The sequence below is a fragment of the Antechinus flavipes genome, chromosome 1 (assembly GCF_016432865.1).
Source record: "Antechinus flavipes isolate AdamAnt ecotype Samford, QLD, Australia chromosome 1, AdamAnt_v2, whole genome shotgun sequence".
NCBI lineage: Eukaryota > Metazoa > Chordata > Mammalia > Dasyuromorphia > Dasyuridae > Antechinus > Antechinus flavipes.
Window position 1 is genome coordinate 224,082,747 of NC_067398.1, and position 72,089 is coordinate 224,154,835.

The window sequence follows — 72,089 nt, forward strand, 5'->3', positions numbered from 1 at the left end:
TTTAACTTATTCCTTTAAGATTAGATTGTTTAAGCTCTGGTTTTTAATCTTTCTTTGGCTCCTTATTTCTTATAAAATCAGCTTTTACTTCTATTATTCATTGATCACTCTCCCCAAGGTTAAAAGAATTTGTTAAATATCTCTCCCAAATTTGACTTGTTAATATATATTAAATAAATTGTTTTTTTGAAATTCTGAAGATTAACTGAAAAACATTACATTGTCATATATTACTCTCTACCAGCTATAATCTCTGAACTCTGTTGCATTTTGTTTTTTAATATTTAGATCAATGTATTTCAATGTCATTTGTTTTCTTTATAATCCTATATATTTTGTTTGGTATTTCAATTCATTTAATAAACATTTATTAAGTGTTTACTGTATACCAGGCAACGTACTAAGCACTGGAAATACAAAAAGTGGCAATAGACAGCCCCTTTCTTCAAGAAGTTTACACTCTAATGGAGGGGATAGACATATATTTGCTTGTATACAAAGCAAGCTATGTTGGATAAATAGGAAGTAATTAAAAGAGGAAAAATACTAGAATTAAGAAGGGTTAAGGAAAGCTTCTATAGAAGATGGGATTTAACGTGGGACTTAAAAGAAGCCAAGTTGATCAATGGTTGGAGTGGGAGAGGAAAAACATTCCAAGCATGAGGGACAGTCAGGGTGAAAAAATCCTGGAAAAGAGAGAATTTCTTATTTGTGGAATAGTCATGAGGCCAGTATGTATTGTGGAGTAAGATATACAATGACTACAGAGATAGCAAGGAGCTAGATTATGCAGATTTGAAGGCCAAATTTTGTATTTGCTCCTAGACACAACAAGAGGGTACTGAAATTTATTGAATAGAGGAGATATGACATAATTGGACCTGCATTTTAAGAAAATCACTTTAATGGATGAAAAATGAATGGATTGGCGTGGAGAGACACTCGATATAGGCAGATCACCAGCAAATTATTGTAATAATCTAGGGGTGAGGTGATGAGGGTCTGCCCTTAGGGTAATAGCAGTGTTAGAAAAGAGAAGGGGGAATATTTTAGAGATATTGCCAAGGTAAAATTGATAATTTTTGACAATTAGAATACACAGAGTGAGAGATAGCGAAGAATCCAGGATGACTCCTAAATTGAGAACATCTGAAAAGTTAGTTTTGTCCTCTATATAAATGGAAAAGGTTGAATGTGGGGAAGGTTTAGGGGGAAAGATAATTTGAAATTGTAATTCTGAGAAAAGACCTTACCAGATTGACAAGAAAATACATGACAGGCAAAAAAGCTTAAGTCCTCAGCTCAAAAGAAAACATTTCTTCATTAAGCAACTTTAGTGTTTACAATTTTTCCTTATCATATATTTTCCTAATGGAGCTATTGTGATTTTCTCTAGACAAGGAACATCCATGGCTAAGCATAAAATTTATTCCTAGGATTTAAAAGGCATTTACATCATACATTAGAGTTCCAAATTACATCTAATGGAATGAGAAATATTAAATGAACAACATAAATAATGATGCTATTTCCAGGCCATTGCTCAGTACTTTCACTCATTCCCACATTTTTTTAAAATAGAGAAATTGGTTAGTACATCCAGCCCAGGACAAGTATAAACAAAATGGTCTACAGGATGTTGTTTCGGGGAGCAAGAAATGTCTTCTTACCACATCTATTCCTCATCTCTGAAATAAAATATCTTTGTCATTATTCAGTTATTCAGTCATATATGACTCTTCAAGACACCATGGACCATAGTGTCCAAGGGATTTTCTTGGCAAATATACTGGACTGGTTTTCCATTTTCTTTTCTATTAGTTTAAAGGAAACAGAGATTGAATGACTTGCCCAGGATCACATAGTAAGTGTTTGGAGCCACATTTGAAGTCACTTCCTAATTCCAGGACCAGCAATCTGAATCATCTAGCTTTAACACCATCCAGTTCTATCATTAGAAATTCATTCCCTCAAGAGAACCCCCTTATCAAAATCAAAATATGTTTTAGAAATTTAGCTATCCCTGGATTAATGTAACATATACTTTATAATATTGGCAGATTGCATGCAGGAATAAAACATAGGATAGAAAATTTTAAAAAGGCATTATTAGAGAAAAGCCCAAAGAAAATTTTCCCATCTTTATACTCTTGTTTAGAGCCAGTCTTTCAAGAGGCATTTAAAGTTGTTCTTTTTCCTAAGAATAATAGCACCATTTTCATTAGATACATTAAAAATATTTGTGATTCAATATTCTAAAACCTAAGAAATTTTATCCATTTTTCAAAAAGTTGAAATACCTTAAAAATCACCAAAATCGCCTCTGGCAATTTTAACTTTACTCCTTCAAGAAATGTATAAGGTACTCAGAATGGTGAGAGATCATTGTATCATCTCCTTTAAAGAGCAGTTGAAGGATTTAGGAAGGTTTAGCTATAGAAGAGATGAGTTAAGTAGGATTATGATAACTATTTACAAATATTTCAAGAATTGGCAAGTAAGAGAGAGATTAAACTGGTTCTTCTTGGCCTCTTAAAGTAGAAAGAGGAAAAATGGGTAAAAGTCACAAAGAGATCATTTTATACCCAATGCAAAAGAAAAAGAAAAAAATGATCCAGAAGTGTAATAGGCCCTCTCAAGTGTGAATAAGTGGACTTTCATTTACTGAAAATCTTCAAGTAATTGTGGATGATCATTTTTTGAGTATCATACAGATGCCATTCTTATTCAAATACACATTGAATTAGATGGCTCTAGGCCCCCCAGAAATTTTGTGTGGGTGATGTGAGAATTAGATGAAGGTTTAGTTTCCACAGATTGAATTTGATAAATACAAGGAAATTAAACTTAAATTAGAAAAATAAAATGAAACCAAAGAAATGGAGGGTAGGACCTTGGGATGCAGAACAAGTGAATAAAAATAATAATAAAACCAGAGTGTACTCAGGGGTGGGAGATTCATACTTGAAAAGAAAAGGAAACTAATAAGTATGGGAAATTCAGATATGAAAAGAGAAGATAAATGTAAACAGAGAGAAGGACTGAACTCCCTAATAAGTGTGAATACCAAGAAAAGAATAATGAGGATTTTATTGTATATTTGAAAGGAATAACAAATCATACATAGTCAATTTGCAATTTCATTTACAATCATCTATTTATTGTAATATGTTATGGCAATGCATAAATTAAATGCATAGATTAAAAATAAATATATACCTAATAATTACATAAATAAATAAAATTTAAAAAAAGTTTGAGGAGGAAGGTTAGTGCCAATGAGATGGATCAAAGAAAATGTGACTATTTATTTAATTTGGCTTTTTAAAGTTAGGCCAGGGAGTGCTAGGGGAGGAGCCAAGATGTTGAAATAAAATGAGGAAGCAGCTCAAGCTTTCTCACTTTTCCTCGAAAACCACATGAAATCAAGTCTCTGAACAGAGTTTGACAGAATGAAACTACTTTTCAACTCAACATAGATTAGCAGAATTTCAAGAAAGATCATTCTCACTGGGGTGAAAGGGATATTCAACCCAGTTCAAATGGTGTCCAGCAAAGTCACTGAGAGGATCTTAATCATAGCAGATCAGCAACTGAGACTCTTAGGTCTGATTTAATAGTAGAACAGATGTTTGGCCCATCCTCTAGTCCCAGCACAGAAGACAAATTGCCAGCTCAAAAAACCAGACTGTTGTCTGGAGACACCAGGTAGCACTACCCCCTACTGTGAGCAAGACACCAAACACAAGAGACCTTTGTGCTCAAAGTCAAAGCTGAGAGCAGCACAAGAAACTTGGGACAGCAACCCCCTAAGAGCAAAGCTTGACCATAAAAGTCTCAGAATAGGAAATAAGAAAGAAAATGAGCAAAAGAAAAGAACTTTAACCATGGAAAGCTACAATAGTGAGAGGGAGGACAACTCAGACAGGAAAAAAAGCCCACATGGTAAATTTCAAAGGGTGACATGAATTGTTCTCAAGCCAAAGAGGCTTCTTGAAAGCACTCATAAGAGATTTTAAAAGACAAATAAGAGAAATAGAAGAAAAACTGGGAAAATAAATGAGAGGTATACAAGAGAGACTCAACAGCTTGAAAAAGAAAGAACAAAAATTGACTTAAGAAAACAATTTAAAAAATACAATTGTCAAATGCAAAAAAAAAAAAATCCACTGAATAAAACAATATCTTGAAAATTAAAATTAATCAAATAGAAAAAAAGATACAAAAGTTAACTGAAGAAAATCATACATTTAAAAGTAGATTGAGGTAAAGGGAAACTAATGACTCTAAGAGATATCAAGAATAAGTCAAACAAACTAAAAAGAATGAAAAAATGGAAGAAAATGTAAAAAAAAAAAAAAAAGAAAAAAATCAGAAAAACAGCAGACCTGGAAAATAGATCCAGAAGAAATTATTTTAAAATTATTGGTTTATCTGAAGGCCATGACCAAAAAAGAGCCTGAATAGCATTCTTCAAGAAATCGCCAAGGAAAACTTCCCTGATAAACTAACATCAGAGGACAAAACAGCTATTGAAATAATACATTAAGAAACTCTGGAAAGAGATCCCACAAGGAAAGCCCAAGAAATGTTGTGAAATTCCAAAACTATAACAACAAGGAAAAAATATTGTAAACTGCCAGAAAAAAATTCAAATATCAAGGAGCCACAGTCAAGATTACCCAGGATCTGGCAGCTTCAACAATAAAGGATCAGAGAATCTAGAATACCATATTTTGAATAACAAAGGGCCTGAGATTACAACCAAGAATTAATTACCCAGCTAAACTGATAATCATCTTTCAGGGGAGGAGATAGATCTTGTACAAAGTAAGGGACTTTTAATAATTTTTATTGAAAATAACAGAATTGAACAAAAAATTTGATCTTCAAACACAGAATTCAAGAGAAATATAAAAAGGTAAATGGAAAAGAAAAATATTATTTAAAGGTTAAACTGAATGGAATTCCTTAGAAAATGGTAGTTGACTTGGCTTATACCCAATGAGATATTAAAGAAGGGAAAGGGACCTATATGTGCTAAAATGTTTGTGACAGCCCTGTTTGTAGTGGCTAGAAGCTGGAAAATGAATGGATGCCCATCAATTGGAGAATGGTTGGGTAAATTGTGGTATATGAATGTTATGGAATATTATTGTTCTGTAAGAAATGACCAGCAAGATGAATACAGAGAGGCTTGGAGAGACTTTCATGAACTGATGCTAAGTGAAATCAGCAGAACCAGGAGTTCATTATATACTTCAACAACAATACTGTATGAGGATGTATTCTGATGGAAATGGATTTATTTAACAAAAAGAAGATCTAATTCAGTTCCAATTGATCAATGATGGACAGAAGTAGCTACACCTAAAGAAACAACACTGGGAAATGAATGCAAACTGTTTATCACATCCTAATAGAAAGTAGGAGGAGAAAGGGGAAAGAAAAGGGAAAACTGGATAAAAGAAAGGGCAGAAACACTTGGAGAAAAGGATAAGAGAAGAGAGGAGAGATGATAAAATGGAGGGCAGTTTGAGGGTAGTGTGGGTCAGAAGCAAAATACTAAGGAGGGACAAGATGGAAAGAGGGAACAAAAGTATATACAGGGAAGAAAATAGGATGGAAAGAAGTACACAGCAACTAATCATAACTGTGAATGTGAATGGGATGGACTCTCCCATAAAACAGAAGTGAATACCACAATGGATTAAAAAAAAAAAACCAGAATCCTACAATATGTTATTTACAAGAAACACATTCAAAACAGATAGATACATACAGAGTAAGTGTAAAAGACTGGAGCAGAATTTATTATTCTTTAGCCAAAATAAAAAAAAAAAAAGCACAGGTAGCAATTCTGAACTCAGATAAAGCAAAAACAAAAGTAGATCTAACTAAAAGAGATAATGAAAAAAACTGCATCTTGTTAAAAGGTACCATAGACAATGAAGTGGTGTGGATACTAAATATATATGTGCCAAGTGATAAAGCATTCAAATTCTTAGAGAAGTTAAGCTAGTTACAGGAAGAAATATACAGGAAATCTATACTAATGAGGGAACTTCAGCCTCCCTGTTTCGGAATTAGATAAATTGAATCATAAAATAAAAAAGAAACAAAGGAAGTTAATAGAATCTTAGAAAACTTAGATATGATAGACCTCTGATAAAAAATTGAATAGGAATAGAAAGAAATACACTTTTTTCTCACCAGTATATGACAACTACACAAAAACTGACCATGTATTAGGACATAAAAACCTCACAATCAGATGCAAAGGCAGAAATAGTAAATGTTTCCTTTTCAGATCACAAGGCAATAAAAATTACATTCAATAACAGTCCAGGGAAAGATAGGTTAAAAAACAATTGAAAATTAAATAATCTAATTTTAAAAAATTAGTAGATCAAAGAACAAACCATAGAAACCATCAATAATTTCATCCAATTGTCAAAACTTATGGGATGCAGCTGAAGCAGTTCTTAGAGAAAATTTTACATCTCCAAATAGTTACATGAATAAAACAGAGAAAGAGGAGACAATGAATTGAGCATACAACTGAAAAAGCCTTGGAAAAGAACATATTAAAACTCCCAATTAAATACCAAATTAGAAATTCTGAAAATCAAAGGAGGATCAATATATTTGAAACTAAGGAAACTTTAGAATTAATTATAAAACTAAGTTTTATGAAAAACCAACAAAATGAATAAACTTTTGATTAATTTGTTTTTAAAAAGGAAAGAAAAAAACACATTACTAGCAACAAACATGAAAAGGGTATTTCATTTTTATTTATCACCAATTAAGAAGAAATTAAAACAATAATTAAGAATTATTTTGCCCAATTGTACATCAACAAATCTGACAATCTAATTGTAATCAATGAATATTTACAAAAATATAAACTTGCCAGATTAACAAAAGGGGAAATAGATTACTTAAATGGTCATATTTTAGAAAAAAGAAATTGAACAAGCTTCAACAAACTCCCTAAGTAAAAATCTCCAGGGCCAGAGGGGTTTACAAGTGAATTCTACAAAACATTAGTCTACTTGTAGAGTGTCATGCCAATCAAACTATCAAAAAATTATTTTATAGAGCTAGAAAAAAATAATAATAAAATTCACCTGGAAGAAAAAAAGGTTAAGAATGTCAAGGGAATTAATGAAAAAAAAATACAAAAAATGATGGACTAGCAGTACCAGACTTAAAACTCCAGTATCAAGTAGCGGTCATCAAAACCATATGGTACTGGCTAATAAACAGAGTGGTGGATCAGTGGAATAGATTACATCCACATGACACAATAATCAATGACTATAGTAATTTAGTGTTTGATAAGTCTCAAAACTCCAGCTTCTGCAATAAGAACTCACTATGTCACAAAATTGCTGGGAAAACTGAAAAAATAATATATCAGAAACTCAGCATAGATCTACATTTCACACCCCATATTAAAATAAGGTCAAAATGGATACATAATTTAAGCATAAAAAGTAATGCCATAAGCAAATTAGGAGAGCAAGGCATAGTTTACCTCTCAGATCTTTGGAGAAAGGAATAATTTATGGCCAAAAAAAAAAAAAAGAACTAGAGAATATTATGAAATGCGAAATGGACAACTTTGATTATATTAAGTTAAAAAGTGTTTTCATAAACAAAATCAATGCAACCAAGATTAGATAGGAAGCAGAAATCTAGGGGAAAAAATTTATAGCCAGGCCTAATTTCTAAACTATATTTAAAAATGAGTCAAATTTGTAAGAATAAAAGCAATTCCCCGATTGAGAAATGGACAAATGAGATAAAGAAATAATTTTCAGATGAAGAAATTAAATCCTTTTATATTTATATGAAAAAATTCTCTAAATCACTATTGATTAGAGAAATGCTAATTAAAGCAACTCTAAGGTACCACTTCATGTTTCTCAAATTGGTCAAGATGACAGAAAAAGATAACGATAAATGATGGAGGGGATGTGGGAAAACTGGGACACTAATGCATTGTTGAGAGAGTTGTGAAATGACCCAACCCTTCTGGAGAGTAACTTAGAACTATGATCAAAGGGCTATCAAACAGTGTATTTTGATCCAGTAGTAACAATACTGAGTCTGCATCCCAAAGAAATCAGAAAAGAAGGGAAAAGGACTCACATGTTCAAACATATTTGTAGCAGCTCTTTTTGTATTGTCAAGGAATTAGAAAATGAATAGATTCCCATCAGTTGGGAAATGGTTGAATAAGTTATAGCATATGAAAGTAATGAGACATTCTTGTTCTACAAAAAATGATGAACAGGCTGACTTCAGAGAAACCTGGAAAGATTTACATGACTGATGCTAAACAAAACAAGCAGAACCAGGAATTTAAATAACTTTTTATTGACAGAACCCATGCCAAGGTAATTTTTTACAACATTATCTCTTGCACTCACTTCTGTTTCGATTTTTCCCCTCCCTCCCTCCACCCCCTCCCCGAGATGGCAAGCAGTCCTTTACATATTAAATAAGTTACCATATATCCTAGATACAATATATGTGTGCAGAACCGAACAGTTCTCTTGTTACACAGGGAGAATTGGATTCAGAAGGTATAAATAACCCAGGAAGAAAAACAAAAATGCAAGCAGCTTATATTTATTTCCCAGTGTTCTTTCTTTGGGTGTAGCTACTTCTGTCCATCCTTGATCAATTGAAACTGAATTAGCTCTCTTTATCGAAGAGATCCACTTCCATCAGAATACATCCTCAAACAGTATCATTGTTTCACTTAGCATCAGTTCATGTAAGTCTCGCCAGTCCTCTCTGTATTCATCCTGCTGGTCATTCCTTACAGAACAATAATATTCCATAACGTTCATATACCACAATTTACTCAACCATTCTCCAATTGATGGGCATCCATTCATTTTCCAGTTTCTAGCCACTACAAACAGGGCTGCCTCAAACATTTTGGCAATACAGGTTCTTTTCCCTTCTTTAGTATCTCTTTGGGGTATAAGCCCAGTAGAAACACTGCTGGAACAAAGGGTATGCACAGTTTGATAACTTTTTGACCATTGTTCCAAATTGCTCTCCAGAATGGCTGGGTGTGTTCACAATTCCACCAACAATGTATCAGTGTCCCTGTTTTCCCACATCCCCTCTGACATTCCGCATTATCTTTCCCTGTCATTCTAGCCAATCTGAAAGGTGTATAGTGGTATCTCAGAGTCGTCTTAATTTGCATTTCTCTGATTAATAATGATTTAATCCCAATAAACTTTGAATGGAAAATGACATCAGCTCTCAGAGAGAAAATTATGGAGAGTGAATATAAATCAACATAGGCTGTGCTCCCCCCTTTTTCTCTTTTTCTTCTGTGTTTTTTCCTCTCATAAGTTTTATCCTTTTGTTCTGATTTTTAAGATTCATAAGGAAAAATCAAAAAAAGAATTTACATGTATAACAAAAAAACACAAAACAAAACACCAAGTCTTAAATCCAAATCACTCTGGCTCTCATTGACTGGCCAACAATAGGTCCCAGATCAAGCCCCAGTTGGTCATTGTTTGAGCCCTCAATTGAGTGAATATAAATAGGAATTGTTTCACAGATTGGATTTTTTTTTTGGCTAAATAAAAGAAGCCAGTCTCTGTCTCATTTTAACCTAGTCTTAATCACCAAATAGGTGTTGCTTCAGACAAACAGATCTGTTGAAGACCTTAGCTGAAAAAGGCCAACGTCTCCCAATGCATCCAGAGCTATCTCCAGTCATCCTTATCTATATCTGGCCACTGCACCCAGATAGCTCTGGAAGAAAAAGTGAGGCAGACAATTTTGCCCAGCCCTCCTTTACTTAAATCCAAATTACTTGCATGTCATGGCATCACCCCCCTGATTTCACAATTCTATCAGAAGACAAAAAGCAAACAACAAGAAATGTTGATAGTTATTGATAACATAAATTATATGCAAAAATAAGATGCCATAAGCATTGACAAATCTGTTGGCCTCTGCAGCATTTGGCATAGCTGATCATTCTTTTTCTCTGGTTCTCCTCCTATTAGTTTGACTACCAATGAGACAATATATCAAAACATATAGGTATCACAGGTCCTCCTCAGATTCTTTTGTTGAGTACTAGTTTAGTCTGGAGAAAAGAAAAAAAAAGTAGATAACCATGGTCACTTCCTTTAGACATTTTAAGCTTCTAGGGAAGCTTATTTTTTTATATTTTCATGTGTTTTAATTTTTTATGTTATTCTAGGGAAAGCTATTGCCTCCAAGATAAATATAAATTGTTTAACATTCAAAACCTTTAACAAACTGGTCCCAACCTACTTTTCAGACCTATTATTGTGCATTTCATTTCAGTAGTATGCCTACTAACTCTTTAGTTACAACATTCTCTCTTCCATCCATACTTTTGCATAGGTATCCCTAATTCACAGAATATGTGTCCTCCTTGCCTTCACAAAGCAGGATCCTTAGCTTCTTTAAATTTTAGTTTAAGCACTCAGTTAAGTTTATACAAGAGGTTCATCCTGATCCTATCAATTGCTAATGCCCTTCTCCTTCAAAATTTTTGTTTATAACTTATATGTACTTTTTATGTTAATGTTTTTCCCTCTGATAATGATACAATGATTTTTAAGGAAAGGTGCTTTTTCATTTTTGTCTCTGCATCTTTATTAGATGAATTGAGTGAAATATTTAGGATAGTAATAATAACAATTATAAAACAATTAAATCATACTTTTAAGATGTATAATTCACTTTCTTCAGAGTAAAGATTAAGCTTGCTTTTCTTGACTCCTGAAAGCAGAACTAAAATCAAAGGACAGGAGTCCCAGAAACACAAATTTCAACTCAATATAAAAAAAAGGTTCTTTCCCAATTTTGATCTTTGCAAAGTGTAATATTCATCAGAAAATAAGTGAGCTCCCAAACTCTGCACCCAGATGACTTCTGTGAGCTCCTCCAGCTCTAAGATTCCCAACCTCAATTTCATATCTTGATGGTGGAAATGCTTCCTGTGCAACAAGAGAACTATACGGTATTGCACACATATATTGTATCTAGGATATACTATAACATATTTAATGTATAAGACTGCCTGCCATTTAGGGGACAGGGTAGAGGAAGGGAAGTGAAAAGTCAGAACAAAAGTGAGTGCAAGGGATAATGTTGTAAAAAAATTATCCATGCATATGTACTGTCAATAAAAAGTTATAAAAATAAAAAAAAATTTCATATCTTGATTTAAGTCCTATTGTTATGCAATCGTTTTTTAGTCATGTCTGACTCACTATGACCCTATTTGGGGTTTTCATAGCAAAATAACTAAATTGATTTACTATTTCCCTTTCCAGTTCATTTTACAGATGAGAAAACTGAGGCACACAGGGTTACATGGCTTGACCAGGACCATAAAACTACTAACTACTTAGGGCTAGATTTGAATTTTAGGAATATGAGTCTTCCTGACTCCAGGCCCTACATTGTATCCACTGAGTCATCAACTTCCTCCTTGATTCAGAAGGTATAAATAACCCGGAAGTTACAAATGATCATGTCCAATAATTGTCCACATGCTCCCTTAAGCTGGGTATGAGAAAAAAAATGAAGAAAAAAAAGAGAGAAATTGGTTCATCATAGGAAGTTCATTCTTTTTTTTTTTTTTAATTTTAAAGCTTTTTATTTTTTATTTTTTTTATCTTTCAAATAGTAACTTTATTCAACATACACTTATTAAACACTTAATATGAACAAGACAATATGCAAATTGTCAGTGATAAAAAAATGAAAAATTACATGGTCACTCCAAAAGACAACTGACCAAAGAATATAAATTGTAAGTTTCAAAAAAAAAAAAAACCCTCAAATTATCAGCAACCATATGAAACTGATTTCATAGCATTGACAATGAGAAAAATAAAGCTTTTTATTTTCAAACCATATGCACAGATAATTTGACAAAATTGACCCTTGCATAACCTTGTGTTTCAGATTTTGTCCTTCTTCCCTCCAACCCTTCCCTTAGATGACAAGCAATCTAATATATGTTAAACTTGTTAAATATATATTAAATCTAATATGTATAAACATATTTATTCAATTCTGTTGCTGAAGAAGAAAAATCTTATCAAAAAAAGAAAGTAAATGAGTAAGAAAACAAAATGCAAGCGAACAACAATAAAAAGAATGAGAATGCTATGTTATGATCCACACCCAGTTCCCACAGTCCTCTTTCTGCTTGTAGATGGCTTTCTTCATCACAAGATCATTGGAACTGTCATCAATCATCTTATTGTTGGAAAGAGTCACATTCACCAGAATTGATCACCATGTAATATTGATTTTGCCATGTACAGTGATCTCCTGGTTTTGCTCATTTCGCTTAGCATCAGTTCACGTAAGTCTCTCCAGGCCTCTCTAAAATCAACCTCCTGATCATTTCTTACAGAACAATAATATTCCATGATATTCATATACCATAATTTATTCAGCCATTCTCCTATTGATGATCATTTATTCACTTTCCAGTTTCTAGTCACTGTAAAAAGAGCTGCCACAAATGTTTTTGTACATGTGGGTCCTGTTCCTTTCTTTAAGATCTCTTTGGGATATAGGCTCAATAGAAACACTGCTGAGTCAAAGGGTATGCACAGTTTGATAACTTTTAGAACATACTTCCAAATTGCTCTCCAGAATGGCTGGATCCATTCACAGTTCCACCAATAATGTGTCAATGTTCCAGTTTTCCCACATCCCTTCTAACATTCATCATTATCTTTTCCTGTCATCTTAGCCAATCTGAGAGATGTGTAATGATATCACAGAGTTGTCTTAATTTATATTTTCTCCGATCAATAGTGATTTAGAGAACCTTCTCATATGATTAGAAATGGTTTTAATTTCTTCATCTGAAAATTGTCTGTTCATATCCTTTGACCAGCTATCAATTGGAGAATGATTTGAATTCTTACATATTTGAGTCAGTTCTCTATATAGTTTAGAAATGAGGCCTTTATCGAAACCCTTAAATGTAAAAATGGTTTCCCACTTTGTTGATTCTCTTTTGATCTTGTCTGCATTAGTTTTGTTTGTACAAAATATTTTTAGCTTAATATGATCAAAATTATCTATCTAGTATTCAATTATGAGTTCTAGTTCTTCTTTGGACACAAATTCCTTCTTTCTGCACAGATCTGAGAGGTAAATTATCCTATATTCTTCTAACTTGCTTATAATATCGCTCTTTATGTCTAAATCATGAACCCATTTAGATCTTATCTTGATATATAGTGTTAGATGTGAGTCAATCCCTGATTTCTTTCATACTATTTTCCAATTTTCCCAGAAGTTTTTGTCAAATAGTGAGTTCTTATTCCAAAAGCTGAGGTCTTTGGGTTTTTAAAACACTAGATTGCTATAATTATTATCAATTTTGTCCTGTGATCCTAACTTATTCCACTAATCAACTACTCTATTTCTTAGCCAGTACCAAATGTTTTTGATGACTGCTGCTTTATAATATAATTTTAGGTCTGGCATATGTAGGCCACTTTCATAGGCATTTTTTTTTCATTAATTCCCTTGAAATTCTTGACCTTTTGTTCTTTCAGATGAACTTTATTATTATTTTTTTGTAGACCTATAAAATAATTTCTGAGAGTTTGATTGGGTATGGCACTATATAAGTAAATTAATTTAGGTAGTATTGTCATTTTTATTATATTTGTTTGGCCTACGCATGAGCACTTAATATTTTTCCAGGTGATTAGATCTGACTTTATTTGTGTGGAAAATGTTTTGTAGTTGTGTTAATATAGTTCCTGACTTTCCCCTGGCAGATAGATTTCCAAATATTTTATACTATAGGTAATTATTTTGAACAGAATTTCTTTTTTGTATCTCTTGCTGCTAAACTTTGTTGGTAATATATTAAAATGTTAATGATTTATGTGGATTTATTTTGTATCCTGCAACTTTGCAAAAGTTGTGAATTGTTTCTAGCAGTTTTTAGTTGATTCTCTAGAGTTCTCTAAGTATACCAATATATCATTTGCAAGAAGTGATAATTTGATTTCCTCATGACCTACTCTAATTCCTTTAATCTCTTTTTCTTCTCATTGCCAAAGCTAACATTTCTAATACAATATTGAATAGTAATGGTGATAGTGGACAGCCTTGTTTCACTTCTGATCTTACTAGGAATGATTCTAGTTTGTCCCCATTACATGTGATGCTTGTTGATGGCTTTAAATAAATGCTACTGATCATTTTAAGGAAAAGTCCATTGATTCCTATATTCTCTAGTGTTTTTAAAAAGAATGGGTGCTGGAACAAATGCTTTTTCTTCATCTATTGAGATAATTATATGATTTTTATTACTTTGGTTAATTGTTATGTTAATAGTTTTCCTAATATTGAACCAGCCCTGCATTCTTGGTATAAATCCTACTTGGTCAAAGTGTATTATCCTAGGGATGACTTTCTGTAATCTTATTGCTAATATATTTTTTAAGATCTTTGCATAAATATTCATTAGGGTAATTGGTCTATAATTTCCTTTCTCTGTTTTCACCCTATCTGATTTAGCTATGAGTACCATATCTGTGTCATAAAAGGAATTTGGTAGGACTTTTTCTTTCCCTGTTTTTTTCAAATAGTTTATATAGTATTGGAATGAATTGTTTGAATGTTTGGTAGAATTCACATGTAAATCCATCTGACCCTGGAGATTGTTTCTTAGGGAGTTGATTAAAAGCTTGTTGTATTCCTTTTTTAAAAATGGGAGTATTTAAATAGTTTGTTTCCTCTTCTGTTAATCTGGGTGATCTACATTTTGGTAGATATTCAAAAGTTCATTCTTTAAAAAATTAAATAAAGTATTTCATACATTATAACCTCTGCACCATCTCAATTAAAATGGCATAATGAAAAAAAGATCAATTTGCTAGAAATTTCTACAAAAAATTATGATGCGTGTTCAAATACTATACATGGATGACAAATATTCCCTAGTGATTTGAGTGAGTCCAAACCATGAAATTTCTTACTCTTACTCTAGTCACTTTGTCCCTTATAATCTTAGGATTAGTGACTACTTAGAGTATATGTGGAACAATGTGGACTATAGAAACTACAATAGTAATAGTATTCCATCACATTCATATACCACAATTTTTTCTTCCATTCTCCAATTGATGGGCATTCAATTTCCCTTTTTTGGAGGGTCCACTATTCTTTGAAAGCCCTTCTTGTTTGTAATAAAGAATGGTGGTGAGGGGGACAGAATTCCAATATGAGCTCTCTAAAACAAACTGGAAATTCCAGAATTCACTTTGCAAGGGAACTTATACAAGCAGATATAAATATGTAGAAGGCAAAGGGATCAGAAGCAAAGAATGGGCTTTGTGGACTCTAATATATGAGAGCCTCTTCTCTGAAGACAAGGCCAATGAGGCAGAAAAAAGAGAGAATAGTATTCTGTTTGTCTCATCTTTGAGTGTGAAGGTTAGTAGATATGAGAAACTAGGAACGAATTCTAGAAAAAACTTAAATAAATTTCCAGGAGGTGATCCAATTAAGATATGACTCCTAGCCACACATATAAAAAAAAAGCTTTGATATTGCCAAACCACAGAGAAATTTTAGATGTAGAAACACAAGAAACATCTTGCTGTATAACCAAATATTTTTTTAAGTCCATCTAGAATAGACTTAAATTTCCAACAGGACATTGTTGAGTTATTATTTTTGCCCTGCATCCAAAGAAAACCTAAGGCAGGAATATAATGGAGATCCCAAAAAACCCAGATAAGCAAACAGAAATTTGCAATGAATGTTTCTTAGCTTCAGCAAAGTCATCTTTAGGAAGTATTGACCCAACTCTCAGCATATTAGAATAGAATGTATTGAAGCAACTCAATTAACAAGCCCTTTTCATCCATTCTTTGCTTTTTTGATCCCTTTGCTTCATACACACATATCTGCCCGTATAAGTTTCTTTGTGAAGTAAGCTCTAGAATTTCCAATTTGTCTCAGAAATCTACATATTGGATTCCCCCATTCCAAGTTTTTATTACAGAAAAACAGAAGGACTCTCACAGAATAGTGGGCCCTCCAAAGAATTAGAAATTGAGGGAATGCCCATCAACTAGGGAATGACTGAATAAGTTGTGATATATGAATATAATGGAATACTACTGCAAAATGATAAACAGGCAGATTTCAGAAAAACCTGGAAAGGTTTAAATCAACTGATGATGAGTGAAGTGAGTTGAATCAGTGGAACATTGTACACAGTAATAGCAACATTATGCATGATCAACTATAATAGACTTAGCTCTTCTTAGCAACACAATGATCCAAGACAATTCCAAAAGATTCATGATGGAAAATGCTATCCACATCCAGAGAAAGAACTAATGGAGTCTGAAGACAGATCAAAGCATATTATTTGCATTTTCTTTGTTTTTGATTTTGCTTTTGGGGCATTTTTTTGTTTCTTTGTTTCCAGTGATGTTGACATTAGAGCTACTGGTCTCAATTAAGATTAATCTGATAAAGTTAAACAGAAAAATCAAATAATCTTATGCATCATTTTAGAAGTTTGAAAGAGAGAAAAATGATTGTGGTTTTACAGTAAGAAGGAAAGAGGACAAGTGGGGTCAATTTCCCAAAAAGATACAAAAAGGAGAGAATAGGTGAATTAGATGTAGTCAGAGGAGGGAAAGAAAGTTTGTTTGACTATAATACAGCATATGAGTCAGTATGACAACAGCTAAGGATTAGAACATTCCCAAAAAGTCTTAAAACTGACAATTTGATTCAAAAGGTAATTGGAAGGAGGAGTTTGCTTCTGAAGAGGGTACAGATATAATGAAAACAGTGTGCATTTAATTCTTACTACCAAGGACTTAAGAAATACTAATAGTTCTTAGAGAAAAATAAAACTAAGTGGGACTATAAAAACAATAACATAATCACAGATCTTTATCCTTGTCCATTATCCATTTCTAACATTAAACACACTAAAGAAATCACTTTTATATTCTAATAATAAAAAAGCCCATTTAAGCTTCCAGATATTTTCTTAATTCAGACCTTATCTTCTTTGGTATAGTTCCTAGGTCCTCTGAAAGATAATTTAAATTATGGCAAAAAGAGATATAGGGACATTCACCAATAAACTCAATTCAAGAACTTTCCTAAGTACCTAGTATGTGCAAGATAACTTATGACACTACCTTCTATTGGGAAAATAACATACAATTTACAAAATACTTTTCCATATATTATCTCACTTGATTACCATGGGAGTCAAAGATATCCATATAATATCATAACGCAAAAGAATTCAGGACTCCCGCCTATTGTGCAAATACCATGTTTTTATAACTTGGACATGATTTAAGCTGACTATTTCAGAATGAGGCAAAAATGGTGAGAAGGAGAAGAAACATTCATATAACAATCTAATAGTTAACCAAAGATTTACTAACCATGGCATGCATGCAAGGATATAGCATTGATTCTCTTGAATGCTGTTTTCCTTCCTCTATATTAGCTATATCGAGCATGCTAGTCAAGATTGAGGGATAATTCTCCCTGTCAAATAGGTTTTGTAATTAGGACACCAAGAAACTTTCAACAGCCTGAGCTTTAAACTCTTGAGCCAATTATGTCTCTAAGATGGCTTCAAAATTCTTAAGGATACTACACTGTATGACAGATGTTACTTACACCTTAGTACCATACCATTTGGTGGAAAACTCCTCAAACTAAAGGTCAGTGAATTTTACTTCAATTTCTGAGAAAATTCTAGATCATCAATACATGAATGGCTGATAAGTATTAAAAGGGGAATGGGTGATTATAACAAGCAAAAATGATTTTATTTCTTAAAAAAGATTATACCAAATTAACCTCATTTTCTTTTTGACAGGATTATTAAACTAATAAATAAAAAGACAGGTAGTTTCCCTAGGTTTTAGCAAAGCCTTTGATAAAGTATTTCATATTATTCTTATGAAGATCTAGATATGGCTTAGATGAAATTATTGTCCTATAAATTAAAAACTCCATTTAATGGAGTACTCCAAGGATCTATGCTTGGCTTTCTCCATTTGCTATTTTTATCAATGATTTAGATAAAAGTATAGTTAGTATATTTTATCAAATTTGCAGGGAACACAAAGATGGATAAGATAGCTAACACAATGGATGATAGAGTCAGGGTCAAAACAATTCTTGACAGTCTAAAGTATTTGACTAGATCTAGCAAGATGAAATTTAATGGGGATAAATGTAAAATCATACTTTGATACTAAAATATCACCTTCACAAGTATATAACACAAGAGAGGTTTGTTAAGCAACATTTGTTCTTAAAAAAGACCAGTGGTTTTAGTGTAGAGTAACTTTAAAAATAAGTCAACAATGTGATATGAAATAAAAATAAATAAATTCATTCTTGGGCTGCATAAAGAAAAACATTCTAGGAAGTGAGAAGTGATAGTTCCACTGTACTTTGCCTTTGTCAGACCTCTTCTGTCCTATTGTGTTCAATTCAAGATACTATAATTTGTTATGTTAGAGATAAGGACAAACAGAATGGTAATCTGAGTTTTTGTTGAAGGAACCAGGAATTTTTAACCTATTGAAGAATAACTTTTTGGTTGAGACATGAACGTTGTCTTTAAGTGTCTGAAAGGCTGCCATGTTGAAGAGTGATAGGTCTGATTCTGTTTGGGCCCTGAGGATATAACCATGAACAATGGGGTAAAATTTGCAAGAATTAAAATTAAGGCAATATGTCAAGAAAAATCTCCTAACAATTAGAATTATCCAAAAGTAGAATGGTCTGCCTCAAGAGGTTGTTAGTTCTTTCTTGGAGGTCTTCAAGCAGAAGCTTGATGACCACTTGCTGAGTATATTATAATGGGATTCCTTTTGTGTAAGCATTAAACTAGAAGGTTGCTAAAGTACCTTCCAAATCTAAAATTCTATTCTTCTATGGTTCTAAAGGATTTTTCTACCACTTAAATGTCTTTAGATTTATTACTGGACAACTCTAATCTCAGGAGATACAAGAAGCTAGACATAGGCAATACTGGTTGAAGGGGGTAGGAGTGGGGGAGGACTAAAAACAAACAATTCAAGTAACTTCATTATCCTCTGAAGGGAATGATAGAATTTGAAGAACAAAGACTAGGAATCCCAGTCTTCACTTCCTTGCTTCAGAAGAAAAGAATCCAAAATTTTAATGATCTGGCCTACATAATAAATCTTAGATTATAGAGAGGTGGTTGATATGTGAATCAACACCAGGCACACCATTAGCTCTTGGGTTTGCTACTGGAGGATGATCCCCTTCTATTTCAGGGCCAACTTTTGACACTCATGTCCCACCCCCAGGGCATTGCCTGACAGCTCTACTTTGTGGTGGAACCAAAAACTGCCCCATACCTGTGTCAGAGCCAGAGTAATCTCCCTACCCTTTTCTTTTACCCATTAGAGTAAAGGAAGTCAATATCGTGCAATTAGAAAAGCAATGAACTTTGGAATTAAAATCTCAGTTTCTTCCCTTATAAACTTTATATGTCCCTTAATTTCTCTAAATTTAAGGACTTGTGAAAATCAAATAAAAAAGACATGTAAAGTACTTTGAAAACTGTACTGTAATATAGCAGAAATTCACTTTGATACAGTGTCTTGCACATAAGAGACTTTTAACAAGTACTTGTTGAATTAATTTAAAATAATCTCATCTTTTTGTAAAACATAATATGATTTTTTCAAAATTATTTTGACTGTTCCACTAATGAATTCACTCATTCATTCATTTTTACTCATTGATGCATTTATTAAATATTCACTATGAGCAAGCCACTATACTAGATTCGGTGAAACATATAAAAATTAGTAATATGTCAAATTTCTGTCCTCAAGGACTTTATCATTTGTGGAGTAATGGGGAGTACTAAGACATGCAGTCTGTTTGCTTTTTAAATGTCAATCATGTAATAGCAAAAGCATGATCTATTATGAAATGTCATTTGTGAAAGTTTACCTGCTCACTTTTAATGTTTTAATAAGGATGTCCTCTGCTTATTATCATAAAAGTTTCATATGAATGAGAAAGCAGGAATATGAATTGCTGGTTATTAAGATATTCACTTTTTAAAATAACATCTAAAATGTTTTTCCATATTTTTGCTATCTTTTCTTTCTAATGTCTTGAAAATCAGTCCTTCAATACCCTCAAAACTATGAAACCCCCTGCTCAGACCTTTTCTGTATACATTTAGTCTAGTCTAGCTGTTTTTTTCCCCCTCCATCTTTGTTTTCTTTGGTGCCATTTCCACTTTCTCCCTAAGTACATCTGGGATTGTAATATTGTAATCTAAATAAGGCGGTTCCATTGCCCTTTATAGTGAAAAGAGCTTATTATAAATCTCAGCCCCATCAGTAATTCATGACAAGATATACTCCTGCATCCTTGATATATCTTAAATTAAAAAGAATAAAAATCCCAATTTTTAGATTGCCCTGTAAATAGATGATCTTACAGTAAACACAGTAAAATGAAAGCATCATATAGTAGCCTGGTTTCAGTGACCAGATCCCTTAGTGAAATGGATGTCACAGAACTACATTCACATATATTCACTAATTAGTAAATACCAAATTGTCAGGAAAGAAACTTTTCCTTAGGTCTCTGCTTATCCTGTCTCTGAACTTGCTGGGTGACCTTGAGCAAGTATCGCTGAGAGAGGAAGTGTTTATTTAAGCCATTTATTTAAACCAGTCCTGTTGAAAAATAGACTCATCACATAAATAGATGGACCCTTTAAACTAGCGGGGTGGTTACTGTGGTGTTTGCTTATGTATATGTGTATGCTATGCACATGAATTCCACATACAGCATTCCTAAACAGTAGATATACTGTGGATATATATTACTGAGACATTTGATTAAGATTAAGCCTACCACACTCATCTGAAGTGTATGTTAACAAAGCAGCAAAGAAAATTCAGCTGAGTGTCAGTGAACAGATAAAACCTGTGCTCACAGACCACATGGGTGGGCAGCCCCAGAACTGTTTATATGTGCTGGCCAGGAGACAAACAACACTTGGAATTCCAACTGCTGGGAACCAGATGAGAAGGTACTACAAGCTAGAGCCACTGCAGTGGACTAGGGAATGGGCCCCTTCAAGAAAACATTTCAGATAAGATCTACGAGGCAGAGAAATGCAAAAAGAAATTTCAAAGACCTTTAGTATGTGAACTTTCATTCCGGATATGTCCTACCCTTACTTTTCTGGAAGCTCACTCATTCAATCTGCTGCATATTCACAAGGAGATGTAGATTGGACAGGAATAATAAAAATTATTAGAATGAGGTTAAAGAAGGTACTTTAATAACAAGACAGAATCTTCTCTCCCTAGAATCTCCATGTGTAATCTCTCTCAAAATACGAAAATGGAGGATATGCTCTTTTGAGAATCCATTAAAGTTCCTGCATCTAAGATTCTATGATTACATCCAAAAGACTAAAGATTAAAAAATAAATACACAAATGTCATCTATATACAGATACACACACATACATAATAAATATTAATAACAAATAATTATAATTATAAATAAATAATTATATATATATATAAAATAAAGGGGGGCAACCAGTTGCAAAAGACTTCATGGAGAAGTGGGTGCTTGAGTTGCTGCTTGAAGGAAGAAAGGGACTCAGAAGGCTGAAGTGAGGAGGGATGGCAGTCCAGGCATGGGACACATACACATATACATATGCAGATATATATATGTATATATATAAACATGTGTATATGTGTATATGTAAGTAAAATAACTAGAAATACCGAGACATGCCTTTTGACTCAGAATGAGGTGGAATCTAAGAGGTCAAATCCGCTCTCGTAGGGGCTAGATTTTTCTAGGTATAGGTAGAGTTGTGGTAATCAGAAAATGATGAGAACTATGATTGTTGCTAGAGCAGAATTGATTAGAAGGGTCAGGATTAGGTTAATTTTTTTTTCTGGTTTTACCCATAACATAAAGAAGATGCAATGTGTGTTTCCAATGATGGATAAGTGAATCAGTGGGATGAGTTAGTTAGTGAAGATGGAAAACAATGATGACAGCAAAAATCTCCTGAGGTCCTTATATGGGGAAGGATTTTTGTAAGAAGTAGAGACTCATTCACTGAAGAACAAAAGCTCAATTCATTTGGTCAGAGTAGAAAACTCAACTTATTCTAAATCAATAAAAATTAAACTGTTATCTGTGGGGTATAGAGAATGCAATTAATATATAACAAATGAAAAATGACAAACTAGCCCAATTTTGTGCTTTCTTTTTCTTAGGGAAAGGTCAAATATAAAGGGCCTGAGAGGATTCCAAGATTATAAAGATTAAATGAAAAGGAGATATTAAGGTAAGGATAAAGACAGAACTGCATGCTAACTACCAGAGATACAAAATAAGGCAAATCACCTAATTCTTGTCTCAAGAAGCTTACACTCTCATGAGGAAAACAACACATAAACAATTAGATAGATAGAAGACAATAGAGAATAGATGGAAGGCATTAAAAGGAGAAGAATGGATGGTAAGGGACTTTAGAAGTAGTTTCTTCTACATGAGGAGAAAATCAAATCATCCTTCTTAGTGCCTGATTGATATCCAAAAGATAAGAGCATTAAATTTGGAGGACCCAAGGGGCAGTTAGGTAGTGCAGTACATAGAGCACCAGTCCTGAAGTCATTAGGACCTGAGTTCAAATCTGGTCTCAGACATTTAACACTTTCTAGTTGTGTGACCCTGGGCAAATTACTTAACCCCAATTACTTCAGAAAAAAAATTGGAGGACCCAAGTTCAAATCTTGTCTCTGACATTTACTACCCATGTGATATTGGGCAAGTCATTTAACTTCACTGGATTTCAGTTTTCGTAAAATGAGGGGTGTGAATGAGGTGATCTCTAAGACTAATTCCGTTCTAAATATATTTTCTTGGATCCTGATCATAAGATTATAAGAGCATCTCAATGCCTTAGATAAGTTCAAATCAGCAAGCTTCTGAGAAAAAAAACCCAGATAAATGTGATTTCTAGCTCACTATCCATTAAAAGGCAAGTGTTGACCCAATCTTAAACAATTTGAAGAGTTTATTCAAGATTTAGTTATTAAATATATAGGAAAAAGGAAGCAATGACCACAAAGAACCAATAGGGTTTTATCAAGAATAGATCATATGGAAAATACCTGATAGTTGTTTTCATCAAAACTCTCTAGCCCAAAAGATTCACACACACACATGCCAAAAAAAAAAAAATGTTTTGCAAATATAGGGCAACCAAAGCTGAAGTCACAAAATTCCAGAGAATCAGTAACAAAGAATGTTACCTACCTTTTTAAACAGAGAGGTGATATACTCATATACAGAATGAGAAATAGATTTTTGGATATCATCAAAATGGGGATTTGGATTACTTGACTATACATATTTTATAAAGACTTTTTTTTTCTAGTGGAAGGAAGGAGGTGGGAAAGAAAGAAAAAATGCTTAAATTTTTAAGGAAGGAACAACTTGCAAAGGGAAAAAATACATTAAACTCAATAGGGCCACAAGTAGCAACAGAGAATAGAAGGAGGAGGCTTTATTTTATTTTATTTATTTATTTATTTATTTGTTGCAATCCAAATTCTCTCTCTCTCTCTCTTTTTTTTAAACTTTTTATTGACAGAACCCATGCCAGGGTAATTTTTTACAGCATTATCCCTTGCACTCACTTCTGTTCTGATTTTTCCCCTCCCTCCCTCAGATGGCAAGCAGTCCTTTATATGTTAAATAGATTACAGTATATCCTAGATACAATATATGTGTGCAGAACCGAACAGTTTTCTTGTTGCACAGGGAGAATTGGATTCAGAAGGCATAAATAACCCGAGAAGAAAAACAAAAATGCAAGCAGTTTATATTCATTTCCCAGTGTTCTTTCTTTGAGTGTAGCTGCTTCTGTCCATCCTTGATTAATTGAAACTGAATTAGCTCTCTTTATCGAAGAGATCCACTTCCATCAGAATACATCCTCAAATAGTATCGTTGTTGAGGTATATAATGATAGGAGGAGGCTTTATAAGAAAGGTGGAATTAGGGGAAAGATATTCATAAGCAAAAAAAAAACCTTTAAATTTAGAGAGTAGATCATAAATTGAAAAACCAAAAAGAGAGAAAGAAAATCTAAGAACTAGTGATCAATAAAGCTATTTATAGTGACATGAAAAAATGCTCTAAATCATTATTGATCAGAGAAATGCAAATTAAAACAACTCTGGGATACACCTCACACCTCTCAGATTGGCTAAGGTGACATGAAAAGATAATGATAAATGTTGGAGAAGATGTGGGAAAACTGGGACACTAATGCATTGTTGGTGAAGTTGTGAAATGATTCAACCATTCTGGGGAGCAATCTGGAGCTATGCCCAAAGGGCTAACAAACTGCATACCATTTGATATAGCAGTACCATTACTGGGTCTGTATCCCAAAGAAATCTTAAAGAAGGGGAAAAGGACCCACATGTCAAAAATGTTTGTAGCAGCTCTTTTTATATTAGCAAAGAATTGGGAAGGATTGAATGCCCATCAGTTGGGGAATGGCTAAACAAGTTGTGGTACACAAAGGTTATGTAATATTATTGTTCTATAAAAAATAATGAACAAGCTGATTACAGAAAAGCCTGGAAAGATTTATACGAATTGATGCTGAGTGAAACAAACAGAATGTTTGTTTTATTATACATAATAATAGCAAGAATGTGTGATCAACTATCAATGGCTTGGTTCTTCTCAGTAGTTCAGTGATCCAAAGGACTCTCAACAGACTTTGGACAAAAAATGCCATCTACAATCAGAGAAAGAACCAAAGAGATTGAATGTAAATCAACACATGCTATGTTCACTTATTTTTTCTGGGTTTTTTTTTTTTTTGTTTCCTCCATGGTTTTTCCCATTTCCTCTGATTTTTCTCTCTCAACATAATTCATAAAACAATGTGTATTTAAATACATATTAAATACATTTTTAAAAATAAATATACTTAAAAAAAACTAGTGATTAAAATGTAGAATGTGTGAATAGAAGAGAGATCAACTGTTGGATCAGACTACAACTATAGGTTTCTAGCATTAATCATATTTCTTTCCTTTTATCATCTTTTCTTATTATGATGGAGGGAAATACATCCTTAACAATCATAACAATGAACATGAATGGAAACTCACCCATATAACAAAAAAAAGTACCAAAATGGATTGGAAACATAATTTAATAATTTTTTGAAAAAATGCACCTGAAAGATAGAGAATAATACATAATTAAATAAAGGGCAAGAACAGAATTTATTATGTGTCAGGTGAACTCAAAAAAGTGTAACAGTCATGATCATGAACAGCAAAAACAGACATATTTAAATGCAATTAGCAAAAAAAAAAAAAGCTATGTTGTATTTAAAGGCACCATATAAGATGATGTGATATCAAATTTTAATGTTTTTATATATGCACCAAATGGCATAGCATCTAAAAACTTAAAGAATACGTTGATAAAATTATAGTGAGGAATGGATAGAAAACAAGATGATCCTAACAAAAATATAAGTAAGACATAAATGAATGACCTAAGTAGAATTTTAGAAAATGTATATGCGATAGATGTTTAGTGATTATTGAATGTGACTAGCCAGGAATATTCATATTCTCAATTACATATTGTACCTTTACAAAATCTAGGCATGTTTTAGTGCTTAAAACCTTATTAAATGCAGAATAATGAAATATTAAACTCATTCTTTACTAATCATAACACAATTAAATTATAATCAATAAAGGACCTTTTAAGAAAGTATTAAAATTTAAATGGAGACTTATTTAATATTAAAGAATCATTGAATTAAAAAACCCAACAAGAACATTATATCATTTCACAGATGAAAATTGCAATGAGACAACATACCAAAACTTTTATGGCTAAACAAAAGTGTCAAAGAAAGAAGTTAGCAAAGTGAATTTTATCTTACACTAGAGCTAATAATGAACATATATTGCAAAACTAATGTGCAAGTAGGTGGTATACTAAGTAGAACATTGGATCTAGAGTCAGGAAAACCTATTAAGTTCACATCTGGCCTCAACTCTATGACCCTGGACAAATCATTTAACCCTGCCTTAGTTTCTTCATCTGTAAAATGAATTGGAGAAGGAAATGGCAAACCACTCTAATACCTGGGCCAAGAAAATCCTAAAAGATATCACAAAGAATTGGACGTGGTTAAAAATGATTAAAGAACAAAATGACAAATATCTGCAAAGAAACCTTATGAAAATAATTGCCACTTGTGCAGTGACATCAGCTGATGAAGATGAATTAGTAGCAAAATACTATGAATAATTTAATTAATTCTTCAAAATCAAATTAGCACTCTGGCCCTTGGTTATTTAAAAGTGAGAAAAAGTGAAGCTGGGGAGAAAGATAAGGGAAAGTATGCTTCAGGAAAAAGGAATGTAAGAATCTAAAGTCTTGTATATTACACAGAAGCTTTGCATGTTTGTATCACGAATACTTTCTTTACAAAAAGAAGCAGTAGGCACTGGACATGTCAAGTACCAAATAATATCATAATTAAAATTTATGTTACATCTTAATAAACAGGAAAAGATTAATTCTTTATGTTTCTGGTAGCTCTGAGCCATCTGTCATCTTGCCAGAGCTATGATCAGAATTAAAATTAGAGTTCCTTCTTGTCCTTCCCCCAAAGAAAGAAAAATAATGGAAGTTTTAGTTCACAATTAAAATGTTTTAACCCTGAATCATTTAAATAAATAACTGAAAGTGGAAAAATGGGAAATAAATAATAGAAATGACATCATCACCAACTATAATTGTTTAAGAAGTTTAGCCAATGAAATTAATTTCTGTAACAAAGAGACCAAAGGTGCCTAGAGAGTGTCTTAATCAGCAAATTGAATTACTTGCCAAATGACAAGAGATGATTGCCAAAAGTCATGCTGAGTCAAAACATAAACTTTATTATAGAAACTAAAATAGTAATTATAAACTCTCAGGTGCTTATCTCAACTCCCACTTACCCTGTTAGGTAAGGCTTACCTAAAGGGCTTACTAGCTATACCTCTTCCTCAGGCTTCCATGTCTAGTATTGTGATTTTAATTTTTCATTTTTGTATCCCTAGCATGTAGTATAGGGTCTAGCACTTAGTAAGTATCTAATAAAGACTTTTTTATTTACTTAATGACTAGACTCAGAAAAATATGGAAAGACATAAATTGATGCAGAGTTAAATTAGGAAAACCACTAAATTTTAAGGATAACTCTCATGGCCTACAGGATAACCCTAAGAGATAATACAATTTTCTATAATGTCATTGGCTCAAGACCCCATTCTTGGTTGTTGTTCACAATCTCATTAGTCAGTTACCTCTTTAATACCATCTAACCAGTGCCAGTTAATATCTTCTCAATATGTCATTACTCATGATTTCTGTCACACTATCATTTAGTCAATTAATCTCAATTAGCTTTTGCAAAATGGATATTTGTAGAGAAGGCATAGTAAGAACAGAAGTATAAAAATCCCTCCCTGACCCTGCCAAATGAGGGCACACCCCCTCATTTTCTAGGGTTAGTAGATTCAAATTTAAAATGACAATTCTAAAATATTCCCCACATGAAGTTCACTTCCAAATGCCACAAAATAGATAGATCGAGTGTATCCCTTGCTATAGCAGAGCAATCTCACAATCAATACACTTTGAGAATGTCACTCCTCAAGATCTACTTAGTGCTTTACCTGGTTTGATTGCTGACAGCCTTTGGCATGAACTCCAAGTCCTATATTCCTCATGGCTTTCCTGACCTTTCAAAGTTGACAAGTTTGCTATCTATTCTATTCCACCCCCAATACTCCCCCACCTAAATGCAGGAAAAAATAAACATAATGAGGTAAGGAAACAGACAATATCTTGGTAGCTACATATCAATACAAGAAAAGAAGTTGGCAGCTGTGAGCAAGAATTAGAACCACTCTCTTAAAGGTTTCAGCACCCATTCCTTTACTGACTGGCCACTAGGAAATTTAGAGGTTGGAGGTTTTTGTCTACATTAGAAGAAGCTCTTTCTTTACTATTTGGCAAGTGGAACAAATAGTCTAAGAATATCTGAGCATGTTCTGAAGCCCATATGGTGGATTACTTCAAGCTAAGCATACTAGACATACTCATGGGGACTGGGCTCCCATTGTATAGTTTCCTTTTATATTTAGAAAGAAGTGGCCTGATGGATGATTATGAGTAGGATTGCTTCATAAAGTAGAAACTTCAGAGAAAGGGGAAAAACCAATTTAAAGGAAGTATAGGAAATGGCAAAGTAGGAAGGAGAGAAAATAAATACTTCTTAATTGAAAAAAATTTTAAAGAGATAACCAACCAACTAAGCAAAATTAGCTCAGGGCATTCAAGGACAATGAAGGATCTCTTGAAGTACCTCCTTTCTCAATACAGGATATTGTATAAGAGAAGATAACAAAGGAATGGGGAAAAATCTTAGACTTTATTGATTCTGAAAAAGATGAGTGAAAAAACATCAATAACTATTTTTATATATGACTACTTTCCCAACTATACAAAGTTTTTATTACAGTCATCTATAGCTAAATGAAGGGCATACTTAATGAATACATTAGTAAGTAAAAAGCAAGCTTCTGAATCAATACCAAACAATGTGCTACATCTTCATTCTCGCATAATTAATGAAAAATGTAAAGAAAATAAGTTCCCATTTTATTTATTATCTAGTTACCAAAAAAGGAAATTTTATTAGGCAGAAGAAAATTACATTTTAAAATGTTCTTATATAGGATGTCATCATATATACATTCACCAAGATCATTCAAGCCCTTGAAAAATGAACTCCCAGAGCTAATCTCATTCAATAACTCTTTAATAATAAATACCAAGTAAAGCATAAAACAGGGAAATAAAAGATTATCAATATATTTGCCATTGTGATAAAAAAAGATCCAGTAAATCCAGAATAATAAGTGAATATTTTATAAAGAAAATGGGATATGAGGTAGGGCCTGAAGAATAGCTAAGACATGGCTAGTACTAAATCTTTTTAAAAGATTATTTCATGATTGTATTGGGTTTTTTAAGACAATAATGATACCATAAATTGTACCAGGATAGAAATTTGATAAATTATACCTTTTAATAATTTTTGTTATACACATATATATAATTGAAACAATTTTCCACAAATAAAATCAATGAAGTTAAAATTAGAAGAGAAATACTTGGGGTAAAAGTCACTGTAATAAAACCTCTGATAAAAGTAGGATTCCCTAAGATATAAAGGGAATTGATACAAAATAAAAGTTTTTTTTTTTTAACTAACAGATAAATGATAAAATAATGACAAGATTTTTTTTAGAAAATGAAATACAACAAAAATACATAGAATGATCCAAATTATTAATAATAATAGATAAAGGAAAGCAATTCTGAGGTTCTTTTTCACATTCATCAGATCAGCAAAAATTGATAAAAAGTTAAAAGAGCAGTTATTGTAATGATTGTAGGAGAGGATGCATACTAATATCAACAGACCTATCAAGTGAGCCAACCATTCTGGAAAGTAATTTAAAACCCAGAAATATTCTAAATTGTATATACTTTTTGAACCAGAGATACAATGAGATGTATAGATTAGGAAGAGATCAAAAGCAAAGGAAAAAGTCCCAAAATATTAATAGTGTCACTTTTTATTATAAAAGAGAATTGAAAACAAAGTAAATGTTCAGTATTATGCCAATAATTCTTAAATCTACCTATCCTGCCCCAGTCTCATATTTCTCATCTCCAACTGCCTTTCAGACATTTCTCACTGGATGTCCAATAGATATCCCAATACATCCAAAATGGGACTCATTGTCTTTTCCCATAATCCTTCACTTTACCTATCTCCCCTATTATTATAGAAGGCAACCCCATTCCTCCCAATCCCTCAGCAAAACTATCCTCCCAGTCACAACCTAGAAGTCATTCTGGATTCCCCTCAATCTTTCATTCCCTTATATCCAGGACCTGTCAATTTCAACTTATCTTATATATAATGTATTTTGTATATATTTGTTTGTGTGCTATCTCCTTTAGATTGTAAGCTCCTTGAGGGAAAGGAATGTTTTTTGCTTCTTCTATCCTCAGAACTTGGTACATAATAGGTACTTAATAAATATTGATTGCTTGGTTGTAATAATTAAACAAATTGTGGTATGTGAATATAATGGAATATTATTGAACCCTAAGAGATTAAAAAAAGAAAGAATTTGAATCTGAGAAACATGGAAAGAGATATATGAAGTGAACAGAAGTAGGTGAACACTTTATACAACTAGAGTAATTTAAAACAAAATACATTTGAATAACTGATCAATGCAATAACTGATAAGAATTGCAGACTGATTACGAAGCATGTTTTCCTGATAGCAGAGAAATGGTGGATGCTGAATGAGACTACATTTTTAGACATTGACAACATGTGAATTTATTTTACTTGCCTATATTATTTGTTACAAGGGAAAGCCTGTTTTGTTATTGTTGTTGTTGTTGCTGTTGCTGTTTTTTTAGGGAAAGAAGTGAAGACAGAGAGTTGCAAGGTATCAGTAATAGTGATACCAAAAGAAAAAAATAATAAAATCAATGAACTGTTTTTTAAATTTAGAGAAAAAAGCAGAGAGAAGTCAGAAGAGAGCTTGGTCAAGCAGAGCACTTCAAGTACTATTTTAAATGTAATATATACTTTTTAAACTTATACATAAAAGAAATTTACAGCTTCATAAACAATCTTTTTTTTAAGATAGAAATGTTCCTTTGTTTTTGTTTGTAGAGTTCATAATAAAAAATTAAATTAAAAATATTTTTTCTTTTTTGGAAATTTGAATATGCTCTACATCATTCTTATTCCTTTTCCCCACCCAAAATTTTCCTTCCTTAATTAGTTTTTACTTTCCTAAATACTTTCTTATTATCCTTTATAGTCACCCTATTTTCACCTTGAATAAATGTTTATAATTATTAAATTTGTCTTCTGCACCTCATCTTATTGCTCTCTCAAAATTTTACTTAAGTTCTGACTGGGAGGTATTTTCTCCATGAAGGCTGAATCTAGGGTCTCATTTACGGGCTCTATTGTCAATTATAAGTCACATATTCTGATTTTTTTTTCTCCTTTCTTTAGCTTGATTGTGTTAGGAATCAGAGTACAAAGAAAAAGTTACAGGGTCAGCTTCTAGATGAAGGAACCACCCAGTGAAAATCACCCCTTTTGTTTGTGACCTAAAAAATCCTAAGCATAACTTGGACCAGAAAATAAAAAGGAAGAAGACTTGGCCAAATAGAAATAAGGCTCTCACAAAAGAGAAAATGGGACTTATTACAGTTTTGCCAAGAGAAAATTAGAACATTGGTTTCATCCAATTAATTTCAAATACTCAGTTAGAAACTGAAGACTAGCATTCTAGGGATATTCAACATAATTATCAATAACCTTTTAATTTTTAAAAAAACTGTACAAGGCAGTACCAGATCCAGGAGAAATCTCACAGCTACCTATAGTGCAAAAGACAGTGAGATAGCACAAAGAGCAAGACTTGTAACATTTTTATTCAACTCAATTTAATTCAATAGGCATTTATTAGGTGCTTACTATGTGCCATATATTGTGCTAGGTGGCAGATATATGAAATATGAAAGAAAACAACTTTATCAGGAAGGCAGAGCCAAGATGGTGGAATAGAAAAGCATTTAGCCAAGGTGTTCTAAATTCCTCTCCAAACAACTCCAAAAAAACTCATCAAATCAAATTCTGGAGGGACAGAACTAGGAAAAGATCACGTGAAACAATTTTCTACTCCAAGACATCTTAGTAGAACAGCGAGAAAGGTCTGTCTCAGAATGGTGGTCAGGCTTAGACAGTAGAATAGATTGAACAATGAGGCACCAGCAGTAGGTTTTGGAGGAGACTGCATTGGTAACAGCAGTAGCCTCAGGAGCTTTCACTCCACAAAAGATGGAAGGTGAAGAATAGGAGACTGGATAACTATTAAGAAAGAGATTGCAGGATCCAAAGAAAGAATTATGTAGAGTGAATGTGTATCAAAGCATAGTGTTTACACTTTTTTGTTATTGTTATTGTTTGTTTGATTTTTTCTTGTTTTTTTTCCCTTTTGATTGGATTTCTTTTCTGCAGCATATAGAAATATGCTTAGAAGAATCAAGCATATTTAACCTTAAAAAATGAAAGAGAGATTGCAGGAGACTCTTTATTGTGTTCAGGATCTTATTGCATTGCTATAGGGTCACAGTTCCAGGGCAAAAGGAGTAGGGGGTTCCACTTGTGGCTACAGGAGAATAGGGATTGCAGTAATGGTTCCAGATGAAGAGGAATGCCTTTGATTGCTCATGGTGGAGTAGAAAACCTGGTCTCAATTACAAGACATAGGAGAGCACCAACACTTGCAGCTACAGGAGAGCAGGAGACCTGTTTACAGTTCTAAGGCCAGAAGGAGTATTAGCACTGATGGATACAGGGGGAAAAGAACCATTCCTAGATAAAGATCAGACTAGAGACCAGATCTGGAGAGCAGTGATCACACCCCTTTCTTAAAGCATACTACCTTGGAAGTACCAAAAACTTCCAGAAGTAGCTCTGAAAACAGCCAAAAGAACTTTGGGAAAATGCAACCTCTAACCTAGAAACAGAATCCAACTTCAACATAAAATTGAAAGTAAATCATCTGGCTGGAAAATGAGCAAACCACTAAAAAAAAAAAATCTGACCATACAAAGTTATTATAGTAACAAGGAAGATCAAAACACAGATTCAGAAGAAAAGAGTTCAAAGCAGATATGTGCAAAGATTCAGAGAAAAGTAGGAATTGGTAACAGACACATCAAAAAAAATCATGGAAGAATTTTTTAAAAAATGAAAAGGATGCAAGAAATTTATGAAAAAAAAGTAAACAGTTTAGTAAAACAGGCACAAAACATGTCTGAAGAAAATAATACCTTAAAAACAGAATTGGTTAAATGCTAAAGAGATACAAAAACCCACTGAATAAAATAATTCCTTTAAAATTAGAAATAGATAAAATGGAAGCTAATGATTCCATGAGACATCAAAAAAGAAAACAAAATCAAGAGAAGGAAAAAAATAGAAGAAAATATGAAATAACTGACTGGAAAAAGATATGACTTGAAAAATAGATCAAGGAGAGAGAATGTAAGAATTATTGGACTACCTGAAATCCATGATTAAAAAAAAGTACCTAGACATCATATTTCAAAATTATCAAAAAAAAAAAAAAAGTTGCCCTGTTATCCTAGAATCAGAAGCTAGAATAGAAATTGAAAGAATGTGGCAATCACCTCTTGAAAGTAATCCCAAAATGAATACTCCCAGGAATATTGTAACTAAATTCCTGAGCTGCCAAGTTAAAAAGAAAATATAAGCATCCAGAAAGAAACAATTAAACATCAAGAAGTCACAATCAGGATTATACAAGATTTAGCAGCTTCCACATTAAAGGAGCTCAGAGCTTGAAATATGATGTTCTGAAAGGCAAAAGAGTTAGGATTACAACCAAAGATAACCTACCCAGCAAAACTGAATATAATCCTTTAGGAGGTATTTAATGAAATAAAAGACTTTTTAAGCATTCCTAATGAAAAGACCAAATGAATTTAAAATTTTGATATTCAAACACAAGACTTAAGCATAAAAAGGAAAACAGGAAAGAGAAAACATAAAACCATCAGTAAGGCTAAAATATATATTCCTACATGGGAAGGTGATCATTGTAATTCCTAAGAGATTTATCATTATTAGGGCATATTAAAAGAGTATACATAGACAGAAGACATAGATATGAGCCAAATATGATGGTATTATATGTGAAAACATAAAATTAATGAGTGAGAAAGTTGGATACAAAGGAAGAAAAGGGAAGTGAGAGGAAGAATTAAGGAAACTGTCTCACATAAAAGAGTCATGAAAGGAAGAGCTTTTACCCTGGAAAGGAAGATGGTGGGGCTGATAGCCAATGCTTGAATCTTACTCTCATTAGAATTGGCTCAAAGACAGAAAAACACATATATTCAGTTACATATAGAAACTTCTCTTACCATTCAGGAAAGTAGAAGTAAAGGATACAAGGGAATGTGGGAGGATGTTAAAAAAGGAGGGTAGATTAATCAAAATTAAGGTCAGAAGTAAAATACATTTTGAGGAGTATTAGAGTAAAAGAGGAAGAAAGAAAGAAAAAATAGAAGAAAAAATAAAATGTAAAAAAATACACAGTTAATAATTATAACTATGAATATGAATGGGATGAATTCACCCATAAAAATAGAAGAGCAGCATGGATTAAAAAACAGAAAACATCAATTTATTGTTTAAAAGAAACATATTTAAAAGAGAGAGATGCACATAGAGTAAAAATTAGGCCCTTGAGCAGAATCTATCATGTTTCAGCTGAGGTTAAAAAGAAAAGGACAGATCAGCTAGGTAGTGAAGTGGATACAGAGTTAGACCTAGAATCAGGAAGACTCATTTTCATGAATGTAAATCTGACCTCAGGCAATTCTAACTGTGATCTTGATTAAGTCATTTAACTCTCTTTATCTTGTTTCCTCATTTGTAAAATAAGATAAAGAAAGAAATGGCAAACCACTTCAGGATCTTTGCCAAAAAAAAAAAAAAAAAAAAAAAACTTCAAATGAGGTCATGAAGACTGAACAACAAAAAAGTAGGGTTAGTAATCATCATCTGGGGGGGGGGGAGCAAAACTAGATCTATTTAAAAGAGAAAAAGCAGGAAAATTATGTTTTGCTAAAAAGTACTATAGACAATGAGGTAATACCAATACTAAACATATATGCACCAAATGGCATACATCCAAATTCTTAATGGAAAAGTTAAATGAGTTGCAGAAAGAAATAGATTAACTATGTTAGTGAGGTCATCTTAACTTTTCCCACTTAGAACTAGACAAATCTAACCATAAGATAAACAAGAAAGAAGTTAAGGAGATAAGTATAATTTTAGAAAATCTAAATGACAGATCCTTGAAGAAAAAATGAATGGGAAAAGAAAGAAATATACTTTTTCTAAGCTGTACAAAGCCTCATTACAAAAATTGACTATGCATTAATGAATTAAAATCCTCACAGTCAAAAATGCAGAAAAGCAGAAATACTAAATGCAAACCATAGGCAATTAAAATTTATATTCAACAAAGGGTCACAGATTAACAATTAATTAAAAACTAAATTATTTAATCTTAAAGAATGAGTGGGTTAAGAAACAAATCACAGAAACAATAATTTCATTATAGAGAATTACAACAATGAGACAACACACCAAAATTTATGGGATGTAGTCAAAGCAATAATTAAGGGAAATTTTATATCTCTAAATATTTGCATCAATAAAATAAAGAAAAAACAGATCAATGAATTGGGCATGTAAATAAAAAGCCACTGAATTAATAAATAAAACTAAGCTCTGGTTTTAATCACAAAAACAACAATAAAATAGATAAGCCTTTGATTAAAAAAAAAGAAGAAACCAATTACTAGCATCAAAAATGAAAAGTGTTGCTGGTGATAGAAGGAACAGAGGTTACTTGGTTAAATGGAAGCTAAAGACAGGAGAGAAGGAATACTTTATTAAGTGCCTATCATGTGTCAGGTACTAGTTTAAAAACTTTACTAGTATAATCTCTAACATGTTTGGCTTTATTGACAGAAAGTCTCAAACATTTTGATAAATGTTTACCAAAAATAAGAAGTATTATGCTAAACAAAAAAGAAAATTTTCTGCATAAAGCAATTACAAATATAGAAAGATTTGGTTATTTTGTGATCCTAAATGATGAACCTCAGTTATTTACAATCATTCTTTGAGAATTCCAAATGCTTTCCTAAAATAAATTTAATATGGAAATAGCCAACCAGATGAGAAAGTTCTTTTCCCTCTCCTCATCCTAAAACCTCTTCCCCAAACAATCCACCCACAAGATACTCTTACAGGCAAGTTATGTTGAGTGGTCCTGTGCCAGTATTTCCCATGTCTTACAACAGTGTGCCCACATCAAAGAAGATACTGTGCTATATGAGCATAACAGAATTTCAGTAGCTCAAAAATAACGTGAGATGTTCATATATCAAGACATAACAACTCAAAAATGTCCATATGTACTATTTGTAACCAACCTGTCCTAGAAATTTTCAAGCATGTATTGATTTGATCAGTCATCATCTGACATACTATATCTTGATTCCCAACATAGTCATTTTGGTCCTCTTGTAGAAAAAAGAACAACAACTAAATAAGTAAATAGTGCAGGGCACTGCAAAAAAAAAAATAAGTGTAATGAACACATGGTCTTTTACTTAATGAAGATGAGTTTCCAGTCAGAGAAACATAAGTAACATACATGAAATAAACAATGTGACAATAGATAATGATGGCTAAATTACATACAGATAGAATTCAAGTACTCTAAGGGATCAGAGGAAAGAGACATCAATTTGGGATGGAGGAGTCAACAACAGCAACAACAACAAAAACATGTAGTGGAAAGAATGATGGACTTGTAATTAAAAAAATCTGCTTTGAATCTTGTTCCAGCATTTGCTAATTGTGTGAGCAAGAGCAAGTCATTTTAATTTCTGTGAATCTCTTTACTCCACTATAAAAATGTGTGGTTGCCTTAAACCTGCCTTAAAAGGTTGGTATGAGGGAAAATGTTGTATAAATCTTAAATGATCTAGAACATAAAATGATTTAGAAATTATCTTGTTTAATTAATATATTTTGCACATGGGGAAATTAAAACACAAGAGAGACTAAATGATTTGTTAAGAGCTACAGAGACAGTAATAGGAGAGCTAAGATTCAAGTCTCTGCCTATAATTCTTACGCTTGTAAGCACAGGATCATAAAGAATGAGTAGAATTTAGCTAGCTACAGAGTTATACAGATGCTTATCTAGACAAAAGGAATAATAAGGAATTAGTAATATTTTCTATTGCTCTGACAAGCTGAATATTAACTGTTCAGGCATGGGTACTTGCACTGTGTTTCTAGTTGTCCCTTATGTGACCATTTCCTGTTTATGATTCTAATTTTTCAAAGTTTATTTTCCCAGTATCTCCCTTTCTCATTAACTCCCAAGTTAGCATTGTCTGGGAAATTAACTTACTATTCACCCACTTCCAAATTACTAATCCTTTGCACATTTCACAGAATTCAGTTTAAGGTCTTATATACAGACCATGTTCTATTTTAATTTAGTTTTCAATGCTTTTGTTGATATACCTCCTGGCAAAGCTCTATAATGTAATATGAAAGTATTAGTGGACATTACCAGGAAAAATGAATAATGACTACAAAAAGCCAGTATGACTTCATCAAAGACAGATCATGCTAGACTAACCCTTCTCTCCTCTTCCCTCTTTTTATACCAAAATTAGTAGGCAGGTAGAATAGGAATAATGTAGATACATTTCATTAACAGAATTTGATGGAATCTCTTAGGCTATCCTTGTGGACATGATAGAGAAAAGTGAGCTAGACAATAATATAATTAAATAAATTTGAAACTGGTTGATTGGCTAAATACAAAAAGTGGTCACTAGTGCCAAAATATCAACTTAGAAGAAAGTCTTTAGTGAGTTTCTAAGTGTTTCAACTTAGGGATCCATGATGATTGTTTTCAGTTGTAACAGTGGCCATTCTGTGAAACATGTACTGGGATAGATCTATTCCCTAGTCCCTTCCAGTGATACATGTTCTAGCAGGGGCACTTCCCAAAAACTGTAGAGCCTGGGCCCTAAAAATTTTTGTGAAACTATGTGTGCTTTATTATAATCAGAGGCTTCTGATAAATTCCCGAGGGTAGCTTGCTCCCACCCCCATCATATAGCATCAAAAATGATTGACTACTGAGCAACAAGAGTTTCCCATTTAGACTTTAAAGGGAGATACTTTTGCTCTTGCTCTTTTTTTCCTCTCTTCTAAATGTGTAACAGTGCGTTTTAAGCATTTATTTTGTGGTAGAGGAAATAGCTGACTTATGCCTGATCTGTCATGTACATTAAATTTTTTTTTTCTAGAAAGTGTCCTATTAGTCCACTTTTAGGGAGATCACCGAGACATAAATCATTTTCAAGCTTTGTACTTTGAGGGTGGAACATAATAAACCAGGGACAACTATAAAGTCTGATACTCTATATGCCAGGATTTCCCAAGAACATACCCAAGCTATATCAGCCTAGAGTGAGGCTTTTAATCCCCATCCCCTGATCCCAGTGGCACTCATGCATATGTCAAGGGTGGTCTTAAAGAAAAGAGAATAGACTTGTTCTTCTGTCAGTCACAAGGGAAGAAGCAGTAGATACAATTGAAAATAACTAAGAGAAACTTTCTTAACATTAAGGCTATTCAAAAAATAGGAAGGCTAACTTAGGAGATAGTGGGCTTCCTCTCACTGAAGGTAGTCCCACAAAGGTTGGATGATCACTTTGGGGGAATATGGTACAGAGTATTCTCCATCAAATCCTAATCATCATGATGTGGAAGTGATCCTAGGTTCCCAGAGATGGTTTCTATATATATATTTGGCAGGTGACTCCAAGATGAGAAGAACACTGGATGCCAGAATTTGGATCAAAAAAAAATTGTGGCAAATCATTCAGCTTAATCAAATACTATTTTAGTAACTGATTAGAGGATATATTTTAACAGGTATGGACTAGAGTAGATAGCCTCTAAAGTTCCTTCCAGTTCTGAGATTCTGTCATTTTGGATTTGCTGCGAAGGATGAAAAAGATATCACACCATACACAACTTTATTTTTTTTCATACCCAACTTTATATTGTCATAAAGCAAAGAGTGTTAAACAAGGAGGCAGGAAAGAAATCCAAATTTAAGCTTTAGATCTGCCATTTAATTGGTGCTTAACTTTGGGCAAAGCATTTAACCTTTATGAGCCTTGGTATCCTCACCTGTAAACTGAGGATAATATTCACATTAATTCATGGAATTTTTTGCCTATTTGTTTTCTTTTGGGGTTTTGGCATTTAGTGCTTCACAAATCCTAAAATGCTATATAAATGTAAGTTGAATTTGAACAGACAACAGATACAAAAACTGCTTTCATTTAATTATACAGTTTATTTGGTAGTGTCCATATTGACTTTACCTTAACATTTTTTAAATTTATATTTTCTATTTATCCACAATGTCATGTTGCAAAGATATGCTAATATGTCTTCTATCTTGTTCATGTTATAGATGAAGAAATTAAGGCTAAGAAAAAGAATAAAAATGATCCCACCTTTTACAAAAAGCCTTTCTGAATCCTTCTTAAAGCCTGTGCTTTCCCTCTATTGATTATCTCCACTTTATCATATATGTGTGTGTGTGTGTGTGTGTGTGTGTGTTTGGTTTTTTTATTTCTATACAGCAGAATGCCTGACATGTACTAGGTATTTAATCGATATCTATTGACAGATTAATTGACTGACTGACATTGCCCAGAGTCACATCTACTGTGAATAGCAGAGTGAAGATTGGAGCCTCCTTCCTTTATCTTTAAGTCCAATGCTCTTTTCATTATGTTCCTCTGTCTCTTTTCATATTTGCTCTTTGGCAGACCATTAAGGAACCTCTTTATAAGAAGGTAGATCCAGACTCTGTTAGCCACTACCAGTGCTGCCTAGGAATAAGACTGACTTGGCAGCCTTCTTCATTTTAGCATTACTCACCACACATTCCCCAAACCCAAATAGCTCTCCCTCTCAAAAGCATTTTGTAAATTATAGAGGGAGTATACCAGGATGGCTCAGAATAATCCATCACCACCTAATGGAGAAAAGAATCAAAGAACAGGCCCTGCTGATGGTAGGTCAGTAGAGTGATTCTGTGTATACAAAGGGCACCACTTTAAGCTCAGTGTTCCTGGAGGGGGAAATATGCAGAGGAAGAAAAAGAAAACTGACATGAACCTTCCTGGGGGTGAAAATATTTTCCTGAAAATACAGCATCTTTATGCATTAGGTGTTGACATAACTGCCCTTCTGTCTCGAGCTGGAACTAGGAATAGATTTTTTTTTTCTTTTTTTACAAGAAAAAGGAAATGCATGGGTGTGGAGCTGCTGAAGCAAAGGAAGTTTCCAGGAGACTTGTCATAGTACAATTTATAGACACGAGTCTCCGAAGGCTTGTAGAAGGTGGCCAGTGGAAAGGGTGTGATTTGTTGATTATGGACCTTGGCACCTGGAACCTTTCCTTCTGGATTTTACTACTTGTATATGTGTGTCCTTATGCATATATAACTATACCCTTGTTGCTTTAATGAAGAAGGAAAAAAAAAGAGGAAAAGAAGGAGAAAATTTAGATTTATAGAGAGGGAATTTAAATAAGAATAGGAAAGGAAAATGATAACTTGGAGTAGAGCTACTAGCCAGCATCTCTTAAGGGCAAGGAAACTTCCATACTTTTCTGGCATGTTTACTTGGGACTCTGATTTATAACACCTTCACCATGCATCCAAATGCTCAAGAAACACAATAACACAGATACCATAAAGGTCTTTTTAAGAAATGACAAACCCCTTTAGCTCATAAGATCTGTCTGCTGGGATGTGAACAAATAAGCTTTAAGAGACATAACCAGATAACTTGACACTGTTCTCTCTCCTTTTCCTCACCCCCAGCCCCTAACACCTCTCAAGTCATTGAAGCAACCAGAAAGGAGAATAGCTCCTTAGTGAAAGCTAATTAAGCAGTTAGGTCTGACAGTCAACATGTCATCCTGTGGGAGAATACCACAGGCATGTTTATAGAGACCCTAGACAGCTTGTGCCAGAGCAAACAATCCACATACACGGTACATCTGTGGCGAAGTTTAGAAAATTAAAACGTTTGCTCTGGAGAATGAGGCCTGTGATTCAGAAAAGGACTTGAACAGCCACAGTTACTTCAATCTCTAGTCTTTTCTTCCAGAAAATCCTCCCATCTGTATACACATTTTAAAATAAACATAAATAAGGAATTGCATCCAAACTGAAAAAGAATTACTAGAGTTCATCTTAAGGGTAGAGTATGAAAAGCTGCAGCTGCTTCCTTTACCTTGGGAGAGAGAATACTGTGAGTGTGGTTGTGGAACTGAGAAATGTGTGAACCAGTTTGAGTGAACAACCCACAATTTTGTTTTGTTTTGATTAATAAATTGAATTTTATTCCCTTAAAGACAGTTATGTTCTTTTGAACTCAACCCAGAAAACCTCAATAATGTGAGAGCAGCTTCTCAAAATAATTGGAAGCTAGTCAAATCTGGATTTTTGTCCTGACCAAGGATAAAAAGGTTAGGAGCCACCTTTGAGTATTTGTTTCCATTGTTTTTCCATACCTACCCTCATCACATGGATCCTATGAGTAAAAGTATGGATGAATGCTGGAATGCCAGTCCTGAAGACTGACTATAAATAGATATGATACAGCAAGGTCTATAAGCATGTGCTTATAAGCATATGCTTACAAGCAAGTGTCTCCTTTGTGCTTATTTCTCAGCATAGAAAAAAGGCAAAAAAAATTCTGATCCTTGTAAACTATTATGATATGCTCCAAATGGACTTTAAAAATGAACTTGAATGTAAGGAGAGAGGCAAATTTTGAGATTCTGTCTCTAAGAGTTGAACTCTAGTCCAGAACAAATCTGTAGAAGGTTAAAGGTATTGTTATGGAGCTATACTGAAGGACTGAATGAACAAAAAAACATTTATTAAATACTATTTATGTTTGAAATACCCTTCAGCTGACCACATTGTTGAATGTCAAATGTATGCTTGCCAAAAAGATTATTTTATGGAGAACTCACACAGAGCAACCACCTACAAGATCATCAGAAAAAGCAATACAAGGACATTCTCAAGATCTCTTTTAAGAACTTTAGAATTGACTGTATGACATGGGAGATCACTGGCACAAAAGCAACCACTCAGCATAACATGCTCTCCTTAGAGAAGATGCTATGCTCTATGCACAAAGCAGAAGTGAACTAGCTCAAAAGAAACACAAGATACACAAAGTTAGAGAATATACCCCAAATGTTTATAGGTACTATTCGTATCTAACCTGTGGCAGAGCATTCCCAAATAATATTGGTCTGTCAGCCATAGTCAGACACACTAATTTCACTCTAATATATTGATGCCTTTTTTGGTCCTCTGTAAGAACAAAACAATAACTAACTATTCTGAGTGCTAGTGATAACAATAGAACAGAAAAAAATAAGATAGTCTATGCTGTCAAAGAGCTCAAATTTCAACCCAAGATGATAGGATATAAGAGAAAGTTTGTTGAAGCAGATAGAGAGATTGACATGCCTTAAGGACATAGCTAGCAAAACCCAGAGGTTTTTAGGCAAAATTAATAGATAATGACCATGGCAGAGCACAAAGACAAGGAAAATGATAAGGCTTGATGGGCCTTGGTATGTAATGCCAGGAAAGGTGATGAGAATGTCCTATCATCTCACTACATCAATAGACTGGTGATTAAAAGTGGTGCAATACATAAAGCACCAGACTTAAAATCAAGAAAACCTGAATTAAAATCCCACCTCAGAGTTCTTTTTGTGGTGGCAAAGAATTGGAATGTGAGCAGATGCTCCATCAGTGTGGAATGGCTGAATAAGTTATGGTTTATGAAAGTAATGGAATACTATTTTTCTATAAAAAATCATAAACAAGTTAATTTTAGAAAGACCTAGAAAGATTTGCATGAACTGATGCTAAGCAAAACAAGAAGAAACAGGAACACACTACATGCAGAAACAGGAACACATTATGCCCAGTAACAGCAATATTCTGTGATGATCAACTAAGACAGACGTAGTTCTTCTCAGTGGTTCAGTGATCCAAGCCAATCTCAATAAACCTTGGTTGGAAAATACCATCCCTATCCAGAGGGAGAACTGTGGAGACTGAGTATAAACCAACACAATACTTTTTTTCTGTTTTATTTTTCTTTTGTGGTTTTTCCCCTTTGTTCTGATTTTTCTGTTCCAACATGGTTTGTAAGGAAATATGCTTAAAAAACATTTTTAAAGAATGTACATGTATAATAAAAAATGTCATGTTTATATATAACTGGGGGGGAAATAAATAAGAATCCTGCCTCAGATACTTAGCTTTGTGATTCTTAGGATCAATTTCCTCATCTATAAATAGGGATTAATAATCGCACCTACTTCACAGTATCCTTCTTAGGATCCAATGAGATAATGTGTAACCTGCTTTGCAAAATTTAATGGGCTACAAGGAATGATAGTGATGATGACGATGATGATGATGATGATGATAATGATGTTGATGCTGCTGCTGACAATTCCCCATCTCATTAAAGTCATGTGAACAAGCAAACAAGTCATCCTTGGTTATGGGAAAGCTTGTGGCCAAAAAAAATTGAAGAGGTAAAGCAAGTGGGAAAGGACATCATAGTTGTAACTAATTTTTCCACCTCCCTGTAATGCTTAAATCCTTTTTTTTTTTTGTTTAAATTCTCACCCTTTAAATTGTAGAGGAACCAAATGGAAGAACTTTTATTCTGTATCTGATTTTCACTGATTAAAAACTGGTTACTAGAATGGAAACACTGGGAACTTGTGAGAACAGTTGCATAATAACAGTAAGATAATTAAGATTATTATTAATATTATATTATTATTATAGAGATTTTATAGCACTTTATGTTTTCAAAGAAGTTTATGTACACTATCTCATTTGAGTCCAACAACAAATATTATAAATATTCTTATCCATATTTTACAAATTAGAAAATTAGATCTCAAAGAGATTATGCAAATTGCACCTGTATTCACACAGATAATAACTGTTAGATGAGATTCACACTAAGTAATCCTCTGGCAATTACATCATTGTATCTTGAAATTTGTGATCAAGAAGAGAAAAGCCAGATACCCTAAATTTGGGGGAGGTGTATTTCAAAGGGTAGAGAAAAAGGATAGGTAAGATTTAATGGAATATTGATTCTACAGAGGAAGTCAGTGCAGAAAGGATGAAAAACTCTCAAGAATGATATTTCAGAGGCAAAAGACTCAAAGTTCCCAAGAAAATAAAAGGAGGAATTTCCAAAAGAAACTAATACATCTGCAGGAAAAAAAAAGAACTCATTCACCAGCTTAGATTTTTAAAAGATAGCAAAATGGATATGAGAAAAGGTAATGAATTCAAGATAATTTTTTTTTAAAGCTTGATATAATTCTTGAGAATCATCAGCAATACTAAAGCTCAGAAGGAGATGACACAAGTAAGGAAAACTATAAATTCAAAACAGGGCAGATAATTTTTTGGGGGGGTAATATTGGGGAAAAGAAAAGGATCAAAGAAAGGAGGGATCTCAGCTCAGGAAAGATAAAACAGTAATAATGAACAATTGAGAGAAAGCAGAGCTGCTCAAATCCTATTTTGTTTTCATTGTCTTTATCAAGAAAAGTGATCTTTAGGCTGGAAAGGGCAGAATAAAAATGGCTATGCAACTCCTGGCTTAGAGCTCTACCCCTAATCCCAAGACTTTGGCATCACATGGAAGAGATTCAATCTGGGACAAATTAAAGGGACATTGTATTTAATTTGTTAATTGTCCCCATCCATAGTTATTTTTTAAAAATTTTTTTCTGATTTGCTATTTCACGCATTCTTTCTTTTCTTTTTCTTTTTTTATCATAGTTTTTTTTTATTTACAAGATATATATATATGGGTAATTATTCAGCATTGATAATTGCAAAACCTTTTGTTCCAACTTTTCCCCTCCTTCTTCCCACCCCTTTCCCCAGATGGCAGGTTGACCAATACATGTTAAATATGTTAACATCCATAGTTATTAAAGCAGAATTTCTAAATAGAGTTTATAATTAGGTTTCACCAAATATGAGTAATAGGGATCCAATTCACATTATAGACACTCAAAGTGACAATATAAGTAGAACAACTTTTTTTTTTCTTTCAAACAATTCAGAAAACAGAGGTTTCAAAAGAACACATAAGCCAACACAATGATACAGTACTAGTGGTACTTCCTTGGAAAATGATCTACGGAAATGGAGGCATATCATGACTTCCAAAACATTCAAATAGCTGAGTACTCCAATAAGAATGAAAATGAACTTAATGTTGCCACAGCATCCTCCACAGTCTAGACTTGTAGCATCACCCTTTGATATGGATGTATTCCAAATGGCAAACAAACTTTGAGGCTGCTAAGAAATTTCCTTCCCTCTAGGCCTTTTTTCACTAGTTTTGCTTTCCAAGTAAAACTGTTCAGAAACCATTTCGAACTTCACTCCTTCGGCATCCAGGATCCTTGCTCTAGAAGATCCAATACCCAAACTCTCAAATTTGAGATGACCCACAAGTATAATCTTTCAAAACTGGTACTTTGCAAGGAATCTCCCCTCTCTGCCTTAAAGACTAGATTGTAGCATCAGACCTACTAGGAAATACAAAAGTCTTTCCTCTTCCCTACAGTAAATTGAGATTTGAAAACAATGTCTATGAACTACTTTCTTGGGCCAACTGTTCACATACATGTCTTTGCCATGCATTTCTACAGGAAATCTATTGATTCCTGTTATTATCATCTATTAAATACCTCCTCTCAGTCCCTCTGTATCATAGGACCTATTTTTCCATAAAACAGATTTTTAAATGTTTTAGCAGAATATATTTTCCCATAAAATGCAGGAAAGCCAAAACAATTGGAAATCTTGTTTTGTCCCCAAGGACTCTACAAAACTCTGCATACAATAAGGCATTACTAAGGGGGAAAAACAATCTCACAGTAACAACTATGTCTGTCTTTGGCAGGTATGTGCTAAGCACTGCAAATAAAAATACAAAACACTGTGTCTGCCCACAAGTAGCCAACATTCTAAAAGGGGACACCATGTTTCTAGGTGAGTGTTGAACTCAAAAAAGGTGAAATTAGAGATAGTAAATGAGGTTGTAGGTTCAATTGACAGACACATCCTTTCCAAATGCAATTACTAATGTTGATCTGGTACTTGTTCCCATAACAAAGTCTAGAAATGGAAGAGAGAAGGATAGATATAAGATGATGAAAGGGAAACAAATAGTTGAGACTGTTTAGTTAAAATGAGTTCCTTTTTTTTCTGAGCCAAGTTGGGTTAAATGATTTGCCAAGGGTCAGCTAGTTAGTGTTAAGTGCCTGAGATCAGATTTGAACTCAGGTCCTCCTGACTTCAGGGCTGTTACTCTATCCATTGTGCCACCAAGCTGCCCCTAAATGAGTTTTTATCAATCAGTAACTACAGGGTAAAAGCTAGAGGTCCATTTAGAAGAGGTCCATCCATTTAGAAGGATGGAAAAGATAACATGCCCAAAAGATAGTTGTAAAGTATAAAATAAATTATTGAATCAATTATGCTACTGAATCAAGCCATTCAAAATTTAGTTGCATTGAATTTTATCTTATACTATGTAGAAAACCATATTTCAAAATAGCCAACCACGATTTTGGTTGAAAGTTTAGTCACACATGTTCTAGTGGTACTTTCTTGGAAAATGATCTATGGAAATGGAGGCATATTATGATTTCCAAAGCCAGCCCTTACAATTCTATAATTGAGCATAGCATAACTGTATAAGGTGGGTTCTCATAGGAAACCATTATTTCTTTAGGAATTTGATTATGGACACATGAACATACACTGTAATTGAAGGGTTCTTCAAAGTGATGTCAGCAAAATACATGCCCTATCCAGTTCTACCAACTTGAAAAGGCTTGGAATTTGGTCAAATAGCAGACTGTACATCACTTGTCTGAGGAGCAATCTAACTAAATTCAGAAAGGCACATTTCAAGGTTGATTGCAGAGACAGAAATACTCCAAACTCAGGAACTTTCAAAGATCACGAATCTTAATGGTTTTGTGTTAGTAAAGGAAGAGCTCATAGAGAAGAAACTATTAAGATTCATGAAGTACAGATGGCATATATTGCTTTAAATTTTATTATTTTAAAATGTATGCATGTATTTCAATTACACACAAAAACTTTTAATATTTGTTTTTAAGTTCTGAATTTGTTCCCTACTAACTCTCCCTCCTCTTTAAAAAGGCAAGGAATTTGGTACACATTTCTGTGTAATCATGCAAAACATATTTCCATATTAGCCATGTTACAAAAAATAGACCAAAAAAACTTCCAAGAAAAAATAAAGATAATTTTTAAAAGTTTCAACCATCAATTCTCTGTCTGGGGGTGAGTTGCATTTTTTTTTATTATAACTCCTTCAGCATTTTCTTGGATCATTGTAATCCTGAGAGTAGATGTCATTCACAGTTGATCTTTGTACAATATTGCTATTGCTGAATACAATGTTCTCCTCATTCTACTCATTTTACTTTGTATCAGTTCAGGTAAATCTTCCTAGGATTTTTCTGAAAGTATCCTGTTCCTCACATCTTATAGCACAATAGTATTCCATCATGGCATCTCCTCAATTTCCAATTTTTGCCACAACAAAAAGAGCAGATATAAATTTTTTATATATATATACAGGTGCTTTTCCTTTGCATTTTATCATTTTGGGATACCAACTTATTAATGTATTGCTGAATCAAAGGGAATGCACAGTTTTAGAACTCCTTGGGCATAGTTCCAAATTGGTTCTTTAGAAAGATCAGATCAGTTCATAACTCTATCAACAATGCATCAGTGTCCCTATTTTTTCATGTCCTTCAATATTTGTCATTTTCCTTTTCTAGCTCTATAAAATAATTTTTGGTAGTTTATTGTTCTTGTTGGTTGTCCTTCAATCAATGGCATCACAAGGTGATGTCTTGATTCTTCTATGAATTGTATTTTAATGAGGCAAAATTGCACAAAGTAATTAGCCATACTTTCTCTTTTAGAGTCATTGAAACTCATTGAAAATGGCAAGAAAAAATTTAAAATTACTAGTGATGATCCAAGAAGAAGTGGATGACCATGGCATTTTTGATATTTAGTCAAGCACTAAGTGTTCCACAGCACCTCCTTCAGTCACTTTAGAAAATTAATTTATTAGTCTTGCTCTTCCAATAATTTATAATGATTTATTCTTTTTAAAATCAATTTTCTATACCACTCTGAGAGGATTCTCAAAAAAAAGCAGACTAAGTAACATTTTCCTGTTCTTCTTAAATTCTATAAAAAAAAGTTTCTTTGACCCACATATGGAAAAATATTTGTAGCAGCCCTTTTTTTATAGTGGCAAGGAACTGGAAACTGTGTGGATGACCATCAGTTGTAGAATTGCTGAATAAGTTATGGAATATGGATGTTATAGAATATTATTATTCTATAAGAAATGCTCAGCAGGATGATGTCATTAAGACTTGGAGAGATTTACATGAATAGGTGTTAAGTGAGTAGAACCAAGAGAACATTGTATACAATAACATTTATACAATGATTATACAATGATCAATTCTGGTAGATGTGGCTCTTTCCTACAGTGAGGTGATTCAGACCAGTTCCAATGGTCTTGTGGTAGAGAGAGTCTCTGCACTCAGAAAGAGGACTGTGGGAATTGAGTGTGGATCACAATATATTATTTTCATTTTTTTGTTAGTGTTGTTTTCTTTCTCATTTTTTTCCTTTTTGATCTGATTTTTATTGTGCATCATAATAAATGTGGAAAACAATATAGAAGAATTGCACATGTTTAACATGTATTAGATTACTCAAGGGGAAGAGGGGATGGAGAAAAAAATTGGAACACAAGGTTTTGAAAAGGTGAATGTAGAAAATTATCTATATGTTCATAAAGCATCTAAGCTTTATGAAAAAGGCTTCCTTTATCCCAGTAGATTTCTAACTATGAAAAGACAGTTTTTAAAAGAAAAAATACAAACTATTATTGACCATATGAAAGAATTCACCAATCGGGGGAGGATTCTGGAAAGATGGTAGAATAAGTCAAGCTATCAACATTTCCCCCACAAACAGATCAGATTTGTGCTTTGGATGAACATAGGCTGGTGAAAAACAAAGAAGACTTAGGATAGAACAGGAGTCATCCTAGGACAATCCAAGAAGATTTGAAGAAAGACTTCAGGACATTGTAACCAGTTTGAAGTGCAAACATCTCCAGGCTAGCACCACAGAAACAACAAGGGAGAAATCTTAGTGCTAGCTGAGTTAGGATGGAGCCTTAGAACCACAAGAATTTCCCAGACAACATGGGTATGAGGGGTATGAAGGAACCAACATACCCAATGAATGCAGAAGCAGTGGGGCAGGGATGCTGGTGATTTCAGGCACTTGAAGAAGGAGTTTTTGGCTTGAGATTCCAGGTCAGAAGAGAGAGCTGAAGTGAAGCTAGAGGCACCATTCTCTCAAGCCCAGGATTAGAAGTGCTTACACAATACGAGGAGAAAAACAGGCAAAGAAGAAAGAACCCAACCAAAGAAACTTACTATGGGAATGGAGAAGACTGGAATTCATCTTCAGAGAAGGACAGTAAAATAATAATAATAATAATAATAATAATAATAATAATAATAATAATGATAATAATAACCTCTTCTACTCCAAAAAATAATATTAAATGGCTTCTTATCCAGAAAGAATTTATAGAAGAACGCAAAAGACTTTTAAAACCAAGTGAGAAAAGTTGAGGAAAAAATAAAAAATAAAATAAGAGCAATTCAAGAAAAACAAAATTTATGGGGGGAAAAGTTAACCAACTAGAAAAGGAAATACAGAGTCTAGTTTTTGTCTTTGGTTGGTTTTCGTTGAAGCATTTAGGGCAAAGTTACTTGCCCAGGGTCACACAGTTATAAATATTAAGTGTCTGAGGTCACACTTGAACTCAGGTTCTCCTGATTCCAGGGCCTGTGCTCTACACTGTACCATTTAGCTGCTCCAGATACAGAGTCTTAAAGAAGAAAATAATTCTTTGAAAATTAGAATTTGGCAAGGGGAAGCCAGTGAAGATATAAGAGATCAAGAAATAACAAAACAAAATGTGAAACATAAGAAAATAACAGATCTGGAGAATAGATCAAGAAGAGAAAATATAAGAATAATTGAACTACCTGAAAGCTATGACCAGAAAAAGAACCTTAACACAATAATGCAAGAAAATTGTCCTAAAGTGATAGAACTTGAGGGGAAAGTAGAAACAGGGGGAAAAACCCACCAATTTACCACCTCAAAGAGATCCTTTGTGAAAAATACATAAGAATATTATTGCTGAGTTTTGAAATCTCCAGATCAAAGAGAAAAGTTTGCAGCAAATCAACAACAACAACAATAACAACAAAAACAATTCAAATATGCTGGATCCATAATTACTTTTGCATAAGATTTATAAACAGCCACAATAAAAGACTGCAGGTCCTGGAATAATATATATCAGCAATCAAAAGAACTAGGCCTTCAACCAAATTATCATATTCAGCAAAATTATCCATGATATTGAATGAAAAAAAATGGACATTTAACTCACTTGCAGATTTGCAGGACTTTCTCTCAACCAAATCTGAACTCAGTAGAAAATTTAACATATAGGAGCCAATATCAGATATTAATTTCAATTAATTAAACATAGAATTGGGATAAGATGTATAGATTAATAGGAATAGGATTTTAAAAAGAGAAGGAAAGGGTATTGGGAGAAGATGAGATGAATCCATGGGTGAGGAGAGATTAAGTAATAGCAAGGCGAGTTAAGATGCAGAATTAAAGTAGAAGAGTTAGCAGGAATAGGAAATAAGAGATATATAACAAACACTACAACAAGAATAGGAGTAGAATTTATTGGGGAAAAAAGTAGGGCTAGTCATTATTGATCTTAGACAAAGTGAAGCTTAAAGATTCAAGAGAGAAATCTGTATTATTTGTCAGCAATATTAATATAGTTTTAGATACATGTTTATATATGAGTATATGGTCAATGGGAGAGACTTTCCAGTTTTATTTATTTTCAGATTTAAGTTTTTTCCATCAAGGAAACCTGTTCAGATGTTGTTCATTATATAAAGAAAACAAACAGCATTGTATTGGAGACCCTTGCTTTCTCACAGAAGCAGCAGGCAAAGTCTTAGTAGCTCTTGCTCCAGGGTATTGGATGGAGCAGGACTGTCCCTGGTAGCAAGCTGGACATCCTGCTCATAATATGTATACTACAGAGTTCTTAAGGCTGCATGTTGGACAGTTTTTTCCTCCTTCCTGTTATCACTGAAGTCCCAATTACCAGAAGATGACATGTTGGTTTTCATTGGTCCAGGGAACTCAGTGTGGAAATTTGCTCTGATGTAGACTGACAAATCATCTGGGGACACTGAGAGATAAAGAGACTTCCACATGGTCTCTCCTAGTATATGTCAGAGGTAAGACTTGAACCCAAGTTTTCCTGGCTTAAATGCCAGCCTTTTGACCTCTATACCATACTCCCTTTCAATTCAAGAGTACTTTTTCCTAGAAACACATCCTATGTTTCACTAATTCAAAGCACTTGTTCATGAAATTACTCAGCTATTCAACCCCAGAACTTATATAAAACTTGAATTGACATTTTTTTTGTTGGATATTACTGTTATTTGTACTTTAGTTAGAATGTAAATTTCAGGAGGGAAAGAACCATGTTTAATCTAAATTTTATACGTACTCCACTACCTAGTTAATACTAGAAGCTCTAGCATATATACACATATCTATGAATACACATACTTATTTTTTTTTATTTTTTTTTTTTGAGGGTGAAAATGATAAGTTTTTTTTTATTTTATTTTTTAAATTTTTATTTAATAATTGCTTTATATTGACACTCGTTTCTGTTCCGATTTTTTTTCCCTCCCTCCCTCCACCCCCTCCCCTAGATGGCAAGCAGTCCTTTATATGTTGGATATGTTGCAGTATATCCTAGATACAATATATGTTTGCAGAACCAAACAGTTCTCTTGTTGCATAGGGAGAATTGGATTCAGAAGGTATAAATAACCCGGGAAGAAAAACAAAAATGCAGATAGTTCACATTCGTTTCCCAGTGTTCTTTCTTTGGGTGTAGCTGCTTTTGTCCGTCATTTATCAATTGAAACTCAGGTCTCTTTGTCAAAGAAATCCACTTCCATCAAAATATGTCCTCATACAATATCGTTGTTGAAGTGTATAATGATCTCCTGGTTCTGCTCATTTCACTTAGCATCAGTTCATCTAAGTCTCGCCAGTCCTCTCTGTATTCATCCTGCTGGTCATTTCTTACAGAACAATAATATTCCATAACATTCATATACCACAATTTACCCAGCCATTCTCCAATTGATGGTCATCCATTCATTTTCCAGCTTCTAGCCACTACAAACAGGGCTGCTACAAACATTTTGGCACATACAGGTCCCTTTCCCTTCTTTAGTATTTCTTTGGGATATAAGCCCAATAGAAACACTGCTGGATCAAAGGGTATGCACAATTTGATAATTTTTTGGGCATAATTCCAGATTGCTCTTCAGAATGGTTGGATTCATTCACAACTCCACCAACAATGCAGTAGTGTCCCAGTTTTCCCGCATCCCCTCCAACATTCATCATTATTTTTTCCTGTCATCTTAGCCAATCTGACAGGTGTGTAGTGGTATCTCAGAGTTGTCTTAATTTGCATTTCTCTGATCAATAATGATTTGGAACACTCTTTCATATGAGTGGTAATAGTTTCAATTTCATCCTCTGAAAATTGTCTGTTCATATCCTTTGACCATTTATCAATTGGAGAATGGCTTGATTTCTTATAAATTTGAGTCAGTTCTCTATATATTTTGGAAATGAGGCCTTTATCAGAACCTTTAACTGTGAAAATGTTTTCCCAGTTTGTTGCTTCCCTTCTAAGAATACACATACTTATATATATATTTATACACACACACACACATAAACCCACATGGATATGTATTATCTGTGTACATGTGTTGCAATACATATATAGGCATATTTTTTTTCCTCTTGTGGATGGAGTTTATAATTCCATTGACATAAGGAATTCTCAGTGAGGAAATTTCTCTTCCCAATGCAGTTTGTTCATTACAACTCAATCCCAGTTGATGCAACTTGAATCCCCAGAAGTGGTTACATTATTTGAACTGACATTGCATATTCCCATTAAGCCAGAACCAATTACCACATTTTACACAATTATAATTTTGAATAATGTGAATCTAAATACATGTGACTACTTCAGGGAATTTATTATTTGTACTAAATAGAAACTGTCTTCCACAACTTAGAATTTTCAGGCTCTACCCAGGCTGAGTAACATATTAGCTAAGTGACATGTCCAAGTTCATAATATATGTCATAGACTGCACATGAACTTAGTTCTTGCTAACACAATGACTGGCTCTCTATCTATGGCATACTGAACCTTCTGTGTATGTGGTATTTAATCATATTTACTGAATTAAATTGAGTTAAATCTGTAAAACAAACAAACAAAAATCACAGGTTTATGACTAATGTCATTATTTTCCCATTTCTATTTCCTAGTTCCTAGAGTTGTCAACATATCTTTTCTTTAACTCAGTGAACTAGGTTCTTTTACTATCCAAATCACCTGCAATCAAAAATGAGGGAATTTGAAAATTGCATTAACTCTTGGAAGGACCCTTAGATACTTATATATATACGAGGGAAAACTCATTATGTTCCTACTTAATAGTAGCAGAAGCTGAGGGACATTGGATAAGTAGCTGCCCACATCAGGATACACACAGGACAAATAGTTTAAGTTCATAAACACTTAGACTCGTCCAGGCAATCATATGGCTGAACTAGCTGTGAAATCTACTAAATGTCAGATTAGACTGCATAGAGGGGACAAAAAAGTTCTGGATTGGAAATCAGTAAACCTGGGTTCTCTTCCTCAAGTCATTGTTTTAATTAAATTAATTTTTTTCAATTAACAAGTATTTAATTTATGAGAGGGAAAAAGCAAAACAATCAAAATAAATTCCCATACTGCATATGGGGGGAAGAAGTAAGTCTCATACTGTACTGTATATTTTCATATCATGTCTCTGTCAGAGATAAGTAGCATTCTTTGTCATGGATCTTCTGAAGTGATGATTGATCACTGTATTGATCAGCATTCTTTATTCTTTTAAAGTTGTTTGTTTTTACAATGTTGCTATTATTGTATACATTGTCCTGGTTTTATTCACTTCACTCTGCATCAGTTCATATGAACTGAACTTTCTGTAAAGTAGTTGTGTTATTTTGAACAAATCATTTAATTTGGAGGGGTGATAACTTCTACATCAATAAAATGAGAGGCTGGCATTTACTAAAAACAAATGCTATTTTAAAAGTCTAAATTCTTGCATAAAATCACAACAACAACAATAATTACTGAACTTTTAAAAATGCCTTAAAATTTTTGATGCAATTTATATACATTATCACATTTGAGTTTCAAAACAACCTCGAAAGGTAGGAACTACAAGCATTATTATTCTTTATTTTATTAATTATTTTATTTTTTTATTATTATTATTTTACAGGTTGGGAAACTAAAGTTCAACAACACTAAGGGGTTAAGATAAAAGGATAAGCAGTGATTATAAGATTGTTAAACCTTAGACTTTAGACATAACTTGAATTTACATCTCTCTATTGTGTTTACTTTAAGGATCCCTTTATTAGAATGGAGTAAGCTCTACTAGGGAAAGGATTGTATTTAATATATCTGCTCCCTTTGTTGTATCAGGGGTTATATGCATATACATATACTTGTGTGTATATATGCATATTGTAGTGTGTGTATGTATGTGTTAATGTGCATGCATATTTGTATATATGTACATAGTTGTGTGTATTTGTGCTTTGGGTTTATGTATACATATATGTATATATGCACATTTTATATGTATATTTTCCTTGTGAATGGGAACTACAATTTCATGCCCAAATCTTAACTACTAATCCAGCATTCTGTTCATTATTCTATACAGCTTGCTACCTGTTAGGATAGCAATGCCTGGCATCATTCAGTGAGAACCATATGGAACTTCAAGAAAAACTATAGTAATACCTGATATTGCCTACATGGCGTCACTTAAAGCTACAAGAAGAGTTCAGAAAGACCTGCAGGAAGACCTACATAGAAAACTATGCTTAATGAGCAATGAATTTGAAAGAATTCTTCCTCCAAAGCTTGCTGCCAGTATGCAAGTTACTTGACTTCCCTGGAACCTGTTGGAACCTATTGATTTTTCAATTTAATGTTGAAAGGGGTCCTAACTCAGATTAGTCTGGTGCTTCAACTTTGAAAGTGGAACAAAATGAGATATTTGTAGAGCAACTAATAGGTTTTTAAAAATTAAGAAGTTTACTTAGTTACAGTAGGGAAAGGATGCTCAGCAAGGATACAGCTTTAACTGTTCAGCTTAGTTTCATCAGAAATAAATGAAATTCACCTGTATCATTGAATGTTCATCTTCTTTCCTGAAAGATAATGCTCAGTTTAGCTGGATAGTTAATTCTTGGCTGCAATCCAAGTTCCTTTGCCTTTAGGAATATTTGATTCTAGGTCCTTTGATCCTTTAAAGTAGAAGCTGCTAGGTCCTGGGTAATCCTGATGGTGGCTCCTCAATATTTGAATTGTTTCCTTCTAGCTGCTTGCAATATTTTTAACTTGATCTAATAATTCTGAAATTTAGCTATGATATTCCTTGGAGTTTTTATTTTGGGGACCTTTCAGGAGGTGATCAGTGAATTTTTTCAATGGCTATTTTCTGGTTCGAGAACATCAAAGCGGTTTTTCTTGATTTCCTAAAAGATGATGTCTAGGCTCTTTTTTTAAATCATGATTTTCAGGAAATCTGATAATTCTTAGATTGTCTCTCCTAAATCTATTTTCCACATCAATTGTTTTTCCAATGAGATATTTTACATTTTCTTCTATTTTTTTTTCATTTTTTGGTTTTGTTTGACAGATTCTTGATGTCTTATTGGGTTATTCATTTTCATTTGTTCAATTAGTTACCTTTTTTACTTCCTTTTGTATTTGTGCAATTGAATTTTTAAATGAGTTGTTTTGTTCATTACATTTTTTTTTCCATTTCAAAAATTCTGTTTTTCAATGAATTGGTTTCTTGTTCATGTCTATTTTGCAAGGAGTTATATGCTTTTTCCATTTCATCAAATCTATTTTGTAGAGAGGTATATGCTTTTCCCATTTCATCATATTTATTTTTAAAAGATTTTTCTTCAGATAATTTTTAGTTTTCCTTTTACATATCCTCTTACAAAGATCTCATTTCCTTTCTACATTTTTCTTCTAACTCTCTTTTAATATCCTTTTTGAATTCTTCCAAGAGAGCCCTGTGAAATCAGGACCAACTCATATTACCTTTGGGGCTTCATCTGGAGTGGGTTTGCCTTTGCCTTTTGGAAACTCAGGGTTTGAGGTCTGTTATTTTCTCTCTCCATTAAAGCTGTCTATGGTCAGAATTCTTTTTGCTTTTTTGCTCTTTTTTTTTTTAAAGGTTGAAGTCTGTTCTTAAGGCAAAGGGGCAAGAGCTGCTTTAGTTTGCCTTGGGGCCAGTGTTTCTGACTGACTTCCAATGCTGGGTAATTGCTTTGTTCTTCTAGGGCTCAGTGGCTTACAATTTGCCTTTTGTATTTGTTTTTGAGTGTCTCACAGTAAATCTGCTAAACCACCAGCTTGCCACCAGAACAGAGTATTATCGTAGATTCCCCTGGTTCATGGCTGCAACACTCTGGCTCCCCACTGAGTTCCTTATCCAGAGGAGCTTGAGCTCCCTGTGCTGTGTGGTCTGAACTTGCAGCCTCTCCCCCTGCCTGGTTGAAACAGACCTTTCCTGAAGTTCTTCCAAAATATCTTTTTTGGAAATTTGTTGTACTCCAAATATTTGTGGGTTCTGTCACTCCAAAACCAGTTCAGAGGCTTACTCTGCTGTTGATTTGAGGGATGGTCAAAGGAGGTCACATAAAGCAGCGTCTACTTTACACCACCATGGCTCCACTCTCCTAGTTTTCTTTCTACCATGTTGTTGTTGTTGTTGTTGTTGTTGTTATTTGTCCTTCATTCTCAAAGAAGACCATGACATTTTTTTTTTTTTGATATGGTTTTCTTGGCATATCACTGCACCAAAATTTTGAAATGTCAATGACACACCAAGAAAACCACGTTGAAAGTTCAACATGTTAATGACACACCAAGAAAGCACATCAAAAATTCAACATGCCATATGACACCAAGAAAACATGTCAAAATTTCAGCACACTAATGACATGCCAACAAGACCCCAAACAATCTAAATGAATGAATGAATGAATGAATGAACAAATAAATGGATAGATGGATAGAATAAATGGATGGATGGATAGATGGATGGATGAATGAATCTGGGAGGGGAAGACCCTCAGGGTTTCTGGCCAAAGCAAAAATGATTGCTATTTGTATCTGATTAATCAGCTGGAAATTATTAAGCACCTACATTGTGCTAAGAACTGGAACTCCCCTGGCTACGATAAGAAATCAGTTGAGATTAAATGACATAAATTTGTAATGGACACAGTCAAGTGGACATTTATGTGTGACTTTTTCTGACACATAAGTAGGAGCAAAGAAAGGGGTTAATCCAGAGATGAGTTTAATAAGATGGAAGAAGTGGGAAGGCAAGGAAATGAGAGACTCTATAGTAGAAGACAGTAACTGGTGGATCAAAATGGAAGAAAGTAAAATCAGAGTAGGGATGATGGCTTATGGAAGTACTGAGAGATGAAGGGGACTAAAAGTCAGAGTGAGAATAAAGAATATGTTTGTGTGTGTGTGTGTGTGTGTGTGTGTGTGTACATATGCATATGTATATATGTATGTATGTGTGTGTATATACATACACACACATACATACATATATATAGTGTGTATGTGTATATATATATAGTATAATAAAGATGGAATGTGGTCAAATAAGGCAATTTCAGAATTCTTGATCATGGAAGATTAAAATAATACTCAGTTGAAAGTGAGATCAAATTGGTATTATGTTTGGATGAGAGAGAAGGAAGAAACAGGTTTTGAGAGTTGAAAACAATGAGTGAGGAACTGTGAAGCCAAAATATTTGGAGTCCTTTATAATAATGGTGGGGGTTGGAATGGAGAAGACTACGAGTCAGGTACTGAACTCCTAGAGAAAAGGAGAATAAATCTAGAATAAACTGCTACTAGTAGTATACAGTAGGAAACAATCCCATCAGCATTTGGACTGAGTGATCTATTGGACTAGAGAGAACTCAGAGAAGCAGCTGCTGAGAGTAGCAGGAGGGTCTGGAAGTAACCATCCTACCCCTATTCTTCTGGTGTCACTATGTTCTCACAGAATCAACATATATCCCATAACTTTCTACTGAAAATTGACAGGGGAGTTTCCTTGCTACTAGTATCCATCCTAATAAACTGGTCAAATCTGCCTCCTCATAGCTTTTGCACTTAAACTACCAGAAAGCTCTGTCAACAACTCAAGCTTTAGTTTTCTGGGTGAATTAAGTTTTGAGGATGATTACAATACATTTTAATTTTTAAAATTAGCCCTACCTACCTGGGAAATATTACTCCTAGATTCTTCCAAGTCTAAATCATGTAAATTCATTTAATCTTTATAGATAACTGTATCCTTATCTGTAAAGCAAAGGGATTAGATCTAAATTCCCTTTAAGTGCTAAAACTTTGATCCTAGGAACTCATTAACTCTCTGGGCTTCCATTTCCTCATCTGTAGGAAAGAGAGGAATTAGATGACCTCTAAGATCTTCTTATCAATGTTCTAAGATTCTTAAATTATCAATCTTCTATCTTCAAGTGTCTTGTTTTCTCTTTCAAAATCCTACTCTAATCTGGTTCTGCAGACGAGATTTCCCTAGTTGATCAATGATAAGCTTCTGCCAATGGAATGCCACCTTCTTGTTTTTCTGCCCCAGTATTATAGGTGAACTTTGTGGGAACACTAAAAATCCAGCCAGAAAGAATGATAATAGCTTTTAAGACCTACCTCTCCAGTTTTTGGATAATCTTCCTATACCCAGCCCTTTCAAATCATTTCACTTCCAACTTTTGCCAAGAAAAAGGCTAAAAAAGAAGGTAAGTAAGGATATTTATTTTAGACTCCCCATTTGACTGTACTAGACTCTCTAAATAATTAACTTCCTCCTTTCTTTTAATCCTTCCCTTCCCCCTCTTCTCATATATGTAGGAAGCCTATGTGAATATTTTACTCTTTCTGGCTTTGATCACCTTACCTCAGCATCTTATTGTGGCCATAGCTTTCAAAGATCTCCACCCACCAAATGCATTGCTTTTAATTTTCTTGCTTTTTATGTACGTCCAAATATCAGAAGGTTTCTAATCCTTCTCATTTGGGTTGGTGGTTTTTACTTGCAGTTTGTTTTGTTTTTCTATATGAAAGGGATTTAGGTTGGCCTAGTCATGAATGACATGCCAACAACTCCAATTTGAAAACCAACTTTTTATTTTGGAGGCAATTGGATCCTGGACTTCAGAGATACTTTGTTTGGAGTCAGGCTGCTTTCAATGTTCACTTTTCATTAAATATAAATTGGAAGTAATAAACACCTCCTGATGTAGTCTGGCATTTTCCCCCCTCTTTAGTAAACATTGACAAGCAGAACAGGGAGGAAAAGCACCATTCAGAATGCTTTGCCAATGCAAGACACAGAAGGAACAATTTAGTTTTTACTGGATCTGACTAATCTGGATGTATCCAGGTGGGCTCTGAATTTTCTAGGTGAGCAGTTTGGAATCAACTGTATCCCACAGTACCATTATGTCATTTTATCTTTTAGATAGATGGCTGAATCATAATATATTCACATGAAGAACTTGTTAGCTAATAAACTTGCATTTTATTCTTTGCAAAGGGATTTGTTTTTGTTTCTAAAATTGTATCTCTTTCTCTAGAGATAAGGGAAATAGAAGCTAAGAGAGTAAATTACTTGACCAAAGCTTTAATAGGGCAGTAATACCACAAGGGAGATTAAAATTCAGATGTTCCTGAGCCCCTTGATTTTGGGACTCAGACCACTAGAACAGGCTGCTCTCTGTGTTGTCTTCCAATCCAATTATAACACAGAGAGAGAGGAACAATGTAAAACACAAAAATTAAAAAAAAAAAAAACTTAAAAAGACATTCCAGAGCATGAATTAATGGACCATTATAAAGTGTGTGGGACTAAGGAAGCAATCTAATTGGCTGTTGAGAATTCCAGTCTGGGTGATTCTGAGAGAGCCATCATTCTGATGGTGCCTTATTAGTCACAGGGGCCTCCCACAGAGCCATCCGCCCAAGGAAAAGGGAGGAGGGGGGGAATCTTGGTGATTTTTTTTCCTTTTGCTGTTCCCCACCCCCCTAATTAATTTTAATCCATTTATGTGTAATTTTGAAAGTGCTGGGGGCAGTGGGATTCTGAAGCTTTTAGTGCCTTTGTCCCAACCACGAGATCAAGCAGCAGCCTAAGTGGCAATGCCTACCACATGGAGCTTTGAAAAACCGCAGACTAGAGAAGCCAGAAGTGGAAGGTTGGGGAGAGGAGACGGGGAAATTGGGTGGGTAGCAGAGGGTAATTATATTGAGGCTAGCTGTAGAACCTAGCTGTAGCATCAAACATGAAGCAATGACTGCAAGAATGTCTGATGGATACTTCATTCTCAGCACCATCTTTTGCAGATGATGAAATCAAAAATCTTCTTTTAGAAAAGACTAGAGATTGTGGAATTTAAATGGCTTAAGAGCATAATACCTTCATTAAATTAGTTTTTCAAAGATCGCTTTAACTTTCATCCTTTTCTACAATCAGCCGATTTTAGACCTGGTGAACTCCAAGACCATCTACTCATGGGATCATAGATCTAAAGTTCTTAGAGTCACTGGAACCAATCCCTCTCAATTTAAAGTGAGGAAAACGAAATTGTGACTTGCCCAGAGTCACACACCTAAAAAACATGTAACTTAAGAGGTTGTGACTTACCCAAGTCATACAGATTTGTGGCAACAAAGCTAAGACTCATCTGTACTCTTTTCCTTTTTGGTAACACTGCCTTTCCAGCTGTTCTAACAGATTCTCTGTCCAAAGTCAAGACAGAAAGAGATTCTATACCTGATTTTTCAATTAGGTTTTTTCACTTATTTCAAATCAGCTTTTCATTCCAATCCAAAAAAACAAAACAAAACAAAACAAAAAAGCAAAGACAAAAGAAAGATACAAGGATATAAAATAAATCATAATAATTTGAACCTAGGAGATAGGTGAGGTTGGGGAGGGTGGAACTGGGGATGATACTTTAGTTTATATGAGGTGGTGAGCTACACTGAGAACAAAAATAAAAGAGCTCAAATGGTTAGTTTTATGAGTGGCCTGGAAGAACAACTAGGAAGAACCACGACTAAGTGATGGATCTATAGTCTACTTAGCTACAAAGTCTATATGATATTTTTCCTACTCAGTCAGATACATTAACTAGAGCAGGATGAGCAGAGCTTTTATTCCAGGATATATAAATATGAGAGGAGAGAGTGAAAGACTTTCAGTCTTTAAGTAGCAAAAACAACTAAGCTTAGCACCTACTTAGCAGGAGTAATTAGCATAGAAAACTACCAGCTGGTCTTTTCTCCTGAATTCCAACAGCAACTCATGGTGATATCCTCCCTGACATCATCTTGCCTTCCTTCCCCCTCCCGAAAACAAGCTCCCTGTACCCCACAGAACTCCTATGCTGTTCCATAGTCTCTAACATCCCTCCCTCCAACCTCATTTAGAGGGTGCTTATTGATCCTAGTGACAAGGAACCTCAGAGTGTGTCAGAAAGTCAATAAATGAAACTTCACTGAATTGCTACAAGGCACTGCACATAGTAGGCCCTTCATGAATATTTGTTGAATGAATGATTTGTATGGTGGCTAGGACTGAAAAGAATCTCACAGATTATCTAATGCAGACATTCTTACGCTGGGGACTGTAAACCTGTTTGTTTTTAAATATTTTGACACCTTATTTTCTTTGTAAACCCATGTATTTTATTTTAATTTATGCATATAAAATTATTATTCTGAGAAAGGGTCTACAATTTTCACCAGACTGCTGAAGAATCTATGACACAAAAACAAGGTTATCAACCTCTGTTCTAATCCAATCCCCTCAAATGAAGTCCAGAGAGAGGAAATGAGTGTGGCCTTGACTGAATCATCTGCCTCCCAATTAGTGTTCTTTGTACAGCACCATTCTATTCCCTAAGAGATACCACCAAAGAGCTAAGCCTCATATACAAATAAGCAGCATCTGGGACTGTCTAGCTAAAGAACTGGCACCCCTCCTGACTCCAACACATACTCACCAGCTGCGTGTTGCCCTTTTGTGAGTTTCCCTAGCTTTCTTTGCAATTAGATTTTTCCCTTTTTGAAAATGTAGGAATGTGAGTGAAGGGCACATAGAATGATTTTCTTCTGAGTATTGCCCATTAGGAATGGCCCCATCCTGTTTGCATTTGGGAATCTCTACAGGAAAAACAGAAGAAGAAAGTGGGGTGAGGGGGGAGAAGGAAGCACAAAAACTACTTGAAACCACTATTACTCTAAGTCCCTTTCATTAAACAAGGAAAATGTTTTAAAAGAAAAAAATCTTAGTGCATTGGTTCTCAAAGTGTGGTCTACAAACCACAGTCTGTGAGCATTTTCCAGGTGGTCCATGAGTTGGTTCCTTGTAGGACAGCACTAATGTTTTTAATGTGTCAATGTCTGTGCATGAGTTTCTGGCATGAATTAATAATATACTTATGATATCCCTCAGTGGCATCTCATCAAAAGCAGCACCAGGCTTCCCATTAATTCTGGCTGGATCTTTTGCAGTGAGGTTTGGCTTTGGGGGTTTGGGATTTTTTTTTTAAATAATAAGTAGGAGTGGGTGGGGTAGGTAGTCCATGGTTTCTTTGAGAATTGCTATCTTGGTGGCCTGAGAGAGTTAAGACAGTTTACTTCTAGAGAATAACATCTGCAGTGGCATATAAAAAGACAAATAAGATGAGATCCCTTAAGGAGTTTACATTCTTATAGAAAGATAAAAATATACACAGATAATATAAAATACAAATGAGTATATATGTGCAAAAGAGGAATAGGAAAGATTAGGAGAGCAGATTAGTGCTCTCCCATTTTCCTCCTATTTATATTCATATGTGAATCTTCCTTGATTTATCTAGATTTGAATGAATAATGCAGAACGGAAATGTAATTATTTTAAAATTTAAAAAGTACTCTAGCTATTCTAGTCATTGCTTGAATCAATCAGGTCTACCTACAAACTGTCTCTCAATCCTGTTACATACTTTTAGTTTTAACTGGATAGAAGTACATCTATGTGTGTTTTGATGGAAAATTTTAATTTTGAAAGTTATCACATACAAAGGATTATGGCTATTCTACCGCAAGCCAAACTGTCTAAATGCAACTCAGCTTTCATGCACTTTTCTGCTCTGTTCTGCTCTGCTCACAGGGAGGCAACTAGGTACAGTTATCCCCTGTTAGGCTGTTTACTTTGGCAAGGCAACAGCACATGTGTGCATGAGGAAAGGTTGTGTAGTAAAAGGGATTAAGAGAGTAGCAAAAATGGAACTATAACATTTCATACCTTTCTACCAGCTTTGGTTCAATTTCAAAAATCTGGATTTGGACAGGAACCTCGGAATGAAAAGGAATTCTTTACATTTGCCCATTGTTCTATGCCAAGCCTGACTCAGGTTGACCCAGTGGTCCAAGCTAGGAATTAGAAAGAAATAAGATACCCATAGACTGTATAACCTTCAGCACAAGGAAATTGACTCAACAGTAGCATGGGAAGGATATTCAGCAGAGACACAACATTGCTTTTATGGTGGCATCTGCATTAGTTATGCTGATATATTAGGTCAAAAATGATTTATTTACTCATCAAGTAAATTAGATAATAGTTATAAAAGCATTTAGCATAGTTCCTGGCACACAGTAAGCATTTATATAAATGCTTATTCCCTGTGCCTCTTCCAACTTACTATGTGACCTTGGGCAAATCACTTAACCCCAATTGCCTCACACACACACACACAAAGAACAAGGACCAACCAACTAGTGTTCAAGACCTAAGAGTCGGTACATTAGAGTCATTGTTTATGTAGACATATGCTGCTATGGAGAAAGGAAGAGAAAGAAATAAGAAGTTATAGAGAACCTACTATGTATCAGGTACTTGACTGAGCACTTTACAAATATTTTCTCATTTGATCCACACAACAGCCGTGAAAGTTATCATCTCTGTTGTACAGTCTAGAAAACGAAGACTATTTCAATAGAGATTAAATTACTTGCCCAGGGACTTATAGCTAGTAAGTGTCTGAGGCTGGATTTAAACTCAGTTCCTCCTGAATGTTTTCTCTACTGGGCCAACTAGCTTCCTCTATGAGACAAATTTAAAAAGTAAACATCTAAACTTAAACTTATAGCAACTCGTTAAGAGAGTATTTCATGTTAGGAGGACTCCTACTGGCCTCTCAGACCTGACAGTATGTTAAAGGAGTGAAGATTCTTTTCTTGAGACAATTAACCAGGATACAACTCACATAGTGGCAGAGCAAGCAATTTTACAGCAATATCACAAGGGCAATTAATGCCAACACAAACAAATGAAATCCTTCCTCCTACATACCTAATGTTCCATTAGTACTACATTCATAACATAAATGGGTTTTTAACATGGAAAGCATCACCAAATTAATGGTTTGGCCTGAGGTGGGCCCACAATGAATCCTCAACTTATGTCATCTGGACCATCTCCCAATAAGGACTCTCAAGTAGATAAGTCAGTCTCTGTCCTTCCACTCAAAAAGTTCTGATTCATGTTTTGTGATTTTTACAGATATTTAGGTTAGAGATCTCACTACAAATGATTGAAAAACAGTTCCTGAAAAATAGGTGACACAGGCAGATTTTATTCAAATTTTCTGTTCTAATCTTTTAGGTCAGATCAGAAGAAGAAAAAGGGACAGCAATTCTGAGTGTAATGAAACTTTATGAAATTTGCTGGGTGTTACTGGCATTCTAAAACAAGAGAGAGAGCCAGCACATGTAGAAATAGGATAAAGAAGCCACAGAACAGAGATATAATTTCCCCAAAAATAATTCTCTACAAGCTGTATAAACTTTCTTTGGTTAAATAAATACACAAGCCAACACAGATTGAAGTTTGTATATGAAATATTTGCCATCACTGTGGTCTGTGATCTCATTCAGGTCCTTGTACCTACCTATGAGAGTCCCATTTCTACTCTGTAGGAAAGATTTTTTTCTTCAACCAGACACTCTCTGATTCAATTTCACTATAATTCATGTAGGGAAAGGGGCTACTAAAAAACGTAGATTCAAGTCTGCTGCTGACTAGTTATGAGGTCTTCATCAAAACTTCTGTGGTCCTCAGTTTTCTCATTTGTAAAATCAATAGGTTAGACTAAATGACCTCTAGGGTACTTTATGGCTTTAAGAGTCTTTTAATCCTATGATTTTATGTTATTTGTTTTTATTGTCCATTAGTGCAAAAGTGAATTGTCCAAAATCATATCACTGAGGGTCATAATATAGAGGGTCCCAAAAGTCTTAGTGTATTTTTAAGCTTTAATAGCTTAAAATGTCTCCCAAAAGTCTAAGTGCATTTGTAGACTTTAATAAACTAAAAATGCATTAAGGTTTGGGGGATGTATTGTATAGATCATTGTATTATACTAGCCCCAAAATTGGGAGACATAGGTTTTAGTCCAGGGGGCCAGTTCACTGTCCCTCAGACTGCTGGAGGACTGGACTATAGCAAAAACAAAACTATGAGCAAATTCCTATGCACACTGCATAGATCTTATTTTGAAGTGAAGAAACAAAACGGGAACAAATACAATATTTAAAATGAAGTAAAGTTAAATCAACAAACTTACCAGTATTTCAATGGGAACTATGGGCCTGCTTTTGGCTAATGAGATGGTCAATGTCTGCTAGTCGTAACAAGTGATGCAAGTGTGCATCCATTAGTCTTGATCTGGTTGGAGATTTCAAATGTTTCATTCTAGAAAAAGTCTGTTTACAGACATAAATGCTGCTAAAGATGGTTGCCATTTTGAGTACATGGTTCCTGAGATGAGGCTATGTCTCAGAAGGGAGAGATACATAGAAATTATGAAGGTTGCTTGACTTGAATGCATCTTTCAGAAAGTCACAATTCTGCAGTTCAGCCAGTTCCATTTGGTAAATTGTATCCACATTTTCAATGTCAATAGAAAATGGGTTACAGAAAAGCTGTATGTCCTGTTCATGGAGATGAAGCTCTTTAAATCTAAATTGGAACTCCTTTTGCAATTTTTCCAGTGAATCCATACATATTTTGCTTGGGAATGCAATCAGCGGTTTTTCCACTAACAGATTTTGAGTAGTGGGGAGATGACAGAAGTTTTCCTCCTTCACTTCTTTGATGAGGAGGTCTAATTTTACTTCAAATGCTTTGACATGTGATTGTATATCACAGATGAGCTTCCCCTTTCCTTGAAGTTGCATATTGAAATTGTTGAGTAGCTTTGTTACATCTGTCAGAAAGGCAAGGTGCCATTTCCATTCTGCATCATTGAGCTCTAGTACTTCTATGTTTTTTGAAAGCAGAAAAGTTGTAATCTGTGGAAGTAAGTCATAGAAACATTTCAAAACTCTCCTTCGACTCAGCCAATGGACTTCTGTGTGATATAGAACATCTTCGTGCTCAAAATTTAGCTCAGACAGAAATTCCTGAAATTGTCTGTGGTTTAGTGCACTAGCTCTAATGAAGTTAATACAAGATAACACAATTTTCATAACAGAGTCTCACTTCAGTGATTTACTACATAGTGCTTGGTGGTGGATGAGGCAGTGTGTGGCTATTGGATAAGAATGGTTATGTTTGTCCATCTCTTGGTTAATGCGAGCCATTTCTCCTTTCTTAGACCCCACCATGCTAGAAACACCATCAATTTTCACGCTGACTAGTTTAGTCCAGTCCAGCTCCAAACCATTCATAGTTTGGCAAACCTTTTCATAGCTATCCTCTCCTGTAGTTGTTCCTTTCATGCTTTGCAGTGCAGCAAGCTCTTCTATGACTTTAAAATTATCATTCATCCCATGAATAAAAATTAGAAAACCCTCATGTAAGAAGTCCTCAATCTCTGGAAGTCAAAGTGGCTACGATTGACACAGCAAGTTTTAGGGAGATTTTTTGAGGTTTATAGAGGTTGAGCCCAAAGTCACATGGCTAGAAAGTATCAAAGGCAAGATTTGAATCCAAGTTTTCTTTACTCCAGCCTCTATTATGATTCTACTTTTTAAAACTATGGATTCTTTCAATGTACTAAATCACTATTGATTAGAGAAATACAAATTAAGGTACTCCCTCACACTCATCAGGTTGGCTGAGATGATAGGAAAATATGATAAATATTGGAGGGAAGGTGGGAAAATTGGGACACTATTGGTAGAGCTGTGAAAAGATCCAACCATTCTGCAGAACAATTTGAAACTATGGTCAAAAGATTATAAAATTGTACATACCTTTTAATCCAATAGTATCTCTACTGGGTCTGTGTAATGGACTGAAGCTCAAGTTGATGCACTGAGGTCCCAAGCACGTGAGGCTAAATAGCAATTGGACAATATTCTATTAATATATGCTTGGAGAAAGAATGGGCCCGCCCACTCTCTGGGCAAGTTTTGATGGGTGGTATTGGAAATGACATAGAGATGATTTGGTGGGTGGAGTGGGAGAGGCAGAGACATTGCTGGCCGGTTCGTGTCACGACTGCTCTCACTTCCTATCGCCATTCCCCCTTCACCTCTGCAAAGAATAAAGATCAAGGATTTTCCCTTAACCTGATTTCCTGACTCCAGCTGATTTTAAAATACACAATCATCACAGATTTGAATCCCAAAAAGATCACAAAAAAGGGAAAAGGACTCACATGAACAAATATGTTTGCAGCAGCTCTTTTTATAGTGGCAAGGGACTAGAAATTGAGTGGATGTCATCAGTTGGGAAAGGCTAAATAAGTTATGGTGTATGGAGGTAATGGAATATTATTGTTCTATAAGAAATAATGAATAGGCTAATTTCAGAAAAGTTTGGGAAGATTTACATAAACTAATTCTGAATGAAATGAGCAGTACCAAGAGAACACTATACACAATAACAGCAAGATCATCTGTGATAGACTTGGCTCTTCTCAACAATGTGATGATTGAAGGCAATTCCAGTAGATTTGGGATGGAAAGTGCCAGTCATATTCAGAGGAAACTATGGAGACTGAATGTGAATGAAAGTATAGTATTTTCAACTTTTTGTTTATTAGTTTCTTTTTTCTTGTTTTTTTTTTTTTTGTTTGTTTGTTTTTTGCTTTTTGGTCTGATTCTTCTACAACAGGACAAATATGGAAATATGGTTAAAAAGATAGTACATATTTAACTTATATCTGATTACTTGATGTCTTGGGAAGGAGGGAGATAAGGAAGAGAGGGAGGAAAATTTGGAACATAAAGTTTTACAAAACTTATAATTGAAAACTATCTTTACATGTATTTGTAAAAAATAAATTACTATTGAGGAAAAACTATAGATGAGACAGAGAAACAGAAAAAACACAGAGACAGAGAGAAAGAGAGAGAGAGACAGACATTCAGACAGACAAGAGAGAGAGAGAGAGATAGAGAGAGAGAGAGAGAGATGTAATACCCTCTCTTGGGACCATTTCTTCAACTCATACTCTCACCAATAAATTAGGTCACCTAGGAGATAATGATCCTCAGATTCCTCAGTCAGAAGAGACAATTAGCTCAAAGTAAAGGTATTAAATGTCATATAAGAAGATGGTAAGAATAGTAGCTACAAAATGTTGTATCATAAACTCAGATCATGTTATTGTCGGTTGTGTTCAACTCTCTGTGATCCCATGGACTATATCATACCAATATTGTTCATGAAATTTTCTTGGTAAAGATACTAGAATAGTTTTGCCATTTTTTTTCTCCAGTAGATTAATCCAGTAGAGGTTAAGTGATTTACTCAAGGTCACACAGCTAATAAGTGTCTAAAGTTGAATTTGAACTCAGGTCTTCCCAACTCCAGGTCTAGAGCTTTAGATATTGAACAATCTAGCTGCCTGGGGAATACTATCCCACAAAAATATACAACACTCATGAGAAGAATGGGCACAAACTTAGAATACAATGGTCATGTGTCACACATGTGATACCTAAATTCTTTCTCTTTTCATGGACTGCCCATATAAATCTCCCTGGATCATATAGACTCTGCTAGATGGCTCACTCAGTTGAAATAGCTGGGTTTCTTTCTTTATGGGTTTCTACTCTTGGCAGACCTAATTCTCTCTTAAATCATCTGTTACTCTCTCTCTCTCTCTCTCTCTCTCTCTCTCTCTCTCTCTCTCTCTGTCTCTCTCTCTCTCTGTCTCTCTGTCTCTCTCTGTCTCTCTCTGTCTCTCTCTCTCTCATCTATCTATCTATCTATCTATCTATATATATATATATATATATATATATATATATATATATATATATATATATATATACATATATGTATGTGTTTATTTTGTGCCTAAAAGAGTTCAACTCTACTACCAAGGAATAGTTCTACTGCAAGATTCCAGGGCTGATAATAGAGAAAAAAATCACCCTCAGATAAATGGGCATGGGGGGTGGGGAGAGGGGGAAGGAATGCCACACGCCACATAGCTATGTTTATTCTATATTTATTTATTCTCAACTTCAAATTCCTCAACTGATTTAGATATTTCCAGAGCTTGATAAATTTAGCTTTTAAGCTGTACTCTAGAACATGGCTAACACCTCTTCTGATTCAAATAACTTTTTCACACTTTGCAAAAGGATGACAGACCTTTGCACTTCATTAGCATAGTAATGCCTCAATGACTCCTTTATCTGCCCCTACTTTTCTGGGATTTTATCTACAGCTGAAGGAAAAGAAACCAAATCCTCCTTCCAATTACCAAAAAAAAAAAGAACTTAGCCTCAAAAACAAAAGAGTAAATATGTTTCTGAGTTTTGTTGCTGTGTGGTGTTAATTCATTTGGTTTTATTTTATTAAATGTCCTTGGTTAAGATTTTATTTTTTAATCTGTCGATTTGATTTTTGTGTCTATTTATAGTTATTTTTTAAAATTAAGGTATTACTATTATAATTGTCCTCCCCATCTATAATGGAGAAACAATTTTGTTTATAACAAAGAAAAATGTTGCAAAATTAAATCATTAGTGATAAATCTCATTCAGAAAGATATGTCCCCATGACAATGCTTTGAAAGTCGTGACAACGAACAATTGTTGACATCATGGAAAACTTTCTCTTATAGTAGAATCAGACAATTACTATATAGAGGAAACAGACCTCAAAATCTTAGTAAGCACATCGAGTAGTCAAACTTGAAGGGATTGTGGAAAGATAGACAAACTAATGCATTACTGGAGGAACTGTGAATTGGCACAACTATTTTGAAAAGCAATATGGAATTCTACTAAGGAAATATGTTTTCTGTAGTCACCTTAGGAGAAAATCCAGTTTCTTGTTTTCAGAACTTAAAAATTTGGACTACAAAGAGAATTGGTCATATTAACTATCCATGCCATAATAGGCCTGAAAGAAGGAACCAAGGAGGACAAATCTAAAAAAAAAAAAAGATCCAACATACACAAAAATATCTACAGAAGGATATTTTGTAGTAGAAAAGAAACTGGAAAACAAAATATTATATTTGCTAGTCAATTGGGGAATGGATAAACAAAATTACAATACATGACTTTGAATAAAACTGAGAAGAAATGATAAATTTGAAGAACATAGGAAGACTTATATACACTTAGGTCCCTTCTGGTTTTACATATATTGGCATCCCTCATTTATTGCTTTTTTGTTCTTCATAAATGCTTCATTTTTTACAAAGTTGAGGTCTGTGGCAAATCTTCATCAAACAAATCTATCAGCACAATTTTCTCAATAGCAAATACTGACACTATGTCTTTGTGTCACATTTTTAGTAATTCTCACAATATTCCAAACTTTCTCATTATTATTATCTTTGTTATGGTGATCTATGATCAGAGATTTTTGATGTAACTATTGTAACTGAACCACACCCATATAAAACAGCAAACTTAATAAATGTTTTGTGTATCCTGACTACTCCACCAACTGACTTTCCCCCCATCTCTCTCTCTTTCCTTGTGCCACAACATTGTTGAAATTAGAACAATAATTGTACAATGGCCTCTTAAGTGTTAAAGTGAAAGAAAAAGTCAATAGATGGGGCAAATTTCATTGCTATCAATTTTTAAAATTGCCACTGGCACCATCACCTTCAGCAACCACGATCCTGTAAGTCAGCAGCCTTTAAGACTCTTCATCAATAAAAAGATCATGATTCCCTGAAGAATCAAACAGTGGTTACTAATTTTTTTTAGCAATAAAACATTTTAAATTAAAGTATGTATTTTGGACATAATACTATTACACATTTAATATACTAGAATATAGTACAAACAACTTTTATATGCATTAGGAAACCAAAAAAATTGTATGATTTGTTTTATTGAACTCTTCCTTCTATTGTGGTGGTTCAGAACCAAACCTGAAATAGCTCCAAGATATGCCTGTTATAACTAAAGATCCCATTGTATAAAGTGGAGTAAACAGAATCAGAAAAGCAACATAAATAATAAATACAAAGAAGCAAGTGGAAAAAAAAGCAAC